This window comes from Eublepharis macularius, chromosome 2 (assembly GCF_028583425.1).
Source record: "Eublepharis macularius isolate TG4126 chromosome 2, MPM_Emac_v1.0, whole genome shotgun sequence".
In the NCBI taxonomy this organism is placed as follows: Eukaryota; Metazoa; Chordata; class Lepidosauria; order Squamata; family Eublepharidae; genus Eublepharis; species Eublepharis macularius.
In genome coordinates, this window is record NC_072791.1 from 66069360 (window position 1) to 66141448 (window position 72089).

At 42.8% G+C, this 72089-nt stretch overlaps 1 protein-coding gene across 1 annotated transcript; it reads left to right on the forward strand.

Moving 5' to 3' along the window:
- The first annotated feature begins 15712 nt into the window (after positions 1-15712).
- DLL4 (delta like canonical Notch ligand 4) lies at positions 15713-32064 on the forward strand. The gene is made up of 11 exons (XM_054972892.1): positions 15713-16078; positions 16219-16482; positions 17054-17111; positions 18894-19163; positions 21663-21723; positions 21846-21976; positions 24195-24364; positions 25800-26019; positions 26880-27591; positions 29606-29714; positions 30363-32064. The coding sequence occupies exons 1-11, from the start codon at positions 16025-16027 to the stop codon at positions 30366-30368; spliced, it is 2055 nt and encodes a 684-aa protein (XP_054828867.1). The 5' UTR covers positions 15713-16024; the 3' UTR covers positions 30369-32064.
- The last annotated feature ends 40025 nt before the right edge of the window (positions 32065-72089 follow it).

Consider the following 72089-nt stretch of genomic DNA (forward strand, 5'->3'; position numbering starts at 1 on the left):
TGTGCGCCGGCCTCCGCCCCAAAGAAGAGGGGCTTGCGCAGCGCTCCCATCCGCTCCTCTGCCGAGGCCCCAGGGAGGCCTTTGGCCGGTTGCGTCACACAGCCTCGGGGTGTGTGTGTAAAGCCCCCTCAAGTCGCACCAGACTTATGGCGGCCGCAGCCAGGGGCTTTCAGGGCAAGGGAGAAGCAGAGGTGGCTCGCCAGTGCCTTCCTCTGGGGAGTCTTCCTTGGTGGTCCCCATCCAAGTAAAGACCCTGCTTGGCTTCCCAGCTCTGAGGCATTCAGGCTATACCGTGCCGCCTGCCCTCCCCCGACCTCGTCTGCCCCATCAGTAAAATGAGACTGATGCTAAGCAGTGGCGAATTGGTGGGGTTTGACCGCTGGTATAATAATAAACATGTCGCAGATCATATAAGCCGTCATAGATGACTGCCCGCTGTTCTCGCCTTAATAAACGACCACTCTTACTTGAATGTGGTTGCCTGCTTCCGAGTAAACACGCATAGGATCCGGTTGCTCATCTCTAACGTATCGCGGAGCTTCAGGTTCCAGGGGCGATACCAGCATAAACTTTATTTTGTCAGGCTTTAATTTTGTATTTGCTTACGCAATACTAGGGTAAAAGGCGCGGGCCTGAGCTTGACGCCCTATAAAATTGCCGGCAACGGGTCGCTATTATTCTCCTTTTGCTAAGGGTAAGCCGAGTCAAGGGTTTCCCCAGCTCTGGGCTCGACCTGAATCTATTCCAAATTCCCGATCCTACGTCCTGAGCATCCCGCTCCGGAACACCTGATCGCCCCCCCCCCCCCGCCAGCGTTTTCTCTGATCTCTCTCCGCGGCTTGCACCCTTGGGGACATCCAGCCTGTCATGACGCTGTTGCCTTGACGACAGTGGCCGGGAATGATCTCGTTCTGTTGGTTACAATCCGGAACTCTCCAAACTGTCCAAGTACCGCTCCGCAGACAGAGAAGCCCCTCCACCACCACACACACACACACACACACACACACGCACGCACCAATCGAGCTGTCCACTTCTCATTCCTTAAAGCGAGGTTAATTCGCTGGCTTAATTCTAACCCGGATCTCTTGTCGATGCCCTAAAACATATGAAGTATTAATTTCAAAGCAACCAGAACACCAAGAGCATCCCCGAGACCGCGCAGAGTGTGGTTCTAGGCGTAGGTCACTGGTCCTCATTTCCCCAGCAGACTTGCACCCTGACACGCAATACATAAGAGCTGAAGACAAGACGGAGTGGGGCCGAGAAGCCCTCGATGGTGCTCCGAAAAGGGTTTTGCAGAGCAGTCCTACACGGGTCTACTTAGAATCCCCCTGAAGTCTACTCCATGGGGTTTACTCGTAGGGAAGCGTCCTTAGGATGGCACAATAGAAAAGAGTCCAGTAGCACCTTTAAGACGAACCAACTTTACTGTAGCATAAGCTTTTCAGGATCACAGTTCTCTTCGTCAGATGCATCAGGATGGCACAGTTCGCTAACTAAATAATTGGAAGATGTGCATCCCGCCTTTCCGGGTAGGTCTGGGAGGCGGCTGGCGGAGGAAGGAGGCGTTGCCATTCCCGCGTCCTTCTTTCCCCTACGCAGGTTCTGTCAATGGCCAGATCGAAGCATCTTGCGATTCTGTGACCAGAGGAGGAAGCCCCGAGCTAGTGTGGAGGGAGAGGGAAAGAGCTGAAGCTGCTGCGGCATCTGGCCTGGAAGGGGAGGGGGGAGAACGTCCTGCGAAGCTGTTACATTAAATCGGAAAATCGATGTATTGAATGGCAGGTGTTAGCTAGCAAGCAGATGGAGAACTCAAAGGCACCAACAGGCATTTGTATGGAAAAGAAGCCATCGATTTGGAACCAAGGAGTCAATAGTAATCGTTATACCATTGCGGAGGAAAGGTCGTGTTTTATGAGTTACACTCTGAAGAACAAGAGAAAGGACAGGGAGGGACTGACAGCCGCGGGCTGTAACTGAGCCTGGCCCGAACTCGCCCATCCCCGCCCCCCCCCGGGGGCCTGGTAAACTTATCCGCTTCTGCCACTCAGCGTTCAATAGGGGCAGCGGGGGAGGGGCTCCCTGGACACTCGGGGCTTGTCCAGTACACACGACAGCCAGCCCGGCTGGCACCCGCCGGCCCCACCTAAGCACGCGCGCGCGTGTAAAGCCAAGCAAACTTTGCTTCCAGGGAACCGCTTTTAGGATCGGGGTGCCTCGGACCTGCGCTGGGGACGGGAGGCTTCGGACCTGGCCAGTGCCCAGCACCAGGGGACTCCGCGGTGCCCAGCCGGCTCTCCCGGCCTCGCTACGCAGCAGGGGGCCAGCGCCTCCTTTCACCCCCTCGGTGCGCGCCAGTGTTCCCGCGCCTGGCTCCGGCCAGCGGCCTCAGTCCTCCCTCTGTAAAACGGAGCCGCCAGCGCCTGCTTCCTTCCTAGCGGGCAAAGATAACCGATCCCAGCCGCCGTGCGGGAGGCTCGCTCCCAGCTTGGGAGTAAGCCCCGTTGAAATCAGCAGGGCGGACTGCGGAGGATCGGTGAAGCCGGGCCGTCCCCAAGGGGCCGAGGGCGCAGGCGAGAGTCCCGGCGGGCCTCCATGCGCTCAAGGCGGGGCGGGGGCTGGGCGGCGGGGCAGGCACGTGGTTCCTGGCCGAGGACTCGCGGGGCGCCGCCTGCAGCTGCCGGGGCTGCAGGTGGCCTTTGTGCCGCGCGGGGAGGCTGCCAGGCTGGGCCGGGCCGGCCTGGCTGTCCCAGTTGGCACGTGGCGGGCTTGGCTGGCTCGTGGCAGCTCCCCTGCAGCAGATGAGGCACGCGCCGCCTTATTACAATGAGAATAGAGCCATGTGGCAGCAACAGTTTGCAAATCTCCCCTCCTTCTGTGCAAATCGGGAAACATTTCCAAACACTTGTCTCCCAAATCGACCACATTAACACCCCACGGGGGCGGGGGGGGGGGGAGGCGAGTGGAAACAAAACAAGCCCCTGTGCGAGCGTCTCCCTTTCCTTGGCTTTCTTCTACTCTTCAGCACCCAAAGTGGCTGCATAAGATTTCTCGACTTTCTAATCAAAAGATGTGAAACTCGTATCAAGGAAGCCAGATCACACAGCTAGGGTTACAGGGCTGACCGGGAACAGATACTTATTACTCAGAGATTCCCACTATCTTCCCGGGACTGCTGTGGAGTAAGTAAGGTGAAGAGTGCAGTCTTATATCGGAATATGTGGGAGCCAGTCGGAACTGTCGTTTGTTCATTTACTGAGCAAGGGGGAAAAATCCTCATGAGTGTGACCCTCTCCTGCCCTACTAAAAAGAGATTTCTTTTGTAGTGCTGCTGTCTTAAGAAGAGTTACGCCCTTCCAAATCCACTTACCTCAATGCATCTAGAGGGGCTTGACTCTGTTTAGGATTGCACTGAAAGCACTTGGCAAGTTCTGTCGCGTTTTGTCCTGAGAACAACTCTAGGAAGCTACCTTATCTCCGGAGTCAGAGTCTATCAAGATAAACATTGTCTGCTCTGACTGGCAGCTGCTCTCCAGTGTCTCAAGCAAACGTTTTTCACCTTACCAACTACCAGCTCCTTTTAAGTGGAGATGCTGAAGACTGAATCTGGGCCCCTTTACATGCAAAGCAGATGTTCTACCACTGGGCCAGGCCCCCTCCATGATTCCCATTGGGCATGTGTTTGACTGAAATTAAAAAGTGGTCACTTGCCGAAGGCCATGCAATGAATCAGTGTCAGAGATCTCCATTCATTGCAGCACTCTGCTTCTCAACTAGTGGTACTTGAAACTCTTTTTACTCTTTGTTCCATCTCTTCTGAAGATAAAAATATTTAAATAAGATATAAGGGGGCATTATTTGTAAAACTCACTAGGGGTTAGCTAGTTTACAAAGGAATGTTCTGTATCCTTCAGAAATACTCTGGCTTACCTGTGCAAACGTTCTGCTTATGAACCTTACATTGTGTACCATTATGTCTCAATATTGCACAAAAACTATTTCCAAAGAAACACAAAGAAGTGATGGAGGCAAAAAAAAGCCAGAGGAAATAACAATCTTGAATAAAGCCATGTTTGCAAATGCAAGAGTGACATGAAATCTTTTTTCATACGACTCCACATGAAGACTCCACAGGAGGGAGGGAGGGGGGAGAGGGGGGAGGGAGAGAAAGAAAGAAAGAAAGAAAGAAAGAAAGAAAGAGAAAGAAAGAAAGAAAGAAAGAAAGAAAGAAAGAAAGAAAGAAAGAAAGAAAGAAAGAAAGAAAGAAAGAAAGAAAGAAAGAAAGAAAAAGAAAGTTCGCTACATTATATGGATGTGGGATGATCTGGAAGATTCTTTACTATTATTTTGAGAATCCTGTATTCCTGCAGAAATGGTTTGTGCTAGACCAATGCCTCTCCGAAAACTGTGCATCCAACTGTGACTTCAATATAACTGAAGCATATGGATTTTAACCATTTAATTCCAATTGCTTTGGTTTAATAGGGTGGCATGTAAAGATCTGATTGCCTTCCCTCAAAAAATTCCCAGGTCAGGCATTGTTAAACCTATTGCTGAAATCTCTGTTGCATTTGCATTTGCAAAAATTGGATACTTGAAGCATAGACACTCAATACCACTGCTCTGGTAGCTCTTCTTAGAGATTTCAGTCCAAGGTCCTTCTTAGCCCTGCTATTTAAGTTTTTTTAAAACTAGAGAAAGTAGGAATTGAATTTAAAAAAAACTTCTGCATGCAAATCTGTTGTATTATTGAGATCCAGGATGGAGGAGTGGCTAGAGTGACGGACTAGGATCTCGGCAATCCAAGTTTAATTCCCTGCTCTGTCATGGAAATTCACTGGGTGACTTGGGCCAGTCACACTCTCTCAGCCTAACCTACCTCACAGGGTTGTTATGAGGATAAAATAGAGGCAAGGAGAATGATGTAAGCCACTTTAGGTTCCCATTGGGGAGAAAAGTGGGGTATAAATGAAGTAAAATAAAAAGTGGATTACTAGCTGAGTGGGCCAGCATTCTGAATTAAGGAGGAGACATTCAAAATAAGACATCTTGTAACTATCTACATAGTACACAACTAAGAGCAAAAACAAAAAAAAAGCATTTTGACAGATGATTGCATATATCATGTTGAAGGAAGAACAGGTGAATAGACTCCTGATATTGCCTGCGTGAATGTGGAAGCAGAGTTGGCTTATGGGCTTGTTATTGGATATGGTCTGTGGTTTACAGCAATCTATGAAAAAGCAAAAATAATTTTGTGGGAAGAATAGAAGACAAATAAGCAGGGGGCTGCCAGGTGGCTGCTTCCCTGCCAACTTAAAAAAAAAAAGAGGAAAATACAGTATTTCAAGGAGGGGTGCCATAGCCTCTGCTCTTATAGCTCAGCTAATAATGCCACTTCATAGATCCTGGGAGTAGTGAGTCTGGAGCAGCAGCAATCAGGACAGATGCAACGACCAGGACTAGGGATTCTGTCGGCCTGACATGACCGGAAGCATCCATTTTTTCCTAGAACACGATCACTTGTTCTTGTTCCTGACTTTCCTCCCTAGAAAACCACACATCGGTATCAAAATGAACAACTTTGTAATGCTCTGAATTGCCTAGATTTCCGTCATGTGTTGTTTATATTAACAGAGGAAACTAAGCCAATTACAAAAGTTTTTTTTTTTTTTTAGTTCTTCTCAGGTAAACTCTGGGGAGGATGCATGCTTTTTGCTCAGCAAAGTTTGAAGTTTTCTTCCAGCCTAAGGAGCTGTCCTCCAACTTAAGTAACTCAGCCAACTTCTATATCTGACCAGTTACTTCTTGCACTCCATGCATCTGACGAAGAGAACTGTGATTCTCTAAAGCTTATGCTACAATAAAATTGGTTAGTCTTAAAGGTGCTACTGGACTCTTTTTAATTCAGCCAACTTAAGTAACTCGGCCAACTCTTAAGTTGGAGGGAGGCTTCTCAGATGGAAGGAAGGCTTCAAACTTCACTGACCAGAGCAGGTGGATCCATCCCAACCGGTATGATTACATTTTATCTCATTTCTATTATTCCCAGCCATGCTCCATTACCCATTCTTCTTGTGATGCTTTCTGACTTCATTTGCTTTTGATATTTCGTAGAACTGAACAACTAGTTTGTGGTGTGCTTTTAGACAGAAGCAAATCAAAAGCCATGCCATTTCTTAATACAGTTATTGCAACTAATTCAAACAGGAAAATTAATGTCATTTAGCAATAATGAGGACAGGCCATAAGTCCACTGAGTATTCATTAGTGCATTGCTGGTCCTGTTTCTGTTTAACTTTCTAATATTTTTAATATGTCAGTCTCAGAATTCCTTATGCTCTGTTTCAGCATTTCTTCAACTCTATTGGATTTTCACTGGCTTTAAATCTTTGCAAATTTGCCTTTATATACCTTTTACATTGTTTATTGAATTGTCTTTGTAATTGACAGCACTAACTCACACTGTGTAATGTGCCTTGAGTCTCAATGAAACAAACAAACAAATCTCTTAACAGAATAGTTTTTCCAGGCAAGCTGTGATAGTAGAAGTCATCCAGGATGGGAGCTCACAATCAGCCAAGCATAGTGAGATAAGTTCAGGAGGGAGTGTTTAGCTCCCTTCAGGCTACATTTTGGTTTCAAAACAGACCCATTCCAAACAAATTTGACTCTGTCAAGCTGGGACTGAATAGGGACTATGAATGGTTATCACATTATCACAGGTAACAGATTTCCTTTACAGAGGCGGGGTCTGGGGGAGCCCAGTGGCACCTGGCGTGGGCTTTCAGGGACCACAGTTCTCTTTGTCAGAAGCATCTGATGGGGAGAGCTGTGGTTATCGAAGGCTTATACTACATAGGAATTGGATGGTATAGCTGTTTTACTGCTGCAAACTAACACGGCAAACTCCTTTGAAGCCTCACCCAAGCCAACTGACCCCCACACCAAAAGGAGATGTTTACATTTACTAGCAAAGGAATGTTTTGGTTGCATCCTCCCTCTCCCCCCCAATTGCATCTTCTCTCTCCTCCCCTCCTCCTCTTCTATATTTGACCAGTTTCTGTACCATGCATCTGATGAAGAGAACTTGATTCTCGAAAGCTTATGCTACAATAAAATTGGTTAGTCTTAAAGGTGCTACTGGACTCTTTTTGATTCCAAACTGAGGTTCCCAGTCACTGACATGCCAATTCATGCTTCCCTGGGGTCTATATATTTTAGTTGCCTTTAAAATTGGGGTGCTTTGCCTGAAATTGGGCTGGATGACTTTCAGACTGCCCAAGAATTCCACCCCAGATGGAAAACAATAAAAGTTACAACCAGAAAACTGTTTTATTTTTACTTACTTATTTGATTTTTATACCACTTCTCTTCCATTAAGAGCTTGCAGTGGTTCAGAACAATTAAAAACCAACACAAAACATAATATATTCAATCTGTTTTCCATTGAAATAAAGTAAGTGAATACAGAAGAGAACAAATAATCCAAACAGATGTAATAAAGAAAATTAATTTTAAAAATAAATAACAGATTTATTACAATATGATCCTAATTCAGTTTCTAAGTACATCCCTGCTAACTAGCTCTGCATATCCAGTTGTACTCTGACTGTGTGCTTCTTGTACAGCACCATCCCATGCCACATGGCAACACAAAGGTTTTTCAAAATCAGTTTGTAATATGGCATAGTGCTGTGTTCCATGGAGCCTTCAAACCTGATGGGCATATCCGGATTGTGTATAGCTGTCTGGATTGTGTTCAAAGCCTCTTGATCCTGGTGCGCTCGATCTCCAAAATAACAACATACCCTGTTTTCATTCTCCACATAATTGTAAAAAGCATCAGTTCAGATGACCTGTACCCCCTTACTAAAATGGGAGTACAAGTTATCTGAACACACAGTAACGTTTACAAAAACAATCAAGCAGGCCCTGATCTGACAAACATCACCTTGTGTACAGGCTCTTACAACATTATTTCCTTTTGTACGCATGCAACATGAGCACAGGATGAATTCAACAAGTTCGTTTTTTCAGCAACAGAATTTATATACAGAATTTATATACTGTATGCAATCATGCATACAGTTTGGCTACTTGTGTCCCATGGAAGTCAATTGCCATGATCCAAAGAAAGCTAGTGATGTGTTTTTTGTCACTGTTACAATTTCATCTTTCTTGTTGACTTTTTAACATCTCTTACTGACAGTGCAATCTAATAAAGAGTTACTTCAACCTAAGCCCACAGGAATAACTCTTCTTAGGACTATATTGCTAATTTTTTAGTGGTGGAGGAAAAGCCAAGGGGCTTGGCCATACTGGACTTGATATTAACCAACAAGAAAAAGATGGTTGATGGGGTAAAGGTGGTGGGAACCTTATGGAGAAGTGATCATGTACTCCTAGAATTCTTTTTGCTGTGGGTTACCAAGGGAACTTGTAGCCAAACAAGCATGTTATATTTTAGTAGGGCAGACTTTAATAAATGCAGAGATATTATGAGAGTTATTCCATGGACACAAATGCTGGAAGGGAAAGGAATGAGTGAAGGATGGGCTGCTGCTCTTGCACACTGAAGCCATCACCATTCCAGTAAGTTGGAAATGTGGCATAGGATCTAAGAAGCCAAAGTGGATGAACAGAGAGCTCTGTGATGAGCTAAGGAAGAAAAAGGAGATGTTCAAGCAATGGAGGGAAGGAAATGAGTATCTAGGAGGAGCTAGGCGCTGTAGGACAGCCATTGGAGAGGTCAAAGCTCAGAATGAGCTGAGACTGGCCAGGGGGGCTCGTCACAACCAAAAGATGTTCTTCAAATACGTGAGGAGCAAATGGAATGTAAAAGTAGTGATATCTCCATCACTGGGTGAAAATGGAAAACTTTGACAGAGGACAGAGAGAAAGCAGAAAGGCTAAATGAAGGAGGGAACAAGCCTGCATAGAGATGATAGGAGACAAGGCATGAGATGGGGGCTGCTGGTTGACATAGGCAAAGAAATTGTTGAGAAGCACCTAGCTGCACTGGGTGTGTATAAATCCCCTGGGCCGGATGGGGTGCACCCAAGAGTGCTTAAAGAACTTTCAAAGGAGCTTGCAGATCCTTTGTTGATCAGCTTCCAGGCCTCTTGGAGGACAGGTGATGTGCTGGAAGACTGGAGGAGAGCAAATGTTATCCCAATCTTCAAGAAAAGGGAAAAGGACAATCCAGGGAACTACAGGCCAGTCAGCCTGACCTTTGTCCCAGGGAAAATACTGGAGCAGATATTAAAAGTGTCAGCCTGCAAGTATCTGACAGACAACATGGAGATATGGGGAACTCAGCGCGGATTTGTTCCCAACAGGTCCTGCCAGACGAACCTTATCTCCTTCTATGACCAAATGACAGGCTTACTGGATCATGGGAATGCTGTCAGTTTGGTTTATCTACATTTCAGTAAAGCTTTTGACAAGGTTCTGCATGATGTTCTGGTGAGTAAACTGGAGGACTGTGGACTGGACTCTAGGATGGTTAGTTGGATAGGGAACTGGCTCAATAACCACACCCAAAAAGTAGTTGTCAATAGCATCACATCTGATTGGAGGGAAGTGTCCAGTGGAGTACCACAGGGCTCAGAGTCAGTTCTGGGCCCAGTGCTTTTCAATATTTTTATAAATGATCTGGATGAGGGTATGAAGGGATTATTCATTAAATTTGCAGATGACACCAAACTGGGAGGAGTAGAAAACACCCTTGAAGATATAGAACTCAACAAGATCTGAACACTCTGGAAAAGTGGGTAGATTTGAATAAAATCTGATTTAACGTGGATAAGTGCCAGGTCCTGCATCTGGGTAACAAAAATGCAAAGCATGCATACCGGATAAGGAAGGCACTTCTGGATAGCAGCACATGTGGAAAAGATCTTGAGATATGGGTGGATGGGAAGAAGTCAGTGTGATGCAGTAGCATTAAAAAGTTAATGCAATCTTGGGGTGTATCAACAAAGGCATAACATCCAAATCACAGGATGTCATTGTCCCACTATATACAGCATTGGTCAGGCCCCACCAGGAGTATTGTGTGCTGTTCTGGAGGCCTCATTCCAAAAAAGATGTGGACAAATTCGAATGGGTACAGAGGAGAGCAACCAGGATGATCAGTGGCCTGGAGACCAAGTCCTACGAGGAAAGACTGAGGGATCTGGGAATGTTCAGTTCGGAGAACAGGAAGTTAAGGGGGGACATGGCTGCTTTTTAAAAGTATTTAAAAGGTTGTCACTGACGGGAGGGGAGGGAGCAGTTCCTGTTGGCCACAGAGGATAGGACTCACAATAATGAGTTTAAACTACAGGAGGGGAAGGTACCAGCTGGACATTAGGAAAAATGTCTTCACGTTAAGAGTAATTCAACAATGGAATTGGATGCCTAGGGATGTGGTGGGCTTCCCCTCACTGCCAGTCTTCAAGGAGCAGCTGGACAAATACTTGTTGGGGATGCTTTAGGCTGTTCTGACATTGGACAGGGGGTTGGACTAGATGGTCTATAAGGCTCCTTCCAACTCTATGATTTAGGTGCCTGTTCTTTTAGTATTGTTTAGTATTTTGCTTTTGACCACTTAAATTGTTTTTATTGGGGTTCTTATATTATTACATTATTTTAGGTGATCGGTTGCTCTCTGAGTAATCATTGTTTAGTGCTGGAGGCTAATTGTTATATTTGAAGTTTGTTTTATTCTTTTTTAAATAAAATTATGTACTTAGTTAAAAGCAAGAAATAGAGAGGTGTTAAATGAATAAATAAACTATGTTCCATTGACTGCACATAGTATAAAAGTGAACAGGATTGAAGCCATAAGTGGCATACTTCAGTAGGATTTAAAGTATGATGCAGTAGAATGTAGTATGGATAAAACACAAAAACAGAAACACTACTGGATTGAATAGGGCTTGCCAACCATATGACTTGTTAAGGAATAAATAACATTAACTCATTGATTATTTCCAGGGTTAAGCATCAGAAATAACAGTAATTTACATGGCAAATCCAATGACACCAAACATTCTGATAACCGCAATCCATTCCTTTAAATATAACTGGGCAATATAATAAATATAATAAATACCTATTATATTGCCCACTTATATTTAAAGGAAAGTATGTAAATGCAAAGAAATCATGTGGGGAGGGAACTCATGCAACAAGAATCTGCCTCCTTCCATCACTGCTTGTTTTAATAATGAAAATCTGTGTTTGAATCACAGACATTTCACTCAAGATATTAGAAACCAAGTCATGTTATGTTTTTAACATATGTGAAAAGTGAAATTAAATCCAGATCATGTAAATTTCTATATTTGGATCTGAAGCCATTATACTTATGGCAACTGTCATTTCCTATTATTACACGTGATTTAGAAGTGTAAATAAATACTAAATTAGATTCTGACAAACACAAGAAATTTAAAATCTTTGTCTACCTAGTCCCTGCATTTATGAGAAGAATGTAGGCCCACTGGAATACAAGTGTGCTTTTACAAGAACAAAAAATGGGCAAACCTAGTCCACATTAATTCTTTTTTCACTGCTATCCCTAACAGAGTCTAAGTCAACTAATGTCAATGGACTGAGAAGGCAGTAATACTGCTTAGGATAGCACTCTTAGACAACAAAGGTTTCTCGGGAATCATTCTAAATATCAGGGTAACAGGCAGCCAACTTTTAACCTCTTTGTAATGCTAAAAGTAAAAGTAGTTTAAGGATAGTATAATTATGCTTTCATTACCTGTTAAGAGAGGCTCTAGTCACAGCTCTAATGTTTAGCCAATTAATCAACAAGTTTAACCAATCCATTTGATTATTAAAGGGGGCCTGAACCAGGCGACAGATTATAAAAAGAAATAATTCATAGTTATTGCTGTTGCTGTTAAGCAAGAGCCCCAAATATCAACCATGGAATTGTAAGAGGCGTTCTCCCTTCTCTCTCAAGCAGGGAGCAATACCTATTTTAAGATACTTCTTGTTGTGGCATATGCATGCATCATCAGAAGTCAGCCAATGCGTTTCTGTTTCCTTTCAGAACTATTGTTGTATTTGTATGCAATGCCACACAGATTTAATTGATGGATTGATTTGGTATCATGGTGGATCATTTAACTGGATGACAAACCTACTTTTGTCTCTGTAGATCAAGGGGATCTTTTCTGGATTAATTTGTATGGCCTTCAATACATGGTACACCCACTGCCACCACCTTCACGCCCCACCCAAGTGAGAGACAATGTCTTCAGAAGTGCTCCCAGAGAATTGGCTACAGGCAAGCAAAGAACCAATAATGATATATCACTGTGCTTCGAACCTGCCCTCTGCAAACGTTTTGATCCAGCTGGCTGATGTTACCTGATGCAACTTTTTATCTGTACGGTTTTTGTCAACACAAAACAGATGGCCTCTTATTGTTCATGTTTATTATTTTACTACAGCCTCTTTAATAGCTACAATCACAACAATATAATACCCGGAGACTTTCGAGAAGATTTCACATCTGTTCTGTGCCTCCAGGAAGACGGATGCTATTGGGCAATATGTGCCATTAGAGTAGTCGTTCTATGGCGGGCTGGGGGCGGGGGCGCTCCGAAAAGGTTCGGAATTAAAGCTAGTGCCGAGCTTGAGGCTAGGTTTCAGGGGGCTGGAACCTTCACCGCCCACATCACAATATTTTGACCGAGGAAGGGAAGTTGATGCCCGACGCGTGCAGATTAAGAGTGAAATTCTATCTGCAAAGGCGCACGTTGGGAGGATTGCAATGAGGTTTGGCAGAGTTGTGAAAAGAAGAAGAAGAGATCCGCTTGTCTTGCTTTAACCTACATTAGCTTAGAAGAATAGGGCGAGTCCATATGGTAGATGCTGCCTGTGGAACTCCAGCCCCAATGTGATGCCCTGCTCCTGCGCGCCGCCCGGCTTGTGCCAGATGGTGCCTGGGCCAAGTGGCCATGCGTGGGGTGGCTCTGGTTAGCCTAATAAACCTCCAATACAAGTCAAAAATCAAAACACACACATACTAACATCTGCTAGAGCCTGCAGTACCCAGCTAGCCTTTCAATAGTGAATTAAAGAGCCCCACCGTCCTTCTGTTCCCCCTAGGTTAGGCACTCATTACCATTTATCAAGCACTGATGTTATCTGGCCTCCCATTTTATTTAGTACAGAAGCTATTAGCATCAGATTTGATTCTGACAGTTGACGCCGCCGCTAGCTAGGCGGGGAACCCTGGCAGGGCAGGAGGACATCAGTAGGATCGCCCAGTTCCTCCGCGCTAACATTCCTCCCTTCCCATTTGATTACTCGAAAATGTCACCCAAGCCCAGCTGCGACCCTGTCTTGCTTCCTCGGAAGTAACTTGCAGTGCGATCCAAGGAAATGTGTTTGGCAGCTGCCTTTAGGGACACGCGCAGAGAGCCGAGGTAGTGTAGTGCTTACGTGATTTGACCAGGACCCCGAGCACCCGATCTCCAGTTGCCATGAAATTGACTGGGTGATCCTGGGTTAGTCACTCTTAGGCTTACCTACCTTACAACAACCTCAGAGGGCTGCTGGGAGGGCAAAATAAACGATGGAAGAACCATGTATACAGCCCTGAGCTTCTTGGAGGAGGGGCAGGATAAAAAATGCTCTAAACAAATAAGGATCAGTGCATTTGTAGTCTATCCTCTCGCTGCGATCTGTATGCCAAACAACCACCTCGAAGGTACAATAAGGTAGCTCAAGTACAAGCCAGGGATTCGGATAGAAAGAAGAAAGGGTAAAAGTGAGTGAAAATACTTTCTCGGTAACCACCGACTGAGGAGTAAAAAGAAAACGGAGGCTATGTGTGTATGCAATGTTAAGTGGTCGCTGAAATCCTGAACCAGCACAGGTCCACACAGTACAGGAGGACATCACAAGTGGATCCTTCCTTTCAAGGTGAGCAGTGGAGTTCCCTTCCTGCGGTGGGTGTTAATGGTGCAAGTGGATGGTTCCACACACAAACACACAGGGAAGCATACCTTCCCTTTCATTTGGGGGATATTTGGAAGAAGAAATAGGATGTGTGAAGAAAATGTGTTTTAAAATGCTAAACCAACAGAAGCCCAGCAATTCACAAATGCTTAACTTCATCAGCCCTTTTCCAAGCTTTCTAGAGCCAAATAAGATCAGCAGAAGTTTCTTCCCATCCCTTCCTAAGCAAGTGATCCCCCCTCGCTCGAAGTTACCTGGCTTGCGCGAATTTTACTTGTCCACTGTCAGTAAATTATAAATCAAAAACCTGCACTTTGTTCTCCTACTATTTGCAATTGGAGAGATCCTTCCGCCCAATAGTTGCTTCTTTCTAGGGCGCTCACACTTTACAAACCCTAAATTTGATTTGGAAGGAATCCACAACATTTTGTTTTCTCAATCTCATCAAAACTTGCTGTTTTCTAAACATTTTTCGGGAGTTACATATACTAACGCAAAGCCTGCTTTCAAGGAGAGTGTTTTCCAAAATACCGCGTCAATTAGTTATTTCAATGATTTTCCAGGTGAAGGGCAGCACAAACCTTCTGGACAGGGGCTGGCATAAAGGTGGCAAGACCTCATTACCATACAGCTGAAGGTTTATCTTCTCCGAGCTCCTCGCTCCCCCTCCTTTTAACAAGCTGAAATAAAAGCCACATGAAAGGCCTTCTCTGTGCTTGGCTTTAATGAGGGACACGCGACCCAACAATAAACACACATTGCAATCAGGCCAAGGGGTTTACTGGCACACACCAACCTATAGCCAGCATACAATATAAGCCCAAGAATAGCCACTAAGGTCTGCTTTGCAAAACCTGGCGGAATGACAATGGATGGAACACAGCTCCATTAAAACAAGTTGGGATTTTGCTATTGAACAGGGTTGCAGGCAAAGGGCGTTCTTTATTTACAAACAATGTTTCCTAACTTCAGCCAAAATTGGTTTAATTCTCCAAACTCCATCTGGTGACAGAACAAATGTGAATACATTATGCCCTCCTACCCTTTTGCTCCCACTTTTAAATGTTGAGTTGGACCAACTTAAGTTTGAAATAGATCAAAGAGTTGTTAAGATAGGAAAGACTTTTCTGCACTTATCCCCTACTTAAAGTGTTGGGGTGATTAGCCAAATACCAGGTTGCAGACGTTTAGAGAGGTGGGATAACTCGAAAGCAACTGGGTCTTTCAGTTTCCCAAAGGCAGGTTCATTTTTTATTTCTACTTATTTTATCAACTGGGTAGGTAACACTCGTTACAGAGAGGGCTGAAGTATTCTGAAAACACCCAAATGCATCATCTTGGTAAAAGTGGAGGGACGGCCAAATAATCATTTTTAAAACAACACTTTTTTTCCTGTTGGAGTCTTTATCGTCTGGTCAGTTGTAAAATCTTCCTTCCCTCTTCTTCAAGGGAACCGTCTCGATTATGAGTGCTGTAAATATCACAACAGATGCTTGGCTTGTTAATAATCAGCTCGGCTCCTTGGTGGTCAGTGTAGAAGCAGCAGCAGGGTATTAATTCTGGATCTGAGGCTCTCTGCAACATTTGGTTCCTTTTCCAGAATGATGAAAAAGGGGAGGGACCGCCTGAGTCTGACTGACAGTTTACATAATGAGCTTGCGAGGGCAAGAGGCAACTATATAAACAGCTCGAAGGGAAGCAAGTTTTCCATTTACCAAGCGAGCGCTGAGAGCCCTGGAAGAGAAGCAGGTCAGCACGAAATATACACCCGAGAGTCTTTCCACTTGGCTTTGGAGTTTATAAGGGCGATCGCAAGAAGTTTTCTTGTCGAGGACAGGATTAACCCCCACACACACCCCGTGGATGGTTTCAACCACCTGGATTATATCTTCCCATTCGGACTGGGGAATATTTGGAACAGGGTGCTCTAAGTAAATGCACGCGCCGACTTCGGCAGCTCCAGCCAGAAGCACGTCCTTGGACAACCTGAGGAATTAAACGTCAGTCCCAGGAAGAGTTCGCAGCCTTAAGTAAATAGAGTAGGACGATGGCAGCCCTGCATCTCTTTGGCTTGACGTTTGCCTTAACGATTATTCTGCAGGTAATGACACTCCCGTCGACCAAGCGGGGTTTCGAAAGGTTTTTGCTCCTAGAGGTAATTGGGTAACAGCAACGAGCTGTAGGGCCAAATTTAGGTAAGGTCTGATTTGGCTCTTTTGTGTATGTCTCCTCTTTGTGCAGAGGGTATCCGGCTCAGGCGTCTTCCAACTGGAGCTGCGCGAGTTTGTTAACGGCCAGGGCTCCCTAGCTAGCGGAGAGCCCTGCGTGGCAGGCTGTAGGACCTTCTTTCGCATTTGCTTGAAGCACTTTCAGACCGTCATTTCTCCGGGTTCCTGTACCTTCGGAAGCATCAGCACCCCTGTGCTGGGAATCAACTCCTTCACCATCAAAGAAACAGAGGGATTTGGCAGCCCCATAAAGTTACCTTTTAACTTCACCTGGCCGGTGAGATCTCATCTTGATTTGTAAGGGGGAGGGAGGTTAAAGCAAAGGGAACGGTTCAGCAACGAGTCGCATTTCTACACTGATTTCTATAACTTCGTTGAATATAAACAGCTACAGTCGAATGCTTCCATTGCGAAAGCATTTAGAAATGTTAGAGTTGCGAAAGATGAACAGAAATGTAAATGTGTGTAAAACTGAGAAATTTGCATTCAGCAAAACTCATCTCGGAGTAGAAAGAAAAGTCAGAGAGACTCCCCCCCCCTTTCCCCGCGCACCCCCCCCCCCACACACACACACAATACTGAAAAATCAAGAGAAACGTTTCCCCAGGAGATGAAAGCAGTCCTGAGGAAGCTCCATTTCATTGACTCAAAGTAATGCTATCTGCAATTAGATTAATTGAAATGTATATCTACGACCTGCCGGCACTACCAACCGGAGGTTTTCTGGTTTCACCCGATTGTTTAAAACTCTAAAGAAGACCATGCCCTTTCCGATCACTTTTCCCAAGAGCTTTCTCCTTGTCTTAAATTCTGTGCCTTCCCCTCACACTCCTTCTTCTCATTCACAGGGAACTTTCTCATTGATCATTGAAGCCTGGCACGCTCCTGAAGGTTACCTTCCAGCAGGTGAATATTGTGTTTCGCTCCATAATCACTAGAGGGCGGCAGCTTCTCAAAACCTGTATTTAAACTAATCTTTAACGCAAACTATTTAAGTCGGTCAAGATCATGATAAAGTAGCTTTCACAAAGCTAAATAAATGTTCCTTCATGCAGATGTTTAGAAAATCTTTTCACTGATTGCTTTAGTTTGCAAGCCAGAGATTATTCCCTACATCAGTTCTGCTTTGATTTTTGCTGCTTAATCTCCACACAATTGCGTTTCCTCCCGTTTATTTTTGGCGTGGGAAAGAAAGGAGCTCTTTGGTGAGAAAACTACAAGGCTGCCAAAAAGTCCTGACTGCCTTTTCCTGTATTTTACACCTTTTTCAAATTCCGCCCTTTGGAAAAGGAATAATGGCTTTGGGATGTTTTTCTGACATAGAGGAAAAGGATATTTCAATGGCACAACAGTTTTTACTTTGAAAAGATTTCTGAAAAACTTTCAGAACCATGGTTAACAATAATTGATTCTGAAGACCACGAACAGTGATTGTATAGCACAGTGTTATTTCTTCCTGTTTTCTCCAAACAAATGACTGAGTTTCACACAGACCTATTGTCCCCATATACTACAGGCTGGTTAATATTTTAATCTAGCCAACTGTATTCTTCTGCAATTAAACTACTATGACAAACTATTAAATGACAATTCAGCTACAATGACAAACCACTGCCACAATTACCACTGGCAACATAGTTGATTTTCTTTACTTAAATAGTTTGTGTTAGTTACTATCTTAAGTCTTCAAACTCTTGTTTGTTTCTCCCAATTACATGACATAAAGCCTTTTTACTGAAGGCATTGCTGATAGAGTACTCCTGTATTTGTATGGACTGGAACATTGATCCTGGTTACCGTTATTTGTTGTCACTGTGGTAGCTCAAGCTGGGGTGTAATGTGAGGATGATTTTAGTAGTAGTAGTAAAATGAGATGCTGTACTATATGAGGATTGTATGCATGATTAGCAAAGGTGCACGGTTAGAAGGAAACACAGATAGTTTTGTAGTGCAAGTACAAATATAACAATCAAGGAGTTACGTGTCTCATAGAGTTGCTACTTTGTTTCTGCCAGGGTACCTGTGACAGGCAGAAATTCAACAAGTGAAATGTCTCTACAGAGAATGTAGTGATAAGAAAACGTTTATCTGTTGAGTTGTAGCTTGTTACTCAGTTCCTAAAAGCACAGGAGCCATACATTTTTTTTTTAAAAAAAACTAGCAATCATCCTGTGAGGATGAAGGGGCCTCTGTGAAAAATAGCTAGCATAGCACAGGAAGAGGACAGCGTTTGGGGGCTTGACATAGGACTGCCCTGGTAAGTATGGAAACGCTTTTTAAAGTTGGAGGCAGTACATGAACTAGAGTAGCAAGGCAAAGTATCCTATGCAAAAGTGGCACCTCTTGGGTAGGGTGGTGGTGTAGAGAGGGTCAGGTTTTGGAGGCCTCAGGTGCTTGCTTTCTAAAAAGAATTGCTGGTCTGGCCTGCCAGGAAGTCTTGTTCATCCGCCTCTCGGGCTGTAGTAATTCTGGGGCAAATGGCGCATTGCATAAACTCGGGGGCACTTATCTCACTTCACATATTCCTGGCCTTGTAAGTGAAAACCGATAGTGTGCCACAAATCAATTCCTGAGGAACGGCGGCCTGTGGTCTTAAGTAGTTGCCGGTAGGCGCATATGGTGGGGAAGGAGTGCTTTTCGGAGGGAGTGCTTCTCTCACGCCTAACCAGGCGTTTCTTCCTGCCGCAGGTTCCGAGCCGCCAGCCCAGAAGTGGCTCATCAGCCAGATGGCGATCCAGCGGTCCCTGCCGGTGAGCGAGGACTGGCTCCGGGACGAGCAGAGCAGCGAGGGGGCCAAGCTGAGCTACTCCTATCGCGTGGTGTGCAACGAGCATTACTACGGGGACAATTGCTCCCGCCTCTGCCGAGGCCGCGATGACCACTTCGGCCACTACCTCTGTGAATCGGACGGCAGCCTCGCTTGCATGACGGGCTGGACCGGGAACTATTGTACCGAAGGTGAGTGCGCAATTTCTCCCCGCCGCCCGGAACCTTCGAGCGGCGCTTCATCCATACAGCGAAATCAGCCAAAACCGAGCAGAAGGCGGGAAATGCCTCGCGAGAGAAAGCGACGCCGCAGAGTGGGAAAAAGCGGCAGAGAGCGCCCCCTGCTGCTCGAGCGCCTTCATAGCGCCACAAACGGCACGTGCAAGCTGATGGAGGAGGGGCGGTGAACGTTGACGAAACCCGTTGGAGCTTGACGCGAGATGGCGAGCGAGGGCGGGGGGGAGCGCTCACGTAGTGTTCGCGCATGCGTGAAGCTTGGGCCGACGAGGGAATGAAAGGTTACGCAGTGGAGGTGCAGAAAGGCGCTGGCAAGTCAGTTCTCCTCGTTGACGTTTCATTTGCAGAGCAAGATCCCTGTGGCGCCTTGCTGTCGTTATTTGCGTTGATTCACTGAGGACCAAAAGTGTCCCCTTCCCTTAGCTTCAGTGCCTTCGTGTCTATTGGGGAGTTGGCCGAGGGAAGATTGGTCTCGCTTAGCCGAAACTGGAGTGTCATGTTGAAAGAAGTCTGAAAAAAAATGGCAAAAATGATGCTTAAGAGTATTTTCTCCTGCTTCCCTCCCCCCACCCTCAGCTTCACAAGCACTCAGCAAAAAAGCCCTGCAAAAGGAAAGTAAAAAAGAATGCCGGGCGCCTTACGGGCCCAGCCCTACCCCTCATAAGGCTTCACGTGCTTCAAACTGCTGGTTGCTGCACTTGCTGGTACGGCAGCGTTTGATTTAAATGGACAAAGTGTGCAGGGCAAATACTTGTCTCCAAGTAAATAATGGATGCAGGCCGAGAAACTACTGACTTCCTAGCTCCCTTGCATGTGTCCACAGGTGGTTTTGTGGGTGTGCAAACAAATTGTTCATGTCATGTGTTCACCACAGCAAACACCAGCGTACCTCCTGCTGTGCAGCATAAATTTGGGCCTCCATGTCATGTTACACAGCAGCATGTATATCTGTACAGGTTGGTTTCAGTTCTAGACCCTGGACACATCTGTAAAGATGCAGGAGGCCAGAGATTTTTTGGTCCATATGCATTTTGCAGTTTTATCTGTACTGGTAAATGCTTTGTACATACTCATAAGAATGTGTTGCAGAAAGCATCCTGAAGTAACTCATTCATGATGAGGAACGTGCATTTTTATCTCAGTAATTTTCTGAATTACAGTGTGCGTATTCTTTGGTATAAGTACTTGGAAGTAGGGTACTCAGAGCAGGAAAAGCAGTACATGAAGTGCCTCTTAGTTATACACAGCTCACTCTGAAATGTCATTTGGAAGTCTTTGGCACCATTTCCTACATCCACATAGCTTTTTCTAATGTCTTGGGTCCTAGTGCAGTGTTCTTCAAAGTAGTTTTTTGGTGTAGCCAGGGGAGCTACTTCAGATCATTTATATGGTAGCTACAGGTGTGCCTTCCTACTGACTACAAGAGATTTCCTGGCTACAGTCCTTTCCCCTTTCTCTAGCCAAGTCACTGAAGCAAATACTCTGTTAACCAAATAACTCTGTTAATTAAAGGGGAGCGATCTATAGCCATGAAAATCACAGGATGGAAGGCACCATTTTTCTGTATTCTATTGCCTAGGAATAACAGGGCTTGTGGGGAAGGGGTGTCTGTGTAGCCCTCCCATAAATGCTGCTGCTTATGCCTTCTGCTTTATGACTTCCTTCTACTTAAAGAGAAAGGTAATCTTCAAGTCCAGTAAGACATTCATTACATCCTCTGTTTTTTATTACATAAACCACCAGTACAAGCTTCTTAGATGTACTGAAGGAAAAAAAACTGCCCTATCACAGGCATTTTAACTAGTCCAGTATACCCATACTATAAATTTTAGATCTTACACCATTGCTAAACGTGCATATATATGACTGTTACCACCATACATAATAAAACTGAAGGCAATGCAGCTGTAGCTTTAAAAACACAAGCACATTTTCCTCTCCCCCTGCCCCCTAACTTAGAGAACCAAACCTATATTTGTTGTGAAAACAAATCCAAATCTGGCCTAAAGGAAATCTATATTTACACACAATGCTTGTGCTGAGGCCTTTCTCCTCCCTCTGTGTCCTTTAAAAACATTACACACGTGTAGATCATGCCACTTTATGTAAAATAAGTATATTTGCATACTTTATATTGATTAACATAATTATCTGCATGACATGAATATCTTTAGAACAGAATTAGTGTGTGTGTGGGGGGGGGTGCCTCAAAATATCCAGGCTACAAACTGGCATTCATATGCATGATCCAGAGCCTCTTGCTCTTTGCTTATCCTTAACCTTCCCCCAACTTTACATACCTTTCAGAGTTGTGGGGATAGGGGACCTCATTGTAGGAGAGGACATAGTAAGGGGGACCTATGATTGTAGGAAAGGCAAAATACAAATGTGAGAAATGTTTTGAAATATGTTCTAGTTATTTTGAAAAATTGTAACCGAGCACTTTTTTTACAGCTATCTGTTTAGCTGGATGTACAGAGAAAAGTGGATTTTGCAGAAATCCAGGAGAGTGCATGTGAGTAGACATTATATTGTATCTCACCCTGTGTGTAAAATCCCCCCGTGTTCCTTCCTACATTTCCATCATCATCAAAGTCTTATTCAATTTCCATTAATTTTCAATGGATTTTTTTCCAGCTGTCGCAGTGGTTGGCAGGGCCGTTATTGTGATGAATGCGTTCCTCATGCAGGTTGTCGCCATGGGTCATGTAAGAAACCAGGGGAGTGCATATGTGATGAAGGCTGGGGAGGCCTTTTCTGTGACCAAGGTTAGTTGGTGATGTTATGGCAAGAATACATTATTGTTACTTCAGTTTCTCCCTGTTTTTAAATCACTGTGATTTTAATGTTGCTGAAGTCATAAAATCTGACCCACAGAGTTTAAGTCAAGTTCTCCTGGATTACTGTTACATTTGGAACCAAATTAAGTTTCTTCTACCTTAGTCATACTAACAGTGATTCAATGAAAACCTGAAGGAACTTTCCAAAATATCTGTATATCTGTTTTAAAATGGATTTACACATTCAGCTTTCAAACCTGTCACTTGTTCTATACTAGGAGCCCATACAGTCAGCTACAGATCAATAGAATTCATTGAGGTAGTTGTCTGAACATTTTCCATCAAAAATAAACTTCAGTCCTTTCTTATTTCTATGCATGAGAAACAGCTTCATTCTAAGACATCAGAGATGTTGGCACACTGCCACTTGAGTCATGCTGGTGGTGCAATAGAAGTGGCCAAAAATGGCTGCTGGAACATGCCAGGGACCACACCAGAGTCCCAAGCAATGAGGCCAGGGCAAGTGTGACTGCCAAGTCATGATCCAGCCAATCAGTTCCACCTGATATGGCCTGGGTCCCAAGGCCACCTGGAGCTGCAACAGTGGTGCAATTGGTTATGGCAGAGTGGACTTAGAAAGCTGTATAAGTCCTGCTCTGCCCTTGCAACACCCTAGTTTCGCCAATATCTGCACCAGCATAATGTCTACGCCAACACAACTCTGGCATATCTTCAGGATGTGCTGGTGTAACTTGGACACCTGCCAGAGAAATGCATCATCAACATCCTAGTCTTCTCAATTTTGGGTCTTAGGATGGGACTGGAAGTCTCCTTTGTGAGAAATGCAGAGTTTTAAGGGACACTTTTGAAGTTGCAGGTTACTTAACTTCTAAACTGAACTCAACTGTATAACTATAAATCTCCAAAGTCATATTTAAAACAGAGTTTAAAAATGTTTTATACCACATAATCCTTATAGAGACTGTCATAGCCTAATTAAGAATTATATCTTTACATAAGCAGATTTTGTTTTTATCTGCATTTGGTTATTTATTCACCACATACATGGCCGGTTCACTTATGTTAGTTTTATTTACTCTGTCAACTTGTATGATTTAACAGTAATCCTTCAGTTAAAAATGTCCCCAAACCAATACAAAAATAGAAAGATGTTTTGTCCAATGTCTTGTTATTTATAGTGCTACAAGGCAATATAAGATGCTGGTTTACTTTCTTGGGTTAAACAGTCAGAGATTTAAACTAACATCTAGAAGATGCTTTGTCAAGACAAAAGGTTGGGTTACACATATCTGTTCTGCTAACAGAGGAACCTTCTTTGCACCACTACTAGCAGAATGGATCAGCATGATCCAACTCAAAGTCGGTGCTATTGATAGTCAAGGTGTACACCAGTTGTATGGATTTTTTCATGAGATACCTGTTGTACAGGCTTATTCTCAACTCAATAATTGCTTAGTTAAATCTCATTACTGCTAATAGGTTTAGGCACATACTAATGAGACTGTGGTCTCCTAATGCACTAATACAGTTAAAGGCTTGTCCAACCTCTCAGAGATCTGGGTTTAGACATTCTAATGGTGGGCTCTAAAGCCATCAGCCATGCACAGTTATTAAAGCCTTCCACTGATCCCTTGTAATGGGGGTGTATTTTGATTGCACTAGCAGGAAAATGCTGACTGACTCCTACCATTACTGCATTGTAGTCATTAACAGCATGCCATCATGCCTTGGTTGTTGCTCTTTATCTCAGGTAATTCTAAAGCACACCCAAAGCCATCTCCTTTCCTGCCACTTTGATATGCTGTGCTGTGGACCTAGGACAAGCATGAACGCCATCTACTGAATTGCTTCTATGCTGTCTTAATTATATACAGGAAAGGTTTCAGCTTTGCTCATTACAGCAAAACCTGAGACCCGTGCTGTGGAGAAGATTAAAGAACTGACATTATACAAGTTTGTTCCTTTTAGGCATAGTCCTTCCCTAATCTGGTTCTTATCTTAGTTCTTCTGCTTCTAAACCCAAATTAAGCAATTTTCAGTGTTTCTACTGAAAATAATTTAAAGATGTTTTGTCCAAAGTCTTTTTGTTTATAGTGCCTCATCTTTTGTGCTGTCATTTGTTGAAAGGTAAATATCTCATTGACTGGAGGTTTCTTTCTTCTTGTGTGCTCTTATGTCCTTGCAGATCTGAACTACTGCACCCATCATAGACCCTGCAAAAATGGAGCCACTTGCATGAACACTGGCCAAGGTAGTTATACATGTTCCTGCAAAGAGGGCTTCACTGGCATTGACTGTGAACGGAATATCAGTGAATGTGACAGTAACCCCTGCAAAAATGGAGGAACTTGCACGGTGAGGACTAATTTTATATTGGAGATAAATTTGTGAAAAGGGAAATAAAGTAGTTTTTCAAAATATTTATGCATGCCCTGCCTATCCCCTGAAGAGCTTTGAGTAACAGGCATGCAAAGGAGGTTAGAGTAAGAAATGGTGATTTGTCTAAGGTCACCCAGTAGTCGATTCTATCTTGGAGGCTGTTCTGGACACCAGAGAAAAAAGAAAACAAGGAGGCATTGTACCTTAAGTGGAAAAGTAAGGCCACCCTTTATGCAGATTCTACAATTACAAGCTGATTCAGAGATGGTGATACCCACCCGTGTTGTAGTTTAGAGGTGGCTTGTCATTCTCAAGGCATGAACATAAATACACTCCATAGGCCTTATTATGACTTTGGACATGTCCTGCATTGAAGGAATGAAATGCTACTGTATAACAACTGTTCTCTAATTTTATTTGTGTGACATGTCAGTAGTTTTCAGATGTCATATGCAATCCTTATCATCTTATATTTCTTTAGTCCAGATTGTACCTTTTCCAATGGCATTCTCAGCATTTTGAGAGTGTATGCATGCACATTCTGCAAATGGTTAATAACTTTGTTCCTGTACTTGAAAAGAACATCATCCAATAGTTCAGTCTGAGAGAACAGATATAGTTTTATTGAGTATCTATTTAACTTGTACTATCCCTTCATTACTGGTTCCATAGGCTATACAGTAGTAAGGAATTATGATTTAATATCCACTACAGTTGGTCAAGTATAAGCTTGATATAGTGGCACTTTCCAGTAATAAATAAGTAGTACTTTGCTGGTATGATTTCTTTTGAATATCATCGCTTAATCATTGTGTTGGTTTATTTTTCTTTACCTGCAAGATGATCTAATTGCATTCTAAGAAGAGAGATTCAGTATTCAATAGTAGCTGTAATTTGTTATGAAATTTACTCCTAACCAAAAATAACAAATGAGAAGGCAAACAGGTAATATGTGTTCACCCTTGTCACCCAGCAAGGTTCCATGGCAGGTGTGTGAATCCCTGCTCTGCCATGGAACCTTGCTCGGTGACATGGGCCAGTCTCATATTCCCAGCCTAACTTACCTTACAGGGTTGTTGTGAGAATGGACTGGAGGCGAAGAGAACAATGTAAGCCACTTTGAGTCCCCAGTGAGGAGAAAGATGGAGTATAAATGAAGTAAATAAAAATAAATAAAATAAATACTCAACATTCAGTGATAAAATCAGTAGAATCTTTGATTAACTGCTTCTTTGGTTCCCATCACTTTATCAAACTGATTCCATTTTATTTGAATTTGTTTTGCATCCACTCTAAAGAAACCAGTACTAATCCATGCCCACTGGAGAAGCAGAAAAGAATGTAGAGCTAACGTACAACAGTTCTAAGGGTCTAGGTTTGAAATGTCTTATGTTTGTTTGTTTTTCTGCAGGATTTGGGGAAAGATTATAAATGTACATGCCCCCCAGGATATGACGGTGTTAACTGTGAGCATAGTGCCTTGACTTGTGCTGACTCTCCATGTTTTAATGGCGGCACATGCCTAGAAAAGGAAAAAGGAACCAGCTATGCTTGCCTGTGCCCTATGGGCTTTACAGGGTCCAATTGTGAAAAAAAAGAAGACAGATGTACTAATAATCCATGTGCAAATGGTATGTCCTTACACCAGAAGGATTTCACATTTTGAAGATGATAATGACAGCAACTTTAATCTAATTAATAGGTTAGATCTGTCAATTTCCCACTCCTAGAATAATGTATACTGGGCACTTTCTACTAGGCTCCAGAATTCCATAGGTTACATGAAATTCCAAGTTTTTTCCTTCATGCTCTTAAAAAACAACAACTAAAAACACCCAAATGAATCTAGCAGTCCGAAAGGAAGAATGCGAGGTTAAGAGAGGATGATAACCCTTTACCATACAATGAATTTTCAGCCCCAAAATTACCTTCTATGAGTTTCTTGTTCATGGGGTGGGGGGATTGTGGAAGTAGCTAGAAGTGATGTTTGCATGCATATATGATGATAATTTATGAATGTATTACTTATAGTAGCTACCTGAAGAGACAGAGTAATCAAGCAAAGGAAAGGAGAATGCAGTTTTATTGAGGCACAGCTATTTGCTTGCGGTCTCCCTCTCTCTCCCTCAAGAAGTTCCTGAGCATTGTTGCTGTACAACATGGGAGTTTCCCTAACATCACCTACACAGGGCTGGGCCAGCTGTCAGCACAATGGGGCAGGGGCTCAGTTCAGAAGGTGGAATAGCCCTGTAGGACTTGGCTTTTGGTGAAATCTTCCACTCTTCAACAATTTTCAAAGGTCCCTTCATTAACTATTTCCTGCTAGTAATACTTATATAAGGCAGATTCCTGGGGCAGTGATTTCTGTGCTCATTATAATGCTTAGAAGTACACACCAGGTATTAAATAGTAGCTATACTAGTAATTAATCAATACATAACAATGTATCTGGATTTCAAAGCCTTTTACTGTGTTTTTTTTCCCTTCACAGGTGGACAGTGCTTTCTTTTGGGCTTGATGCGTGTGTGTCGCTGCAGGCCTGGATTCTCTGGTCAGAAGTGCGAGATAAATATCAGCAAGTGTTCCAGAAATCCATGTTCCAATGGAGGAACTTGTCATGACCTTGTGACTACACATGATTATACATGTACTTGCTTGCCAGGTTACACTGGCAGGAATTGTGATATCAGAACTAGAGATGGATGTGCCTCTGGGCCATGCCAGAATGGAGGAACATGCTATTTTGGTCTTTATGCTACCAGTTTTGCCTGCCACTGCCCTATTGGCTTCATGGGAAGCCACTGTGAATTTCCAGCATATCAGGTTGATACAGAGCTTCCTAAACCAGTTCCATGGGTAGCTATATCAATGGGAGTTGGGCTAGTTGCCCTTCTCATATTGTGCTGCATGATAGCTATAGTTATCCGGCAGATGCAGAGGCATCCAGAGCAGAATTCAGAAACAATGAACAATTTGTCAGACTTCCAAAAAGAAAATCTCATCCCAGCTTCTCAGCTTAAAAACACAAATAAAAACAAAGACCTTGAAGTAGACTGTGCACTGGAGAAATCAAACTACAAACCTAAGAATCACACATTGGATTATAACCTGGTGAAGGAACTGACAAGCAGAAGCACTCAGGAAGATAAATACCATAAAAGTGAAAAGTGTATAGGAGAGAAATCACCTTTCTGGTTACGCAGGTATGAATTCAATTTCTTCCATTTTTTTTAGGAAGCCTTTGCTCCAATATTTACCTGTACAAGGTGAACAAGGAAGCTTATGTCTGAGTGCAAGCAATACAAACAGAGAATAAATCAAAAACAGGTTTGATCATTAATGTGACAAGTAGATGGAAATCTCTAACACTGTCATTTTTACTATTTTGTTTTGTATTATGGACTTCCCTCATGAGTAATAGTCAAGTTTTGGAAGTAACATAACTTGCTTAATTAGAACAGCAAAAATAAAATAATGAGCTAGGAACTAAATTGTTTCAGAGAGAGTATAGTCACTGTGTATAGGTTTATGTTAATAGATGTCAACATTTTCAGATCTGAAACCCATCTTTATCCCCAGCCTTCAACATGACTCCTTTCAGGCCGTGCATGCAATAGTGGATCAAAGGTGATCCTGGGTTCTGAGTCAAGAGTGAAATCAACTGAAACTGAAATCAAACATATTTTAAAGCACAAGAAGACTGAAATATGTATATATAACAGTCTTTCTGCATAGCTATCAAATTTAGAAATGTGCTACAAAAGCACATGAAGATGCTCACATAATTAGAACTGTCTTTTGGTCTTTCACACATGCACACCAACACCAGGCTGAGAAGCTCTTAAAGTCGCATATTTAACATTTTAGTCCTGAGAAAATTTCTTAATCGCATGTTTCCCTTTCTGAAATGTGACTATTATTCTAACTCATGGGATTAATATTTTAAATGTTTGGCATATTAGAAGTTATGAAAAACAGATAAAAATTAATAACTAGTGAACTGTTTGCTCATCATTGTGTGTGTGGGGGGGGGGGAGGGTCTCTGTGTGGCAGGGACCCAAGCAGGGTGCAAATGCAATTAATCTCTGTACCCTCTGTGCACAACTTGAATTTTCCCATATAAATGGAGGACAAGTTATTCCATGCTAGGAGTGTGCTGGGTGATTTTTCCTCCACTATAATATTGTTCCTTTGTGAAGTACTTTACTTTTTTAGGAGTGAATAGCAGCCATTCACATATGTGGGGAAAAGAAGGTGTGCATTCAGGAAGGAAGGTTAAAACTGCCCCTGTTCCTGGTAACTCTCCTGTAGAAGGAGAAGGGCAGGTTTTGGCCATTGTCACATATTTCCTATATTGTTTTACTTTGTTAGAAATGGCTTGGCTTCCAAAGCCTCTCATGATCTGCATAGACCAGCCTGGTTCTACTTCTTAGTCATGTTACAGTATAAATGAACCCTTAGAATTGGTATTATTTTTAGGGCCTAATTGCATGATACACAGTGCTCAGGTTGACTTTGGGTCCACCACAAGTAGAGGCACCCTCAAGGCACTTCAGGTTGGGGGAAAAGGTACAGAAGGGCAGGCTGAAACCTCTTTTCACATGTTGCAGTCCTGATCCTAGATGGGCTGTGACTAGAGCATTGAGTTCTCAGTCAGGAAATCACAGGGGCATGAGCATTGCAGCAACCCAGGGACAACCCAGGAAAAAACACAGTGTATAAATAAGCTCTAATAGTAAATTAGTTTGGTCCTGTGTTGATAGTGAAAGCCTCACAACAAGGCTGCCCATAGTCAAGATAAGGGTCTTTATTTGATTGGGTGGCTCCTCAAGTAGGCAGAAAAACATGATTTTATAACTTGAACCAAACAAAAAAGGATAGAACTCTGAAAAAAGGCCGGTGGATGAAATGGGGTCCAATAGCACAATGTTCAGAGCAGCTAAGGATCAATTAAATGAAAAAAGAAGGAAAGGGAAAGGAAGTTCCTGAATGAATCTGGGGAACAGGGGAGATTTTTTAGGGTGGAGTAGGATTTCCAGACTATGCCTTCTCCCCCCTCCCCAATTCCTCATGGGCTTCCAGCTTGTTTTTATATATCTGAAGTCATCCATGACCCTTCTACAATAGCTGTGGTAGAAGATTAAGATCCCTTTTTCACATGTAAAATTAAAATTTTTATTCAGAGTTTTTATTGTGTTGTTTGTATATTTCCTATAGTGAAAAGCCAGAATGCAGAATATCAGCAATATGCTCACCAAGGGATTCCATGTACCAGTCTGTCTTTGTGATAACAGAGGAACGAAATGAGTGTGTTATAGCAACAGAGGTATGTCATTCCATATACATGCAACCATCAATATATACAGAGAAGTGGTATCTAATCCTTTGTAATGGAAACCTGAAAACAGCAATGTAATTTCAAGTAGCACTGGCATATGTGGGTGGGTACTCTTTCTACTGCTACTTTAGACAATGCAAGCAAAGGAACTAGATAAGGGAAACAAATAATAAATCTCTGTGCATTTGTGTTTAAAGGGCTGAATATAAAAAAGAAACTATTTGAGGGTTCTAAGCATAGAAAATAAATAAAAATTAAGTGAATTTGGATAACATTCCATAAAAATCTCTCATAGGTACTAAGGAAAAAGACTTAAAATGCTTATCACAGAGCCCACTGCTTAAGTTAGGGATTGAATTGTGGGTGTATTTAGTCTGTTTGCCTTGTTTTACTTAACATTTATATTTGAATACATATTATGAGCTACTATATGTTATGCACCCTGGGTTGGATCCGTTGGACAATTTCCACAGACAAAAGGGGAGGTTGCCAATTCCTTCTCTCCCACGGAAGATCTCCAACTCCCCTCTTGCTGTGTTCCTGGGGTTGCAGGGGAACTAACTTCCATCCATGGAAATTCTGGGCTATATTCAATCTTCTGTGTCTCATTTCTCTTTCCAATCTCTTTATGGGCAGGTATAAGAATGAAGGCAGTTCTGTTTGCACCTCTGATTCGGAGATGCCACAAGGTGGATGTTCCCGCTACATTGTTTACAATTCAGAATTGGATTGGACTTAGACTATTAATTATATGCAATTTGCTGCTCTCAGGAGGAGAAGGAAAGGATGGAAGTGGGTGAACTGGACAGAAAGTGAATTTATTAAAAGATGCAATAGACCTTTTTGTTCCCTTTTCCCGGTCTGATTCAAGGAACGTAACTGACTACAAGGAGAGAGACTGAAATGACATCTTTTACTAGCATTTGAAATTATATTGCTACCAGTTGCTTCTGAACTGTTTTGAAGTTTCTGGAAATTCAGTCTTGGGAAGTGCCCGTAAGTGCAAAAGGCACTCAGCCATCACGGATGTATACCAACAATGTCCTGAGAAGAATGAATTAATAAAGAAACAAATGTTGCTATGCAGATAATGGATACAAATTAAAAGAGTTACTTCTGGATATGAAAGTGCCTAAAGCTTGTCTGAGAATCTAGAGTCCAAATCAAGATACCCAAGCAGTATTGACCAGGGGTAGATGATAACCCTCTTCTTGCTCATCTACTTTACATCCCCGTTCCCCTTCCATGTATTCCAGGCAATGTAAGGGCAGAGAGGATAAAGGGAAGATGGATCTAGAAGTAGTATATTATCTCATATGATGATGGTTTGGTGAACCAAGCAGTAATATTATGGATTTGGTCCTTTTTCTGTACCACAGCCATATCCATTAACTTAAAATGAATGTTGCCTCCTCCTCCTCAATATGAGGATGCTTAATTCCAGTACTCATTGAAAGCCTTACAAGTGCATTTAAAATCAATCAACTGTATTCACATCCTTTGCACTCTAGTCACCACAAACAGAAGTGTGTTTCTTCTCCTTCATATGCATCAGGAAGGATTTTGGATTTTGTTATATATTTGAATCTACTTCAGTCACACCCAATCTCAAAGTCCAAACAGCCTGTTGCCACAGCTGGTGAAGCAGTAATTATCTCTAGCCCTGCTACAGAACCACTACTATCTACAGCTCACAACCCCTTTTCCAAATGCTTAACAGAAATACAGAAATCGAGGTGACTTCTGGAAGGACATACCGTGAGGAAAATTTTAAATCTTTTGGTTTGTCCTGCTTTTTCATTTACATTTCTGCAAGGAAAGGAATAAGGTTACATCTTTGAGTCCAAAAGAACAATTCACACAGACTAACGTATACATTTACAGCAATAATAATAGACGTTTCAGATAGGAAGTGCTGTGATGTTTGTAGTGATAAACAAATACTGTGGGAAAGAGAACATGGCGGAAGCAGCAAGAGGAAGCAAATTCTCATTCAAGGAAGCTGTGATTGTGCTTTCTGGGGTGGAAAAGTTCCTGACCTTGTAAATCTCAGTGTTAGATTAGTCCACCTACACTCTTGAATTGTGCAAGGAAATCTTGCTTGGAATGTTCACTACTGACCTTCTGTTCTGGCCATTATGAAGATGACCTTCAGAAATCAATAATATGGTTTATATTAGTGTCTGTAGTTTATTTTGAAGTCTAGTATTCAGTAATTTAAAGAAAATCAGAAGCACTGAACTTTCTACATTTTGTAACATTATTTTGTATATAATGTATATTTATAATCAAACAAGTGTAAATATGTTTATTACTTCTCATGCAATGTTTTTATGTGATGACAAAGTTTGAATTTTATTTTTTTTCAAATAATGAAAACGTTCTTGCTACTGCAAAGTTTAGTATGGTTAATTTTTTTATAATTTTGCCTTCATGATGTTATATTTATAGAGTATTTCATATTTATGACGACAAAGAAGTCATTCTATATAAAATTCATATGGGTATCCTTAGTACATTCAGTATTTATTTTTTATTTTTTTAGTTACAGACAGCACAATTCTGAGAGCCACCGTAGCAAGAGGCAGCTGTCTTCCAGCACAACAGTAGTGCTGCTGGACCATTCCCGAAGGAGAAAATGCACATCCTGGGGAACAGGCAAGGGGTCCTGCGGTGCGGCTGTATGGGCTGCGACTGTACTGGCACCCCAGTAACCATGTTGTGGAACCCACAAGACATATAACAGCCCTGACAGTCAGGATGGATGGGGGAAACAACCAACCACTGGATAGCAGCCACTGGGAGCCAGCCTCAGAAAGTAAACCAATCCAAAGGTGTCATTTCACTGCTTCAGGCCAGACATTTCTGTCTGCACAATGTGGCCCAGAGCAGACACATACTCTGCTGCCATGGCATGGCAGCAAGTGTTCACAGAGCTGCCCCTGGTAGTAGCAAGGGCCATTCTGGCATGCTTCACCTCCAGCCCGTACAGGAGCACTGTCTCCACCTCAGTCTAGTTAGGCTGTAAGTGGGCATTGTCATATGCTTGACCTGACTATGCCAGCATGCCACAGGAGAATTCAAGGGAACAGCCAGGCAGTGTGGGAAGCTCTGGACTATGGAATCCATCCCGTCCCCTTGTTAGCCATGGGATGGTTGCAGGGCAGCAGCAAGACATCACCAGGATAAAGACACGCCCCCCTCGAAATGGTGGTAGGTGATGAGGCCAGGGCAATGGCTGGGAGGAGATATGGGCCAATGGATACAAGTGACCTGTGCATCTAACAAGTCCCCTCAACCGCTAGATGGTGCACCCAGGATGGTGGCACTTCCACCTGCCACCTCTGCCAGCAATCCAGACAGTCCATCTGTTGCCCATGCTGTATGTCTGGGTGGCATAGCAACACCACAGGAAGTGCCATGCCAGGCACTATCATGAGTGCATCAGCACCCTGCAGCTCCTCAACCACACTAGCCTGGAGTGGTTCTGCCAGAACAGAGCAGCAATCCAAGCCCTGTGTGAGGCCCTGTGCCTTAAGGGCTATCCCCGTCCTGTAGAAGTTTCTACTGTCCCAATTCCTCACCATGTGCATTCCAGCTGGTCGTGGCCAAGGTGCTAGAGATATCCCAGTCCTTGGTCAGGTGCTGCCTCCACAGCTTCCTGGATGCCATGCTGCAGGAGTGTGTTTACTTCCCCGTAGCTGAGGCAGAGCTGGCCTCCATCCTTGCCAGGTTCTCTTTGTTCCAGCTCTTGCATCATGTGAAGCACATTCAGAACACATATGGGAAACATTGGTGATGATAATTGTAGGGAAAGGTCATTTTACACAAAGAGGGAACACTTTGCAGAAACAGCTAAGGATGAAACAACTGTTGTTATAGCACAAAACTGCTCAAAACCTTAACCTTATGGAAACCTTGGAGATTCAAAGGAAACTTGTAGCAGCTTTGGCTGCTACAAACGCTAAACATACGCACATGAACCTACTGAGAGCCAGCTTGGTGTAGTGGTTATGAGTGGTAGGACTCTAATCTGGAGAACTGGGTTTGATTCCCCATTCCTCCACTTGAAGCCAGCTGGGTGATCTCAGGTCAGTCACACCTCTCCCAGAGCTCTCTCAGCCCCACCCACCTCACAGAGTGATTGTTGTGGGGATAATAATAACACACTTTGTAAACCACTCTGAGTGTGGCATTAAGTTGTCCTGAAGGATGGTATATAAATTGAATCTTATGTTATACTGGCTTAACAGCACCTTCCTCACTCAGTGGTTGCCATCAGTATCTCCTACACCGCAGGCACAGAACACATATGCACAGTGCATTGGGGATTTCAATGTCATGGTGAAACCCCACATGCAGTTGGGGGAAATGGAGCACAACCACATTTCTGGGTGACTAACAGCCACTATAACCATTGCTTCATCTGGCCAAAAACTGGTGCAGGACAAAAGCCTCAAACAGAAATTTCAGATAGCATTCCAGTGCAGCCTCCTACAAGCCAAATGATTGCACTATTTCCCCACACTGTGTGTACAAGTGCAGAAGTCCACATGCTGATTGTTGCTGTTTCTGCATATTACTCATTACTGTTCTCATTTTTAAGCTCTTTTTAGGCAGCCTTCCAAAATACATAAAAGTCAGGATGGACTCCATTCACAGTGCAGTCCCCAAACTCTACTGCGTCTACTAACCACAAGACCAAATGCTGCAGTGATTAGTGTTCATCTAGCTGCTCAGCTGTGAGATTGCCATTTTTTTTCCTAGCCTGGCTCTCGAGCCATTGTAAGAAGTTTAACAGACAGCTCTGAAAGAACATAAGGTATTGACTAGCTATGTCGGTACTTGGATCTTAGAGCTGTAATAATGCAATCCTCTGAAGAGTTACTTGAGTAACTGTGCACAGGACTGCACTTTCACAAACTCATTTCTCAGCTTCATCATTTATTAATAGTCTATAAAGAACCATTACTGACTTCTCACCTCTGATTGTTCTAAAAGAGGTTCATGGTGACCATCCATTCCAGAACCCTGTAGAAGAGGTACCAGTAGTAAGGTGAAACATATGCAAGATAATGCTAATCAAGTATATTATATAAACTGCAGATATGATACCAGAACCTACTGAATCCTTGTCAAGCATCAGGTTGGTTAAATCAATCAGATGTTGCATCTCTGAAAGTGCTTCCACATGGCTGCTTCTCCCAACAGGGGCAATGGCACATCACAACTGACAGGAAGAAGTACCCTATGGAAAATGTACCTGCGCATTGGTGTTGCTACTGTGGGTTTTACACCATGGTTTTTGGCCCCCCAGGCTGATCTTTTAGTCTATTTGGACTAGAAGCCATCAGTAGGGGGCCTGGAATGTTACCTTGTAGATTGCAAGTGGAAGGAGTAATAATTCAGCTCACCCACTTGTAAAAGCTCATATTTGAAATTTACCTAATGTAATATTTGCTAAGTTTTTAAAAGTTAAACCATCTACTGAACTGCAGCCTAACTCTTGAAGTCAGTGGAACTAACAATGCCATCCTCAGACTTAGGGTTGCACTGTCAAGTAGCTTGTATCCAGCTCCACTAGCACAGATTTTAATGCATGTTTCTTTTAAAATGAAATATTTTTCCAAAAGAATCTGAAATTACAAACACATGTAACGCAGAATTTCTATCATGTCATTAGGCAATGATCATGAGAACAAAAATTATGAAAGATCCAGAGAATGTCCATTTGTTTAATGATATGCAATTTTGTTTACTTTTTCCAAAAGACTCTTCCTGTATGTTTCCCTTTTAATTCTTTTCTCAGTCAGATGAGTTGAAAATCCTAATCAGTCTCCTTGACTACCATTTGAGGCAAACAATAATCAAGATGGAACACAGAAATAAAAGACCCCTCCCATCCCCAAACACTCACCCTGTAGAGCAAATTATGAAAAACAAGCCATTGACAAAAAGCTGAGCAGATGCTCCCGATTTGCAGGCTTTCCTTGGCAATGTGAAATAAACCCAACAGATGCTTCTTTTAATTGAACACATGGATTACACACACACATACACACACAGAGTCCTGCTTCAAACACCCCCTCCCCCTTAAAATGGAAGTTTTTCTTACAGTCTAAGTAAGCAGAACACACAGAATGAACTAGGTTTTTGGATGTGAAAAATTAAACAGGAAGTCATATTTTGAGACAGGGCTGAGAGCATACTCCCAGTTTCCATTGTACAAAAAAGAAAATAGTTTTCAAAATTTGTAAGAGAAAGAGAGAGGTTCTACATTTCAATGCTACCAGATTCCTAGGACTTTGTATGCCATACTTCAGCTATTCCTAAGTGCATGTATTCCGTAATTATGAAGATTTTATATCCAGGTGATGCCAACCTTATAGTACAACCTGATCTCCTGGAAGGTGTTCCAACTGTGTAACAAAACACATTTCTGACCCCCAGTAAGACATTTTTAGTTGTTAGATGGCCTCAGAAAAAAGGCCTTGGGAGCCCCCACCCCAATTGCTGGGCCCACTAATTTGTCCACTTTAACTTGCACAATGACCACTAACAGATGCCATCCAATGGGGTTTTAGTGAGTCCGGGGCCCTGGGCAAAAAGCCAAGATGAAGCCCAGGATCACTGCCACCCACTGCTAGCCTCTGTACCAGGGCCAAGCAAACCACCAGTGTTGCCAGAAGCCAGCTGCCTGAGCCCCAGACTGGGTGGGCTTGAGTGGCAGCAGGAGCCTATTCTTCTTCTTTTCCATCCTCCTTTGGGGAGCAGAGCTATGAGTCCTTGGGGCCCCTTCCAGCATGAGGCACGGAGCAGCTGTCTCTGTTGCCCATTGACCAAGACTGCCCCTGATACAACCCATTGCTTTCCCACCCTCCAGGATCCCCCTTTGGGGTCCTCCCTGTCCACTGCTTGGAGAATAAGAGGATAAGCATCAACTTCATTGGCTACAGCTCCCTGCCACCAACAGCATGACACCCTCTCCTTGAAAGTGGGCAGCCAGCCAGCCAGCAAAGGGCTGCTGCCTCAAGAAGAATGAGACAGGAGAATGAGAGGGATGCTGTTGCTGCAACCAATAGATACCCACTCTGGACAGCAGTCGGGAGGGGAAGCCACACTATCTGTCACCCACAGCAAGAGGTCAGATTTTGATGTCATTGGATGCCACTCTTTCCTATCAATCTCAGCTCCCACAGTGAGTTGCTACTGGTGGGGGGGGGTCAAGAGGAGGCTGCTATTGCTCCTGCCTGCTATTTGTCTGAAAGAGAATAACCAGAATTTGTGAAATGCAGCAGACAAGGCCCTGGACAGCAGACCAGTTAAAACCATGCTGCCAACTGGCATGATGAAAAGAAGGAGGTATGATTTGGGAGTCCTGGACCACCAGGAGGAGCTGATCTTTGCTGCTATCCAATGGCAAAGTACATACGGTGATTACCTCTGGGTCTGAGCATCAGTAGAGGTAGCTTGGCACTGGGCCCTCCCAGGGCAATGGGTCATTGGCAGCTGCCCAAGGATGCCAACCCATTATGCTGGCCGCTGCCCTCCAGACCATTGTCTGGAGAATAGCATGGCTCCTGAGTTTATTGGCTCCCATTCCAGGCCTAGGAAATGCAAATGTTCCTGTTTCTACGGCTACCACCACAATCACCATCATCATGACGGAGAGAGACTTGGGCGGGGGGGGGGGGAGAATAGATTTAAAATCTCAGTAAATGCAATCACATTAACGCACATTTATTATTTACATTTCTATAATGCATGAAACAATTTGAGTAAATGGTTCATAAAACTTGTCCTATTCAATTTTCTGTGAAATGGGCAGATAACAAAGATATATTTTCACACAGCTCAGTGAAAGAAGCAAACTATAAATTATTTTGATATTTTCTGCAACACAACTGTTCCCATTTATACAATATTAAAATAATTCTTAACAACTGTTAATGCTGATAAATATAACAATTTAAAGAATTGTAACATTTACAAAAATATTGCACAATTATACCAATCAGTACTTAGATTAAACTCTCAGGATAAGAGATCATAAAATAGTTTCCAATTTTAAAGAAATGTTGATTTCTTTATTTTCCCTTCTCTTAGCTGGACAATCTCAGTAAAGTTAGACAACATTGTTGTTAACCATACTTTTTGCATCTGGGACAGTAGTAGTAGTAGTTATTGTTAACAACAACAACAACAGAGTGCTTTCTGGCATTGGAAGGTTATAAGAAAATATTCGGATGGCATGCATACCTATGGTACGATAAAATAAAAGCGGACTCTCTGTTTCTGCATCATTATATTAGAAGAAGCCTCTTCACAATCTGGAAGAAATATAAGATGTATCTGGAAGATCAAATCCCCTCTTGGGTGGTCCCGTATGAAGTAATAGACCCGAGAACTGTCGAGAACGAACAGCAATGCTTAACCTACAAGGAGATAGTACAAATACAATATTTAATGCCAAAAATAAAATCAGAAGAAGAATGGTCTCCTTGTTATAACTGGTTTCAATACAGACAGATTAGAGATATTTACAAATCGGACTGTTCAAGAGGAGGAATAAGAATGGAAAACTCAGAATTGGAAGAAGTAATGCTACAAGAAGATAAGAAACAAATTTCAAAGATCTACAAGATACTTCTAAAATGGTATACTGAAGATGAAGTAGTGAAAGTACAGATGGTGAAGTGGGCAATAAATTTTCATAAAGAAATAGCAATGGAGGCATGGGAGCACTTGTGGAAGAATACAATTAAGATTACAATGTGTACGAATATTAGAGAAAATGTATACAAGATGATATACAGATGGTACCTAACACCGAAGAAAATTGCGCTGGGGAATGCTAATATGTCAGATAAGTGCTGGAAATGTAAAAAGCACGAAGGATCATTATACCACATGTGGTGGACTTGTGAAGTAGCGAAGAAGTACTGGGGAGATATAATAGAAGTAATTAATGAGGTGTTACAAACCCAAATAAATAAGAACCCAGAACTGCTGCTACTAAACTTGGGAATGGAGAATGTTCCAGTGCAAAACAGAACATTGTTATTTTATATGACAGCTGCAGCAAGATTACTGTATGCGCAGAAATGGAAAATGCAAGAAGTACCTACTGTAGAGGACTGGATTTATAAATTGTTGTACATGGCAGAGATGGATAAAATGATAAGAAAACTCAAAGACCTGGATCTGGGACAGTATTTGGCGGACTGGGTGAAATTGAAACAAGTTTTGGAAAAAAAATGGGATGTGAAAGGAGAACTGTGGCAGTTTGAGAATTTTTAAAACAAGACATTTTAAACAGAAGAGAGAAGTGACTTTACCATTATACCAATTTATATCTATTTTAATCTAAGCTTGGACTATAATATAGTAGAAAAGGGGTGAAATTTAGAACTGATTTTGTAAAGAATAAGATAGGGAGGTTAGCATAAGTAATATCTTTTTTAGAGTATATGAATAAGGAAATAGTTAAATAAATATACTGATGGGTTATACTATATATACTATAATGCTAGTGGATCAGATTGTATATTATATAATGAATGTGTAGTACGGTGTTGTATGCTGTGCCACATTGGTGGCAGGGCACACAGTAGGGGTTTTAATACATATTATAATGACGACAGTATATTTGATAGAATATAGGTTTAAAAGAAATAGAATATGTTTAAATTAAGACTTTTGTTATATACTATACTATATTATACTGGTCTGCTATATTGAGGGGTATAAGATTTATATTATATTGATAGTATAACTGATAGATGTATATTATACTGATAGAATATTTGATAGCATAATTGATAGAAGTATATTATATTGATAGGATATTTGATATATATGATAGAATACCTGGGGGGAAAAAAATTAGAATGTGCTTAGAGTAAGGGATTTATTAAGTAATAAGAGGGGTTAAGGGTTGGAAAGCTGTTGGAAGTCGATAGAGAGGGGGGAGGAAAAGGGTGGGGGATAGGGTTAATTAGATATTGAGGGAATGAACGTATTGAATTTGAAAAGTAGACTCACCAATAAAATTTTTTTTAAAAAAACAACAACAACAGAGTGCTTATATACTGCCCTTCTAGACAAATTAGTGCCCTCTCAGAGCAGTGAACAAGTCAGTGTTATTATTATCCCCACAATACAGCTGGGTGCCGGGGCTGAGAGGAACAGCTTGCCCAAGGCCACCTGCTGAGCTCATGGCAGTAGTGGGAGTCGAACCAGCAGAGTGCTGATTTGTACCTCAACCACTTAACTACTATGCTACAGCATAACCATTCTTCTTAAGCCTCAGCATAGTGTGACGAAAGATGGTGGTGTTTCTGCCATCACCTTTGGATCTCTTTATGCACTCCTCATGTTTAGAAATGTGTTGGCATATAAATGCCTTCTGTTCTATAGGTACACATTTCTTTCCTTAATTATTCCTATGCCTATCTTCATAACAATGTTGTTCTCTTTTCAGTTCCTCTTGCTCTGATGCTATTTACTTGTTGTTGTTTTTGATTTCAGGGTGTGGATTATTTTCTAAAGCATCTATATATTTCTGTTTCTGGATTAAGTTAATGCGGTCATAAACTACACAGAGAACATAATTTTAGCCACTTCTTCAATTAGCCTCCTCAGGTGAGTTTCCTGGCAGCCTAAGGAAATATGAGCAAATGCCAGAGTAGATGTAAGGTCTACCCTGCCAATACCATTTTCAAAATCACTCTGGGCACAATTGACACTTTGTGGCCCATTGTAATCAATGCAAAACTCTGGGGCGGGGGGGGGGGGAGGGATCCTGGTGGGCCATTTTGTCCATTAGTACATATGTATGAGGTGTCAGAGCATGCACATGAACACTAAATCATCAGTAGGGGGTGCGATTTTATTTCATTGTATATGGGGTGTCATTAGATTTGTAATGCAGTGCCTGCTGCATTACAGAAGAAGTTATAGAATTATAGAAGAATTATAGAAGAAGCATGCTACCATATAGAAGAAGTTCATCTGCTCCCTAATCAGAGGATTCTTGATGGATTAGGTGCCATTTAGCATGGTATATTTGATAACATTCATGCATTTGTGTGTTTTATAGTCGTCGTGCAGGCCAGTCAGTCGGGTGCCTTTGTTGTTCCTTTCATTCTTTGTTTTTTTCATTCTTCATTGAAATCTCCTTTTTACATCTACTGTAACAGTTATTTGAAATTCAGAATTTCAACAATTCCTGATATGCTCCATCAAAAAGAGTCCAGTAGCACCTGACAAAGATGCATCTGGCGGGGAGGGCTGTGGTTCTAGAGGGCTTGTGCTGCAGTGGAATTGGTTGGTCTTGGAGGGCTGCTGGACTCTTTGATTTTGCTACTACAAACTAACACGGCAAACTCCTTTGAACCTTTACAGAAGCAAACTGATCCCCACATCAAAAGGAGCTGTTTGCATCTCCATTTCAAAGGAGTTGTTTGCATCTCCCCTCTCCTCCCCTCCTCCCCTCTCCTCCTCTATATTTGACCAGTTTCTGTTGGCCCTCCATGCATCTGACGAAGAGAACTGTGATTCTCGAAAGCTTATGCTACAATAAAATTAGTTAGTCTTAAAGGTGCTACTGGACTCTTTTTGATTTCGCTACTACAGACTAACACGGCTAACTCCTCTGGATCTATGATATGCTTCAGTTACTCTAGATTTTGTGCTGAAATATAATTGTGTGACACTATTATATTTCAGCACAAAAGGGAGATCAACTTAGGAGTAGGCACAAGGCAAGAGGAACTGAGCATGTCCAGGAGAAGGAGGATAAAAGAGCCCACCTAAAGGAGGAAAGGGGTGAGGAAGGCAGCATTCCTAGCTAAGAAGACACAACTACTACTGAGCCAGGCTGGGGAGGGGGACTAGCTACTGCCAGTGGTGACCCTGCTAGAAGAGGAGGATGCCAGAGCTAGGAACTACCAATACCAGAAGAAGGACCTTAGCAGGCGAACCAGGCCTAAGGACGTGGGGGAAAGCAGGGAGAGGTACTAAGGGGTATACTGGCCTGAGCACATGTGTGCTCCATGTAGCTTCTGATGGCTTCTCCTCTGGTTCAAACTGGGAGCAACAGGGTTTCAATGGGGCAAATTCTTTAGGAAATGGCCCAAAACCTAGTCAAAATGCTATATTTGGGGCCAATTTCTAATGAATTGTCTCCCATCCCCAAGACCTCATCACTTCAGGTTTGAACCAGAAGTGATGTCATCAGATCTCAGTGGAGCACACTTGTGCTTTGTGTGTGTACACTCAGGTTTCCAGGTCCCCATACCCTCCTGGCAGGAGGAGACCCGGTGTCAGATACGCCTCCAGCATATCTGCCATGTGTTATGAATTACTTGCTGCAGTGTATAGTGTACCTCTGAGAACATGCAGAGGGAACCTGTTTTGCTGACTGGTTGCTAGCTGCTTATCTTGCAGGTGTTTTGGTTACCATTTCCTGGCCGGCCTGTGAACGTGGCCTTGAAGTTCCAGCTGAGACTGCATCCTCCTCCTAAAAGACTGAGCAGAGTTCATCCTTTCTCTCCTCCCCTCTCTCCTGGATCCATTACCCAGCGCACCAAAATCTTAATGGACTTTCTTTTCCATTGGGGGTGGGAGTTTGCCCTATAATTAACCTTGCTTTGCTACCTTGCATCACTTCATCCAATGATCCTGTCTGACCATCTTGATACTGGTATTCTTCTTTAATAAAGTAACTTTAACTCATCCACCTGAGTGATGCAGTGAAGTGCTTGGGGACATACCTGGCAAGACCTGACACCCGGCACTTACCTCACACCTTCTGCGCGCTTGGTTTCGTGCATACACAAAGTGTGCACATGCATTGTGACGTCACTTCCAGAAAGTGATGTCATCACACTGGTGGGGCCAGTTCTTTGTGTATGCACAAAACCAAGCACATGGAAGGTTCTTTGAGATTCTTTGAGAATTGGCTCATTTGGAGCCAAAATCGTCCCCAAATGAAGCACGGGAGCATTCCTGTGGCCAGCAAAACGATGTCACTTCCAGAAGTGATGTTGTCATGTCTCCTGGGAGCACACATTATGCATGCTCCCAGGTTGCCTGCTGATGGTGGACAATCTCCGGGTGGCCCCAAACCTCCCGACGGTTGCTAGTGCCCAGTGAGCAAGCAGTTAATCCGCCAGGAGATTGCCTGCCACTGGCAGGCACCTGGGATCCCTAGTGTACACACCATCTTCAAACTGGTACCCCCTGCCAGGCATACAATGTCCAGTAGAATTCAGTGGGTGATAAGTACTGGTTCAATTTCTGCTTTTGAACTCTGTTCTCCTTTATTTTTATGCAATATCCCAGTTTCCATTTCAATACCAGGAGCAAATAATGTTTCCCCACTTTATAAAAGGATGTTGCAAAAATCTATTATTCTAGGTTTGTAGATGATTTTCTAGTAAGCCATGCTATGTAAGTGAATATGCTCATAAAATGTTTGTAAACAATACAGCAGTGCAAGCTCTTTTCCAGAAAATTTTAAAAAAAATACCCAGACTGAAATCATTGCAACCCAAACCATACACTCCTCCTGTACTGATGGTAGGGGAGGATTTTTCCTTCAGTTTCAACCCAAAGCAAGGAGATCTCATTGTGTTATAATCATTGCTTCCTGTTTGTTACCTAATGACATCATTTCCTGTTTCCTGTCTGATTACATCCTTGCCAACTGTTTTTTCTCAAGCATTAACCAGCTTCCCACTCTTCCACCCCCTTTCTTGTTAAACAAAAATACTATAATAAATATTTTGGTAGCAGCAGCTCCTGACAGAAAAGAGTGTGGTTTCCTCAGTTAACTATTCTATAGCCAGAAAGCATGTCAACTGTAAATTAAATAATTTACTTTTTAGGTATGGTTTAAGGTAGATTATGATATTTGAGAAACATTTTGGGTCACAATACAATCTAACAGTTCTGAGGAGCCTAATTACCCATCATAGCTTCTGAAAAATTGTATTGACTCTTTACAATTTAAATACAGCTCATGTAATGTGCATATTTCATTTATATCTATTTTATTCTCTATTACAGAATGTGTTTTATAATACTCCCCCACCCCACACACACACACACATTGCACCTTCATTACATTATAGCTGGGCCTGGCCTTCTGCTCTCTACATTCCCTCCTTGTTTTACTCCTATTTGCATTCATTGGCATTATTTTCCTCTGTCCATTATACTCCACGGAATTCATGACATCTTCTTGGTAAACAGTGTACAGTTTGACACATATGACACACAGAACACACTATTTCAATGCAAAGAAAGGATGTTAGAGGGCTAAACAAAAGATGTATGTAATCCTGATGATAGTGAAAAATGACAAGAGGTTTGTGTGTGGTTTGAATCATCTATCAGCTTTTTATCTAAAAACACTGATATGAAAGTAATTGTATGCACTAATGTTCTTGGGCCCTGTGCTTAGGGTTGCCAGCTCCAGGTCGAGACATTCCTGGACATTTCTGGGGATTTGGGGTATGGATTGTCAGGAGGGCAGTGTTTGGGGAGGGGAGAGTCCTCCTCAGCAGGGTACAATGTCATTGAGCCCACCCTCCAAAGCAGCCATTTTCTCCAGAGGAACTGATCTCTGTAGTCTGGAGATGAATTGTAATTCTGGGAGACTTGCAGCCCCCACCTGGAGGTTGGCATCGTTACTACAACTGGAGAAGGAAGGTCCTCTGGGTAAAGAAGCAGGCGTTGAAATACAGAAGGTAGAACAATGATGCCTGTTTGTGCCCTTGATTTTGGAAAACAATCATATTTCCTTCCCATTCAGAACTCTATCAGTTCTCATACTAGCTTCCTATTGAGCTCCGTTTCCTAAGAAAGGGTGAACAAATGCAAAGGAGGACAAGGTCCTAGATTTGTAATTTTTGCAAAGAAGAAGGAACTTTGGCAAAAGTTCTTTTGGTGCTTTAAAACCAAGGCCCAGGAGGATTCCTGTCCTCTTTTGCGCCCTGTGCTCAACGGTCTCATTGAGTTAACTGAAAATTGAGCCTTGCTAGTGAGGATAGGATTACTACTTTACATGGAAGTAAATATTTACTCTAAGGTACAGCTGGGTAAACTTAAGACACAGCAGCTGAAGTATGGCTGTTATCCCGTGTTTCAAGGGCTGTTTACATCACACCCATGCAGCAGCTCCAGCTTGTGTTTATAAGCTGGTCTCAACTGCACCTGGAGATGAAGGAGGTCCCTGGGAAAGGCAAGCATTGTCCATTTCCCAGAAAGCCCAAGAACGCAGCAGCGTTGGCATATTAGCTAGGGGTTCAGCCTGGTGCCTCCACCCTTGAATTCTGAAGTCCCCTAAACCAGTGGTTCTCAACCTTTCATACCCAACTTCCCACCAACCACTCTTTCCAAGAACCTGGCTCCCACCACAATAGAAACAAAAAGCTCGCCTTTCCCAAGAAGGACTTGTATATGTTTACAGGCATTTTGTTATTACTACTAGCGTAGCAAAAGTTTAAGAGATGGATAATCCATGGCAGGATGTATAAACTCTTGTTGAGATTGGACACAGAAGAACAGGTCAAAGTTTGTATGATAAAGCAGGCAAAGAATTTTGGATATAGTATTTAAATGGAACAATGGGAGAATATGTGGTTGAAGGGTCTTAAATTTACTTAAGTTCGAATTTGAAAAAGAACTTTTACAAAATGATGTATAGATGGTATATTTCCCCAGAGAAACTATCCAAAATGTATAAGAATGTTTCGAATAGGTGTTGGAAGTGTCAACAAGAAGGGGCATTTTATCATTTATGGTGGACATGCAATAAAGCCAAGAAGTTCTGGAAGCAAATCCATTCAACTGTTCAGAAGATTTTGAAGATCAACATACAAATGAAACCAGAGATGTTTTTGCTGGGTTTAATGGACAAGACAGCTGGAAAGTACACATGGCGTATTGTTTCTGTACATGATAACAGCAGCGAGATTGCTGTATGCTCAGAAATGGAAAACATCAATGTTGCCTACAGTAGATGAATGACTGGAGAAAATGATGGTCTATGCTGTGCTGGCTAAACTAACAGATTAAAGACTTTGGATATTTAAACGTTTGGAAACCTCTTACTGACTTTATGCTCAAAACAGAACAAGAAGAATTAATGATATGCACTTTTGAAGATTAGGAAGAAAGGAGAGATAGTTAAGTGTTAAAGTTAAATTTAGTTTAGAGTAAGTATCAGCTTTTGATTGCTTCAAATGGAAAATTGGTATATATTCCTTCTCTTTCTTTCCCTTTTATTCTGGGGGGTGGGGGTTGTTCCCTTTTCTGATTTGCATACTTCTATTTAGTTTTTTTTCTTTCATTTCCTCTTTCAACTGTATGTTTTATAATTATGCTGACATTTTTCAATAACAACGCTATTATAAAAAAAAGAGATCATCCATGGCAGGTGCAGTTCACAGGTCATAGCAGTCGCATTTGCAGGCAGATGGGGATAGTGGGAGAACGAATTCTTAGAAAGAAGTTCTTTAACAAGTGTGTTACAATATGAAGTCTGGGTCGGTTGGGTCTAGGTGGCGTAAGAAGGGCTGAGCAGACTTTGTCTGGAGACCTGTGATAGTTCTTTGCAGCCCTGTGTAACCTGAGCGTTGGAAATAGGGGCAAGCTCAAGGCTTAGGACCGCCTTTCTTAACCCCCCCCCCTTCCCACTCACACACCTGGGCTTAAGCAAATTAACTATTTATTACTACATGAAAAATACAATTTCGCACACAGTGTAAGGTGATCCCCATCCCGCAACATCTTTATCTCCACAAACCAGAAGTCCAGTCGTCAGTGTCCCAGAAGTGCCGTTTTCCTGTTGAAGCTGGTCCAGCTGCAGTCCCTCAGAGCCAGGCCTCCAGTGGGAAGTAAAGTTCTCAGGGCCTCTCTCCTCCTCACCCACCATCTGTGAGAAATCCGCTCCAGTTCAAAATAGACGGTCTAGGGGCTAGCTTCCTCCAGAAGATGTGATGTCCAAAAAGGGAGGGCCCGCACCAGACGAAAGCTTCTTCAGCTGAGGCCTTCCAGTCCCTGGTGAGACTCTTGCTCCGCCCCCCTCTCAGTACACACGCTCCTCCCAGTATGCAAAGTGAGTAGTTTCATTACTCCACCCAAAAGCACATATCCTCAAAGCTCTATACCTGAGCAAAGGGAGGGGGAATATATGTGTTTCAGTTGCCTTGGCGATACCGCCAGATGCACACCACTCACTACAAATCACTTTCAGTGACATCTCTTGGCAACTGGAATGTATTTCAGCCCTAACTTGCTGTTTCTCCTCATCATACACTTATTCCATCTTGCCTTGGCCTTAGGGTTGCCCCTTGTCAGTTCCCTGCTGGGGGCAGGGAATCCCCCGCTCCCACCCTCCATCCCCCACCCCTGCTTACCTGGCTGGTGGGGGGAAAGGTGGGGAAACGCACTTCCCAGGGTGTGCTCCTGGGTGGTGCGGTGCACTCCCATGCATTGCAGTGAGCAAGTTTCAGCATGAAACAGGCCCAGTTTGGCCCTAAATGGGCCAAAATCAGCCCACTATGGAGCACAGGAGCACTCCAGGGGCTGTTGCACTACTCCTGCAGCACTCCCATGCTCCTCAGTGGACCAATTTCGGCCCCAAATGGGCCCAATTCAGCCTGCTGCAGAGCGCAGGAGCACTCTTGCACCCCTGCAGCATACCTACACTCCGCAGCAGGCCGATTTCAAACGGACTGAAATTGACATCACGAAACCCCAGGGGCGTGGGGACATCTGTAAGGCGAGTGCCAGGTCTTCAATCTCCTGCCTGGAGGGTAAGGGGAGGTGGCGATATTACTCGGCCCTTTCCACCCCACATTGTCTACTAACTTAGCAGGGACCAGATGGACAGAGTGTTCGGTGGGGACGCTGGAGAGTCAGATTCACAATTAACTGGGAAGCTTACTTGGTGACATTGAGCCAGTCACAGTCTCTTGACCTAAGCTAACTCACAGGTTCATTGTGAGGATAAAATGGGGAGAGAACAATGTATGGCACTTTGGAGGAACAGCAGAATTTTAAACAATTAAATAATAAGATAATACTACTTCTGATTTAATCTTTGCTGGTCTTATGGAAAGGTTGCTCTAGGAACCTTGTTGAGCTGAGAACATGGTACAATAAATAAATAAAACACATACAAACAGTGGGAGACAAGCATATGGATACTTGTAGAAGATCCCACTCTCTAACTTGCCTTGAGTCCCTTTAGGAGAAAGGTCATTAAAATGTGCTATATAAATAAAACTGTCTTAAATAAACAAACAGGAACACTCCTGTTGCAATTAAGAAAGAAGTTTGGCTCCTTGGAAGAAGAGGCTGCCATGGGAATCTCTTGCAAATAAACCTCAGGCTGTGCATGCAATTCTATTTTTTTGCACATAAATTACTTGTCTGCATCATATCCAATGATGCTAAGGCATGTCACAAATTAAAGGCGTGAATCCTCAATTAGACAAATTAAGACCACCTGAGGAAGCCCTGATTCAGGGGGCATTCCAAAGGAAGGACCAATCTTCATTTCATAGAAAAAGAAGAGGGCTTTTTCTATGGACTGTCATCCCCAGAAATGTTTGCTACACTGGCTTATAAAGGTTGTTAAGATCCTTGTAATTTTGCCAGGGTTTGAAAGACAACTTACACTTCTGTTTCTATAAAACTAGATTTGGTTTTTTGCTTTGGTTTATAGTTTTGTCAGTACTAATTAGCATTTTATGATTATATGTTATGTCCTGTACTTTCCAGGGCCATCTATTTGATCACTATGGACAATAGGATTCTGAACTTGATGGATATTGGTCTGATCCAGCAGAATTTTTCATGTTCTTAAGAGTGTAATAGATAATTATTTTGTACACCACTTTGGCTGCTTTTAAGTGGAAAGACAATCTTGGTGACTGATCTTGCCTATGAGCAGCCCAATAAAGTAAACTGGCACTGTATACACCTCTTCTGGCCAACGTCAGTTGTCACAGATTGCTCACGCAGGTGGGGGAGGTCCCCTCTCATGACTTTGCTTTATCTTTCAGGTAGGAATAGAGCCAAGGTTTAGACAGTCTGTCTGACTGTGACTTCAAATATGTAATGGCTGAAAGGGAAAAAAAATGATTACCTGCTTTATCCATAGCCTTGTAAAAAGCTACCAGTTTTTCCCAATAGAGTCTGAGAGCCAGTTTGGTGTAGTAGTTAAGAGTCACCAGCTGAGTGACCTTGGGTCAGTCACAGCTTCTTGGAGCTCTCTCAGCCCCACCCACCTCACAGGGTGTTTGTTGTGAGGATAATAATAACATATTTGCAAACCACTCTGAGTGGGTGAAGTTGTCCTGAAGGGCGGCATATAAATTGAATGTTGTTGTTGCTGAGATTTTATCATTTAGAGCGAGACTAATATGAAACAAACGTCCTTACTGATTAATCACATTTTACTTATCCCACTTTGTCTTGCTTTTCCTCGAAGGAGTTCAGAGCAGTATACATGGGTCTTCTGTGTTATTCTGAGAATAACTACCCCATGGGTATTTCAAGCAGAGACACAGTGACTGGCCCAGGTCAGAGAACTTCATGAGAACCACTACACCGCACTGCCCATTCTGAAGTGCTACATGTAGCTCATCTGCAACAATAGAGCATTTATAAATAGCTCCATTTCTTGCAACAGCCTGCTATATGCTTTCCAGTGCCATCCTACTTTTTTATTTTACTTCAGTAGATTCCAAGACAGTTTTCTCATTCATTTATCAAATTGTACTTGTCTTGAGACAATGATTTTGGAGAAAAAAATGAATATTTATCAGATTTGTAAAACTACTTCAAAGCTTACTGTTTGCTCTGCAGTCAAGTAAATTCTTAGCTGTTCTTTCCCAGCTGTGCATCATTCATAAACAATACATTCTCCTGTAAACACTGAAGCAAACGTTGCAAGTATGCATTCCATCATAAAGCAAAAAATTATTCTTCTTAATTTTGGAAACTCAGACCATGCTCTGGCCGTTTCCACACCTTCTGCCAGAACATCACGGAAGACAGCATCTTCTCATGCGAAATCGCGCCAGGAAGATGCTGTCATCTGAGATTTTTGCATGAAATTGCATCTTCCTGGCGCGATTTCACACGAGAAGACGTCATCTTCCGCGATGACAGCATCTTCCTGGCGTGATGTCGCATGCAAAGATGCTGTCTTCCACGATGTTCCAGCAGAAGGTAAGACATGTGGAAATGGCCCCTGTAGTATCGTAAGAACATATTGCTGAATAAACAATCGAATGCTTAGTGAATTGCAGCTCAGCGTTGACAGGGCGGTGGAGGGGAGGAGGGTCTAGCGACAAAAACACCCAACACAATTGACTGGTGTAAAACAGGCCACAACTTTTTTGAAATTTTATTTCAACTTTATTGAAATTACAGCTAAAGGAGCATTTGCTCCACATAGGGGTCAGATCCCAAGCATCAGCTGACCCGCCTGCCAGCCCCAGCCCCCTCAGACCCCAGCTGCGGGGGGAACCAAGGAGTGGCAGACTGTGGGCTATTACATAGGTATACACCCCTGCATGAAAACCTCTGCCACCTGGGTATGAGCCTGCCTTGGCAGCCCCCGAGCTGGGCAGTCATCATAAAGCAAAAAATTATTCTTCTTAATTTTGGGGACTCGGACCATGCCCTGTAGTATTGTAAGAACATATCGCTGGATGAACAATCTAATGCTTAGTGAATTCGGCTTTCAATCAGGACAGCCAGCAGTGAAGGATCCAAAGTGATATTGCTGGGATCATTTGGCATCTACAGCCCAGGTATCCTTGTAATAACTTTTCCTCTTAAAATTCAAAAAGCTAGGAGGATTGTGAATTCTGAAATCGTACTTTCGCAGTCTGCATTTATTCTAAAAAATCAAAATCAAGCAAACTTTGGCCCTTCTGCTGCATAGGATATACTATCCTCACTGAGCTATCCTTCAGATCCCTTTAGCACCGTTCCTAGCTACTTTTCAATTTTTTATTAGCCCCCCCCCCCAAATTTCATTGGCTAGTAAGTTCAGTTTATCTAGCCAGTTCTTTCAAGAATATTGTTTCTAGTGTTTTAGTATTCTGACTATTTCCTGTTAGTTTTAGTAATCTGAGCTAGCCTGCCTTTGACTTGATTGCCACTACTCTTCTTTAATTGCCTCCTTGAAAGTGTCTTGCACTTAGGGTTGCCATATGCTTGTTGGCACTCTAGCAGCTGGCAGATGAAATTAAAAGAAAAATGCCATCAGCAACAGTGTGACATCACTTCTGGGGGGGAAACAAAAAGTTTCTTGTGATTCCTAGAGAGGAATGACGTCACTCCCAGTTTCCCCCATAAGTGACATCATGCTGTCGCCGATGGCTGCCCCTCCATGTCCTCTCCCCAGTATCCCTAATTGCACTGCAATTTGTTTGGTGTACTTAGATAAACTTTTTTGAGTGTTATCACTTTTTTCTTTGTGATATTCGTTTTATGTTTTAAGATGTTTACTTTTTGTTACAGGCTTCTGATTATGGTTATACCTTATAATAAAAGCAAAAAGGGCCTTTAATAAAAGTGTATGACACAAAGAAGGAAAGAACATTTAGAAATTTTTTAAAAACCCATAAAATGAAACGTCATAGGACTAGTAATTCATAATGCTTTTATCATGTAAAGTTTGCTTTGTTCTTATTCTCTGCGCTCAATATGGCAACAGATGCTTACAGTTAGGAATATTTCTGAAATCTTTCCTCAGCTGAGGAAGAACTTTGTGGCCCCAGCTGATTTCCTTTTGTTTGTACAATATTTATTTTGTTATATCCATTTATCAAATGCACTTGTTTATGCCAGTCCATAAGTAATGGGGGATGGTGGAGGTTGTTCCCTGCTAGAAGGATGCAGGACTGTTTCAGGCTTCCTGTTGATCTGGCCCCTGTATTTCAACAAAAGCCAAGGAACAACAGCAACAAAATCTGGAGACTCTGTCTTTAAGACGCTGTTTGTTCAGCAAATATTAACCAATAGAGGGCGCTATATGCTCATTTCTAGAATGTCGAGTTGTTTCTTGAAAACAGAGGAGTTATATTTTTTTTCTTTGAGCTTTATAAGTCTCACAGACACTTTCCTTATTATTTATAGGCCTGGGGCATGCCCTCCCTCCTTCAGGCCCCCTTCTGGCTGACTAGCCCACACAGGGGCAGGTAACATTAGCAAATCAAGGAGGCCACCTGGGCCCACCCCACTTGAAGCCATAGTATTCCCTGAAACTTAACTACACTGTAAACCCGAATCACATTAACCATTACATTACATGCCTTTCATGGTCCCTTGACCCTGTCATTTATTTTTTCATGCCTCCAGTTTGCTTGTGAGGATACACAACTTTGTGTTTGAACAGCTACCCTCTAAAATACCCTTCCAAGGTGACTTCCAGATAGGGTTGCCAGCCTCCATAGTGGTCTCATTGCCACTGTGAATGCAGAGGCATTCTTAATAGCAATGGATCCTCCACATAGGCATAGTGTCCATATTGTCCATTCACAGCCATGAGTTCCCCTCCCTCGCTGCCAGCACACTTTTTACCATTTTTTTAAAAAATAGTAGTAAGTATGTCACCATAGTGTTCTGTTTAGGCTTGCGAACCTCCAGGCAGGGCCGGATCTACGGTTGCCAGTGCCCAGGGCAACCATAGTCAGGCTGGTTGCGTGCGCATAGCGCGCGCACGCTCCTGGCGCTGCGTGATGATGTCACTCCCGTGACATCATCACGCTGGGGCACCCCCTCACCCCCGCGGCAAGCCGGCTGTCCCGGCGCGCTGCAGAGCTGGCGGCAGCGGCGGCAGTGCATGTGGCTCGGAGGCCGCCCACGCCGTTCACCTGCCCCACAGGACAAGGAGCAGCCAGCTTGCCGCGCGCCCCTTGTCCTGGGGAAAGGCAAACGGCGCGGGCGGCCTCCCAGCCACCTGCGCTGCCTTTTGCCTTTCCCGCAGGACAAGGGGTGGCCGACTTGTTGCGCGCCCCTTGTCCTGGGGAAAGACGAACAGCACAAGCAGCCTCCCAGCCACTTGCACTGCCACCACTGCCGCTATCTCCGCAGCGTGCCGGGACAGCCAGCTTGCCGCTGGGGCGGGGAGGGGGGAAGGCGAACGGTGTGGGTGGCTGGGAGGCTGCCCGTGCCGTTCGCCTTTCCCCAGGGGCGTTCCCGGGGCTGGCAGCTGCGCCCGGCGCCCCCTCTTTGGCGGCGCCAGGGGCAGACTACCCCCCCTGCAACTTTGGAGGGTGGACTGTATGATATCACACACACACACACACACCACTGAACTCTACCCTCTCCAAACTCCACCCTCTCCAGGCACTGCCCTCAAATTCCCAGGAATTTCTCAAGCCAGAGCTGGCACCAGAGCTCTCATTCTGGTGTTAAAGCACTCTATCTACTACCAATTTTAAAAATGGTAAAAAGATGGGTGGGACAAGTGTGAGAAAAAATGGTGCTAGATGTAGTCCGGGAGGATTGGGAGTCCATGTCTTCCTCTGCATTGCACGCTTTGAATAGATCTTTCAGGAAAGATCTACCAAAGAAAGTTTGGGAAAGTGGGAAATGAATGATTGCATGATGAGGTGCTGTGGATAGAAAAAAACCTGCTGCACTTTCGGGGAGGATGCAGAGCAAAATGTCTGTGTAGAAGCAATGTAGGGCTTCCCTGATGCTTTGGTTCTTGATTTGGTTTGATCTGGAGAACTGTGTTTTATCCTGTGAGCCTTGAGTATATGTACTGATGAAAATGGAGAACATGTGCTTTCCAAGGAAGATAAAGTGCCATGTTCAAAAATGTTTAGCTGAAAGCTAATGTGGTGTGAGGATTAGAGGATTGTTGTGAGGGGCAAAAATGGGATAGTCCATCCATTAACACCACCCTGAGCTCCTTGGAAGAGACGTGGGAGATAAACATGAGGACCGCCTCTTCCATTACGTCCCCTGCAGGGTGTTGTGCTCCGCAGACAAGCAACTCCTGGTCGTCCTCAGCCCAAAGGACATCTGTCTGGCTTCAACCAGGGCCAGGGCTTTTTCTGCCCTGGCCCTGGCCTGGTGGAACGCTCTCCCACTGGAGATCTGGGCCCTGTGGGACCTGTTACAGTTTCACAGGGCCTGTAAAACAGAGATGTTCCACCAGGCCTTTGGCTGAGTGCCAGTGGGTGTCCTCCTTCTTCTATCTAAGATCACCACTTCTTCTGGGGCTGCCCTCAGCCATCTGCTATGCCCATATACAGACTCCCAATATTTGTTTAAATAGCCTGCTCCTGGACTATTTTAATGACTTATAAAAAATTATTATTGACTTTTATTATTGACTTTTAATGTATTTTTTGAATGTTGTTAGCCGCCCTGAGCCCAGCTGTGGGGAGGGTGGGGCATAAATCAAATCAAATCAAATAAATAAACAAACAAACAAACAAATGAGGTACATATACATGCACCAAAAGTCTCTGTCTCCTCATCCCACTGGCTGGGGGGCGGGAGTCCATGAAGAGTCCAGCCTTTCTTTTCTCTGAACACGGTGAATTTAAAACCCTAGTTCTTTTCTTGTCTCTTCAAGAAGTATCTGTTATCATTTAGCAGTTTATTCTTGTAGGATTTGTGTCTTAACAGAGACTTTCTGACTTACATTTTGCATCTTTCTTTACTGTGAATGTTGTTTCTTGGTTTGTCTCTTACTCAAGTTTTATTCAGTAAAGGTGTTTGGCTTTATTCTTGTGTCTGGGTCAATTAATTGAGAGGTAGCACAGTTACCATCAAAATAATTCAAGAATAGTTAGCAGTATCCTGAATTGAGGAAATTCTTATTATTCGGGATATCATTACCTTTTTGTCCACTGGTAACATATTGTGTGTTCTTGAAGCAACAGGTGCTTGAGATAGTGGCTCTTTTTGAACATAGGAAACACAGGAGATCTGCATATAAACTATCTAATGCCTAAGAGGAATTTGAACAGACTCCCAATATACCTTGCTGCCTGATTGCAAAAATATGTGAAGAGTAAAATTCATTTCTCAAAAAATCAGCATGTGCCCAGAAGCAAGACAGCTGGTGTTCCTTGAGACTTTTTGACCTAGTTGTTAAGATCCATACAAACATCTCCTTTGATTTAATCCTGCTAAGCTACTTGACCCAGAAATGTCCTGTGGCAATGCATTCCACAGGCTTGCTGAGGCTTGATCAAAGGCAACATCCTTTTATGTTACTTGGTGATGTTGCCTTTTCTTCCATTTGAGCAGAGCTGTTTCTTTCCTTACAGAACAGACTTAACATGTAACCTTGCAGTACACTTAGAAACATAAGATTACTGGATTACTTTGTACTGACCAATAGTCCATCCCGCATAGTACTCTTCCTGTGCCAATGGCCGATAATGGTTAATTTTGTTTGTTTTGCTACTTTTACTGACTTTTATAGGATGCATGTATGTATGTCACTTTGCACACACTTTTTGAAGAATACCTAATAAGTAATTTGGATTGGTATTAGTAAAAACTGATCACTTCCATTGTTACCAAGAAGATGCATGTCATGCCTATTCTATAGCACAGCCCTTGCAAGGGCCTCTGTATCCTGTCTTGACTGGAGATGGGCACGAACAGAAAAAAAAAGAACATGATGTTTGTTGTTCATTGCTATTCATGAACAGGGACTCACGAACAACCACGAACATGGCCCTGTTCACGAACATGTTCGTGGTTGGCTGTTTGTGGGGCCAGCTGGCTCTCCTCCAGCCATCATCCAAGTCAAGATCCCTACTGCACCACTCCCAGAAACCTTACCTGAGCAGGCAGCAGGAAAGGTACCAATAATAAATAATAGCTTGGCCCAGAGCCTGGCAGCAGCCCTGGAACTTGAAGGGGTAGATCCCGGTTCCACCACACACAAAGAAAATTCAAGCTCCAATGCACTCTATCAAAATGCCAACAGCAATTCTCTCCCTCTCCACTGTCTGCAAACTAAGCCAGAGCTGGGAGCCCTCCTCCCCCCTGCTCTTTGCTCCCTTGTAACAAATTTGGAGCTCCACAGTTGAAAGGAAGACCTGCCTATCAAGCTAAATTGGGCTTAGATTGGGGGTTCCAGGGCAACAGCAGGAGTTCAGACAATCCCTGCCTAAGTTGCCAAGGGAATTGATTGCAGATGCCAGACTGTCTGGCTTGATGAACAGCAACAAACAGCAATGAACGAGGCTTGCAACGGCCAGCTGTTAGTTTAGAATGGGGTCTCACGAACAGCTCGTTTGCGAACAACAGATTGGGCTGTTCGTGGCTTTTTTTTGTTCGTATTGCTGTTCGTGCCCATCTCTAGTCTTGACCCAGGTTAGAGAGATCCAGAGTCACTTAGACTGGCTTTGCATGTTATAAAACATAGCAGGGGGGGGGGGGCTACAGACATGATGACTAATAATACCATCATTTAAGGCTGACAGGGCTCATTCAATTAAATGCCATTTCATTTGTCAGCAATTAAGGGATACTCCCTTTCTTTGTAAATTATTTTTTAAAAATATTTTTTATTAGTTTTTCCATTAGGGGTAGGGGAAAGGGGGAAAACAAGAGAAAAATATCATACATTCTGCTTGAAACAGCACTCTGTTTATCTACATTTTCCACACGGCACATCACTTAACTGTGATTGCTAGTAAGAAATTACAATATTGCCTTCATGTAATTAATACATTCAAATCTTTATATTTGTTTCTCATCCAGTTGTAAAAGGGGGTCCATGGTGCAGCAAAGTCTTCTTCCATTTGTCCTGTCATTAGTAAGGTTAGTTTGTCTAGTTCCGCATTCTCCATTATCTTCGCTATTAGCTCCTCCTGCTGGGGTATTACTGGTCTTTTCCAATAAAACGCTAGTAGAATTCTTGCTGCTGTCACTACATGTATAATAAAATATTTCTGATCTTTATACAAATCTTCTGGTACACAGTTTAAGAAAAATATTTCAGGTTTCAATAGAATTTCAATCTGCAAAATTGTTTGTAAAAGTCTATGAACCATTATCCAAAATTTATGTACCTCTTTGCAAGACCACCACATATGATAAAAATTTTCCCTTATGTTTCTCACACTTCCAGCAGTTATTAGATACATATTTATACATTTTAGCAAGTCTATCCGGTGTTAAATACCATCTATAGAATATCTTATATAAGTTCTCTTTAAACGCCACTAACTTAGTTATTTTAACATTCACTTTCCATATCTTATTCCATTGCATTGGATCAATACTGTATCCTAAATTTTGTGTCCGTTTATTTTTATATTCTTCTTCATTTGCATTAGAAATACATACATCTTTTTAAATCAGTTTTTCATCCAAGTCACATAACAGTTTTTCAAAAGTATTTTGTTCTAAATAGAAACCTCCCAATTTTTTATCTTTGTTGTACCTAGATTCTACCTGGGTCCTTGACCACCAACCTAAATTGAGACCTTGTTTCTGTAATTCCTCTTTTGTTTTTAATCTTCCTTTATCATCGAATAAGTCTTTATTTCTAACCATCCTGTCTACTGAGAATACACTTGGTTGCAAGAATGCTTCTAAAGGTGATACCCATTGTGGAATTTTAGAATAAATCTGTGGTATAGTTCTTTCCCAAAGTGATATAAGGGACTTTCAAATCCAATGGTTCTTAAAATATTTGTGTCCCTTCATTTTCCCATACCTTAGAAATCATGCCATCCTAGGTGCAAATCATGTCCTTCTATTGCCAAAAGTCTTTGATTTTCTAGTAGTATCCACTCTCTCACCCATACTAAGCAGCACGCTTTATGATACATGTTCCAGTCTGGTAGAGCAAAGCCTGCATTTTCTTTCACTTCTTGAAGTGTTTTCAATTTAATTCTTGTTTTTTTCTCTTGCCAAATAAATTTAGACACTGCCTTATTTAACTCTTCAAAAAAGGATTTGTTAATACTTACCGGGTTAGTTTGGTACAGAAATATAGTTCATGGTAGTATATTAATTTTGATGGTTGCAATTCTTCCCAACAGCGAGAGGTGAAGTCCTTTCCATCTTTCTAAATATTTTTTAATCTCTTGAAGCAACTTCCCATAGTTATCTTTCATTAACGAGCTACATTTTGCTGTTAAGTACACCCCTAAAAATTTTACTTTCTTCTCTAGCTGAAATCCAGTCAATCTAATTAATTCCATATTTTGGGGCATTGTCATTTGTAAATTATTTCTTTGTAAATTATTGATTACATCATTGTTCCTGATCCAGAAAACTCTGAAAACAGCAAAGAACTGGGAAAAAATTGTGCTGGTTTTATTTAATCAATCAATTAATTAATTTCTTACTTGCTGAACTTCATTTATATCCCACGTTTCTCCCCAGTGAAGACACAAAGTGGCTTACATCATTCTCCTCTCCTCCATTTTTATCATCAGAACAACCCTGTGAGGTAGGTCTGCCTGAGCATGTCTGACTAGCCCAAGGTCACACAGCAAACTTTGAAATTGCATATTACATTTGTGTGTGTGTGTGTTCTTCCAAATCCAGGAATCCCCAAGCTTGTTAACACCATGCAATTTAAGACACGTCACCATGGTCTTTTTTCACATGGCCATTATGACTGGAACGACGTGGGTATTTTTATTTCCTTCTTGTCAAATTCCAATAAATTAACCTTTACATAACTACATAGCATGGTGATTACTTGCTTCTTATTTGATTTAAGTGTTCCAATTATTGTAGATCCAGAGGATCTACAAGTGTTAATCTGTAGTTGCAAAACAGTAGAGTCCAGTAGCACCTTTAAGACTAACCAACTTTATTGTAGTTTAAGCTTTCGAGAACCACAGCTCTCTGACGAAGAGCTTCTCGAAAGCTTATGTTACAATTATGATGTAATTATCCAAGCTTTTCTATTTCTAGTATTCTGTGTTACCATACTTTAAACATCAACATAATTTAACACTACTATTTCTAGTATTCTATGTTACCCTACTGTAAACATTTCCATACTTAAGGTTGCCAGCAAGCACAGAGAAAAATGTCCTATGGAGCCTTAATAGGATGTTATTTATTCCCTTGCCATGACATTTCAACTGCCCATTTCCAAATTCAAGACTCTGTTAACAGGACTCAGCATTTATTCAGGTCTGTTGGCAACTTTGGCCATACCATTCACTAGTCTATATGCCTTGTGCAACCATAGATTTTTTCTGTTCATCTTATATGGGGCTGTTAAGAACTGGGACATCTCAAAATGGCAGCCACCTAATGATGGAAACACAAAATGGCAGCAGAACTGGCAATAATCATACTTGATTTACATAGCTGTGTGGGCCTTGTTTACATGCTGAATTGTAAACAAATATCTAAATTGGTAAGGCCTGAATTATGCTTCCTTTTATCAGAGGAAGAAATGGTAGTGATGCCCTTTGCTCTAGCCACAACTTCAATATTGTTGTTTTGCAATTTCACTTAAATCTCATGAGTCTCATTCCCTCTCTGGTGATCATAAATATATAACTAGAAAGGCTATTTTACCTGATTTCCTATATCTTCCTTATGAAAAGGGCCAAACTGGTAGAACAAGGCACGGATTTGCTTAAAAAGGGAGGTATTGTGCCTCATAATAATAGTTAAGCACAAACAATTTTGCAATGACAAACGTAATGTGTATGTTTGAGACAATGTAAACTAGCACCTAGAGTCACAGTCAAATATGGTCAGACTCACCTTTGCACAACTGAATGCTCAAGTGGGTCATGTTTTAGGTGGGTAGCGATGTTGGTCTATAGAAGAAAAACAGAATTTGAGTTCAGTGGCACCTTAGAGACCAACAAGATTTTCAGATAGATCAAGATGGGTAGCCGTGTTAGTCTGTCTGTAGCAGTAAAACAGAGCAAAAGTCCAGTAGCATCTGTAAGACTAATAAAATTAGTGGTAGAGTAGGAGCTTTTGTGAATTGCAGCTCACTTCTTCAGATACAGCTAGAATGTGAGTCCATCTGTCCTTATATCTTGGAGAGAGTAGTGATTACAGAAGCCAAATGACAACAGCCGGTGAATGACAACAGCAGGCATGATTGGATAGGGTGGAGTATGCAGAGGGGTAGGGTTGGGTGTGGAAAAATCAGCATTGGTAATGAGACAGGAAACCTACATCTCAATTCAGTCCAGGTAGATGCATTGTCTTGAGTTTCGTTACCAGTTGCAATTCAGCAATCTCTCTTTCTAATCTCCCTTTGAAATTCCTCTGCAGGATAACTGCTACTTTTAGGTCAGTAACTTAATGTCCTGGAATGTTAAAATGTTCCCCCACTGTTTTTTGAATGTTTTGGTTTCTGATGTCAGACTTATGTCCATTAATTCCTTGTTGAAGGAACTGGCCAGTTTGTCCCATGTAAAGAGTGGAAGGGCATTGCTGACACCTGATGCCATAAATCACATTAGAGGATGAGCAGGAGTATGAACCCGAGATAGTATGGCTGATGTTGTTGGGTCCAATGATGGTGTTGCTGGGATCTATGTGAGCACAAAACCAAGAGAGGAAAAAAAACCGCCAAGTCAAAAGCGTATCCGAAATTTACTTGAACAAATTAAAGGGGCAAGTGCTCAATTTCTCATGTGCATACAACAATTCATAGCAAATACATATGTGTAATTGACTCCACAGGTAATGACTCCAAGGTACAAGGTAAGTAAGTTCAGCAAATAGTCATTAAATATACAATCTTTTCTTTCTTTCTTCTTCCAGTTTGCAATATGACCAGAGGATTGGTGATGATTGAATCCAGATTCCCAAAACCGGGGCCAGCTCTTTCTCACGCAGATTTTCGTCCCCACGGACTTCCTCAGGGGTGTGTCAGTATTGCACAGTGTGTTTCACAATTCTTTCATAGTACCTGGAGAGCAACACCAGGTAGCCGCTGGCGTGAAAGACACTGTGCAATACTGACACGCCCCTGAGGAAGTCCATGGGGACGAAAATCTGCGTGAGTAAGAGCCGGCCCCAGTTTTGGGCGTCTGGATTCAATCATCACCAATCTGCTGGTCATATTGCAAACTGGAGGAAGAAAGAAAAGATTGTATATTTAAAGACTATTTGCTGAACTTACTTGCCTTGTACCTTGGAGTCATTACCTGTGGAGTCATTTACACATATGTATTTGCTATGAATTGTTGTACGCACATGAGAAATTGAGCACTTGCCACTTTAATTTGTTCAAGTAAATTTCAGATACGCTTTTGACTTGGTGGGTTTTTTTCCCTCTCTTGGTTTTGTGCTATTTTAGCTGGGTCTTGCCTTTTGTTATGCATGAGGATCTATGTGAGAGCAAAGTTGGCATCTCGGTTTGTTGCAGGCCTTGGTACCAGAGTCCATGTTAGTGTTGAGTAGTTTATCATTGTGGGTGAGTAGTTGTTTTAGGTTAGCAGGTTGTCTGTAAGTAAGAAAAGGTCAGCCCCACTAGTGCCTGTGTGAAGCTCTCAAAAGCTCATACCCTGACAATCTTGTTGGCCTCTAAGGTGCCTCTGGACTCCAATCTTGCTGTGAATCATGTGATTCTTAGGCATACTCAGATGTGTCACCTGCATATAGTTCTTCCCCCTCAACACTCAACAATGAGCTCAGAGGCACGAGACAAGGAGACCCAATGGCCTGGCCAGGAGACATGCCCCTCCTGGTGCTCCATTTGCAAGATCACAGAATAAGATGGTCAACTGGAAAACTGTGTGGTAGTTTTTTGTCTTTTATACACCTTTCTTATTAATGTGGCCCAAAGTGGCTTACATCATTCTCCTCTCCTCCATTTTTATCCTCACAACAGCCCTGTGAGGTAGGTTAGACTGAGAGTATGTGACTGGCCCAAGTCATCCAGTGAGTTTCCATGGCAGAATGAGGATTCAAACCTGAGTCTCCCACATCCTAGTCTGACATTCTAACCGGTACACTATGCTGGCTCTCAGATTTGTCTGATGTGCAAGTTTTTTTCCCCTCTGTGAGAAGGTGCCTGCGCAACCAAGGTGAGCCAATTACATGTAGTGGTTGGAACTAGGCCATCATGCCTTAAGGGCCATCTCCTTAGCTGCTCTTCTCACCTGATACGATCCAGCTGCTATATATGTCACTGGGTACCATTTCTGTGCTGAGCAATGAGTAATAACCAAGTGACCTTCCCCCTCAGGGGCTACGCTTCCCTTTCTCTTCAGCAGCACATCCCACAATTATCATTATGTAATGAAGAAGCAGGTATGATTTTATGGTCATGAACTGACTCCTATCTTTTTTATATGAACAACTTCTTCTGAGTGCTTTTGCAACTCACTACCTGATACCACATTCCCTAGCATTTATCCACATCGTCCCTAGACAATGGCCAGTGGCCAAAATTGATTAATTTGCGTGGACTCCAGGTCTGACTGCCAAGGAGTTAAGGTGGAAATAATACATTGGTGGTGAGAAGTGCCCTCAAGTCATACCTGACTAATGCAACCCCTGCTGGGGTTTTCAAGGCAAGAGACATTCAGAGGTGGTTTGCCATTCCTTACCTCTGCATAGCAAACAACCCTGGTCTTTGCCGGAGGTCTCTCATTCAATTACTAATCAAGGCTGACCTTGCTTAGCTACTGAGATCTGATGAGGATCAAACTTGCCTGGGCTATCCAGGTCAGGGCAAATAATACACTATTTACAGTGAAAAACCTTTACCAGTAAATAAACCTCAGACCAGATTTTTTTTTTTTGCGTTACTTCCCCTCTATGCTAGATCTTCAAGAAGGTACCATATGTGACATCATGGTGACTGCTCTCTTGAAGTGAAGCAACTCCTGGCGTTATGTCACTCTTGAGAGTTGCTACCAGTCACAGTAAGTATACTTACTGGTATAAGTATACTTACTTACCGGTATAAGGAAGCTGTATATGTTTCTGTATATCCAGCTAACGATAATATCCTGTCCATGAATGTTCTAGGGAACACAGGAAGCTGCTTTATACTAAGGCGGGCTGTTGGTCTGCCAAGGTTAATACTGTCTACCTTGGCAGCAACTCTCCTCTCCAAGGCCTCAGGCAGAGGACTTTCATGTTACCTAGCTGATCTTTTGAAATAGCAACTTCTGGGGTTGAACCTGGAACCTTAGCTGCTCTACCACTGAGCCATGACTCAACTCCTGAATCTAGCTGATAGTCCACTTGAACATATATAGGGAGTAATTCTGAAAATTGCATGCTTCTAATTATTAGTTTCCTCAGTTCATGATCCTGCCTACCCTGCTCAAGGATGCTTGTATTCAAGCATACTGCTGCCTTCAAGCAACGCAGTCCCAGGATATAGTTGGAGAACATGTGATTCAGCAAGCTTGCTGAAACTAAGAGTGTCTGTCTCTGGTAAGCACCTGGATGTGAGATGTCTCGGAACACTGCCATATATCCAACTAACTGTGGACTTCTCAGAGCAGGATTTTTGCACATCCCTCTTCTGCTGCAGCCCACTGAGGCATCTCATCCCTCTCCAATTTTGTTCCTGGGAATCAGCAAATCCTCAGGAACAGCTGGGGGTGGGGGCAGAATGAGAGTCTGCAGTGGAAGGAGAGAGTCAGTGAAATTGCTGTCCCCTCTTCCTCAGACCGAAATGCTGTTCCATCACAGGAATGATGTGGTTGGAGCCTTGGTGTGTGCTGTTTTGAAATCCACAAGGGAAGTAATATAAATGTAATCGTTCTTGCTATGGCAATCTGGGGCATTCTACTGAATAGTCCACTTATCTAAGCTCTACATGTAGGGACTACACAGTTGCTGGGATCACAGGGACCTGAATCACAAGTGTGACAAATCTTGACTCACATTAATGAGGGAGGGGGCACCCACCACCAAGTTACCACCAGAGTGACAAATAAAGGTGATCACATATGAACAGCAAAATATCGTCATGCATAGCTGCGTGGATGTTAAGTTGAGAGAAATTGTACTGTTTCTTCAGGAGACAATTCAGCCCACTATGGGTCTCACCACATGAGACAAAATACACTCAAATTACACAGGTAATTCGAGTGTATTTTGTAATTTGAGTGTAACTGAATGTAATTCGAGTGTAATTCAAGTGTTATTTTGTCTTGCGTGGTTTGGCCCTTTTAGTCTATATGGCAGGAAGGTTGGCTGCAGGACCAGTGCAGACATCAGCAGGGCAAGCTTCACGCTATGTATGTTGAAATATTCTAGGGAAAAGTTGCCTGCCTGTTCCAGAACAGGGTCCAGTAAGAAGAACAGGCAGATGCTGCTTGGAGTAGCCCACTCTACAGTTGTGATATTGATTCCACTCCACCCCACACTGACTGGGGTCTTTCCCAGGGCTTGAGTGCCACACTGCAGGATTCCCTCCCCCCAGATATTCCTCAGAAAAGAATATTCCATTTGTTGTCTTTCCTTATCATTTCTCTATGCTTTTTCAAACCACCTTTAATCTGGTTGAGACAGCATGGAGGAATCACCAGGAAAACAGAACGCTGAATGGAAAATGTTGTTGTGAGGAAGCTCAGAGAAAAAAACTGCTGCAGTTCAGCTCCCAAACTGTGGGGAAACCTCTGTGTGAAAAGACCTTCTCTCTAAAAAAAAAGGTTATACCGATGGGACAGACGTTTGTAATCAGAGGACTGGCTTTGCCACAAGCATCAGGAAGTGGAAAGGGCTATTACAAAGCGATATGATCTATGGGATGGAATTGGTTCCAAAACAGCCCGCAGCTGAGAGAAAGAGAAAATGTATTATAAGCCATCTGGGAGTCTTGGGGAAACTGAGTGTTCTGGAGTGAAGTGGTTCCCAAATAGAAAGTTGACTCAGCTGGGTCCCATGCCTGGTACCAGACAAGAGTATTTTTGAGCTCTACCACTGCCATTTCTCACAACATGATGCAATTTTGACACCATTGTGTCACCGGTGTATCTAGTGAGAAGCACAATCATCTTTATGCTCAGACAACACATTCCAATATGATGGTTATATAATGGCATGAATGTTGTCTATTCATGTTGTGACTCTGATATTCCATTGTGAGTCACAGTAATCATCAGCCAACATGTGAGTCTGAAATGTTGATGGGGTGGGGGATGGGAAGGATAATTGTATTGTTTTATATATGATATGGGGAAGTGGAAAAATATGCCTTTGGTGATGATGCCTTTGGTGAACATTCATGCAGGTGACTGAAGAATGTTACACCAAACACTTTGGCAATAGAATGGGGGATTGCTAACTATTTCAAGAGAGAAAAGTTGTGAATTTAGGTGAAACTAAATAATCACGAAATGTTTAGCATATCTATTACAGCCCTTGAAGAAGTAGGAACTGCTACAATGACCCAAATGACAAAAAAAGCTACAACATGTGATGACTTTGAGCCTAATCCTACCATGCTTATGTGGAAGTGTTCTACTGAGGTCAATAGAACTTATGTTCAGGTAAGGAGACCCATCTTTTCTTCTGATAATGCCCCAAGAAATTAGAGCCACGTGAACAGAATAAGATGTCAGAGTCTTAGTATTCCCTGTCATACCTCAGGGGCGTGACAAACCCCTGGGTTGCTGTGTAAAGGCTTGGGCCACAGACTGGACTCTAATGGACATTGTACTCTTAGGTTACAGACAGCTGTGGCTGTCCTATGAAAATGTGCAGAGGAGGGGCCCCCTTCTGAGCTTATCTGTCTCCAACTTATCTGCTTACCTCCAGCATTCAGCCTGGGAAGAGGAACCGTTGTCATGGATACATAACCTTGGAACTTCTGAACTTCCTAAAACATCCTCTCCGCTTTCCTTCATAGTCGCTTTGCTTTTGCCTTACACATAACATAACTGTTGGGGGATGGGAAGTGGGAACCTAGATTTCAATATAGGCTTGTGGCTTGGTGCAGAATTTCATTTCTGGCAATGACCCTGTAATGGATTGCTGAATTAGTGGATTATCAATAAAGCTTTAACTCATGCAGTTCTGGACTCATGCAGTGAAGTCATTGAGATATACCTGGCAGAACCTTACATAAGATTAATTTAATTTAATTTATTAGATTTATATCCTGCCCTCCCCACACCAGCAGGCTCAGGGCGGATTACAATTTACATACATTTAAAATACATCTAACAATTACACAGTTTAAAATTATAAATATATAAACATCCTAACATTTAAGTATACACGTATACTCAGCGGCATAATAAAATGCACTATATGCATACACAAGGCACCTCCCTTTCACCTTCACCAGAACATTTACAGTGGAGCTCAACAGATGGAGAATGTCGCTAGTGGGGAGTGCACAGACCATGCTCGACTGGATGGGGGGACTCCACCTAGCATCAACCATACGCCTGGTGGAACAGCTCTGTCTTACAGGCCTGGCGAAAAGACAATAAATCCTGCTGGGCCCTGGTCTCATTAGACAGAGCATTCCACCAGGCTGGGGCCAGGTCCGAAAAGGCCCCGGCCCTGGTCGACGCCAGGCGGGCCTCCCTGGGGCCAGGGACCTTCAGCAGATGTTTGCCATTAGAGCGAAGAGTCCTCTGAGGCTCATATGGGGAGAGGCGGTCCTGCAGATACGCTGGTCCCTGTCCGCATGGGGCTTTATAGGTTAATACTAGAACCTTGAACCTGATTCGGTACTCTACTGGTAACCAGTGCAGCTGACGCAATACCGGTGTTATGTGCTCACATCTTGACGTTCTGGTGATGACCCGCGCTGCTGCATTCTGTACCAGCTGTAACCGCTGGATGAGATCACATGTAATCAGATCACATGTAATCAGCCTTGTACCGCTTCAGCAGAGGTATCTTCTCCATTGCACCCACTGCTGCTCTCCAGCAGCCCCATTGTGGGAGTTGTGCCAGGTTGGTACATGGCTGCAAGAGCATCTGCAGGAAACAGGAAACAGAATGTGAGAGGAGGGACAAAGGAATGGCAGCAATAGTCAACATGATTTTCAAAATCAGCACCTTCCACATGCTGTTGCATAAGGAAAACTTATGTTAAAACTTAAAATACAGTCAACGTGTAGCTTGATTGGACAAACAACACCTACACTCCTTCCAGTTTTCTCTGATGGGACAATTACTTTGCTCAGCCACAGTTGACACAGCAATTATGTCCATTATCATTTCTCCATAGCAAGTGGACTGAAGAGCCTGAGAGTTGTTTGGTTTTGAACTTGGTTGGTTTTTGTTTGTGGAGCAATTGACTCTAGAGGGCCACTCCCTAATACAGTATATGAAGCCTGCTCAGGAGATGCTTTGAGACACACCTAGAAACAAGCTAGTGTGCACTGACTTTTAGCCCAGTCCTATGTTGTTTACTGTCTTCCTATCTTTCACGTCACTGCACAGTCTCCCATGACATTCTGGCACTGTCAGAAGCCTACCATATAAACTGCAAGGGCTGTCTTACTCTGCATTCAACCTCTGGTGCTGAAAAATTATGTCCAGTCTTTAGTGTCAGATCCACAGGGTCCCATCTCTGGGGAACAGATTTCCCCCTCCCCTATACTTAATTCACATCCACATTCCCTAATCTATCTTCCCCTTTAATCCTCCAGGTGTTGCCAAGGACCCCCCTCCTCCTGTTATGGAGCCTGCCATGAACTGTGTCAGTTTCCTGCATTGCTGTTTTAAAGATCCACCAAAGACTCTGTTTTGGGGCAGCATTGCCCATGTCTGTTTCCTGATCTCTCTGCTGTTATGGACTGTGCCACCTATGCCTGTTTCCTGACTCCTTGGGCACCTACCTCACCTGGGCCCAGCGCCATGCCACTAGCAGCACGGTCAGTTCCCGTGGGGAGCCCCTTGCAGGACGGTCACTGGGTCTGCCCTCACCACTGGGCAGCCTGCTAGCAAGCCTAAGCCACGCCAAGGAAGAAGCCATGTTCCCAGGCAGCAAAGAACCAGCTTGGACAGTTTACTCTAAGGTTGCCATTTTGCGAATGCGAGCCTCGCCCTGCTATGCATATCTTGGAAGCCCCCCTGGAATGGAAGCTACGTGCCAGCTGTCCAGAACACCTAATGGATGCATCTCAATACAACCACCGCATTCCAGAGCTGATGCCATCAAGACAACTGCAGCTCCCTGGCAGATTCAATCAACCCGCCCGACACTCCCCTCCTTTGTCCCCTCTTCCCAAGGTGTCACAATCATACATTCAGGTACTAAAGTGGCCCATTAAGGATAGTTGTAAGCCCATTAAGCCTTTGTTCCCCTTTTGAGAACCACATGGAAGGCACTCGCCCCAGGGTACATTTTTGGGTACTTAAGCAGGCTTTCCCTGCCATGAGGTGCACATGCCATTCCTCTCCAGACCCCCGTCCATCGCCCTGTGCGTGCCATCCCTATCCTGAACCTCAACCGTCACTCTGCGTGTCTAGTGCAGGCATTAGATATCGCCCCGCTTCACTGCTACATCTTTATTCCTCGCTGTGACCAGGTGCATATTACCCCATTCATCGATCTCAAGTGGGTTCTCCTGCTAATGCAAACGGCTCTATTTTTCCTAGTCTTTATTTCCTAGTTCTTGTATGTACCTTGCTTGTGTGTGTTATTGTAGGCATATTCAACACTATTAGTAAAACACGTTTTATCTTTATTAGTCTTGTCTCTTTATTGCACGAGTAATCTGGAAGACAGACTCTGGTATAGCTGGTTAAGATCCACAATAATTAAACCCAGACTGCAGCTAATTTCCCCATAAAATAGCAGTTCTGGTAACACAGGTGCCCATACCGCTGTGGGATGGATGGACTGATAACTGAAGTAGAGTGATTCTAGATTAAACTACTGCAATACACTCTACACTAGTCTCCTCTTGAAATGTGTTTGGAAACTTCATTTAGTACAGAATGCTGCAGCCAGGAAGTTGGCTGGAGTGGGTTGCAAGAAACATATCACTCCAGTCTTGGCTCAGTTACACTGGCTCCCAATCTGTTTCTGAGCACAATTCAAGATGCTGGTGCTGACATTTAAAGCTCTATGTGGTTTGGGACCAGTGTACCTGAAGAATCGCCTACTCCCTATGAGCCTGCCAGACCACTGCAGTCACCTTTAGAGGCTGTGCTTCAGGTACACCCACACCCACCATTTCCCAAGATTGGGTGGGTGGCAACCCAGGGGAGAGGGTGTTCTCAGTAGTGGAACCAAAACTCTGGAACTCTCCCTAGGGAGATTCACCTGTCCTCTCTCCCATGGCTGTCTTCTGCCAGCAGGTGAGGGCTTTTTGCTTGGCATTCCCTCCATGATCCTGCCTCCCTCCCCATGTTTAACTGTTATTTCTATCTTTTGTATAGAATGTTAAAATCTGGTTTTAAATTGTTTTAATTATGTATTCATGTGTTGGTTTTAATTGCTTTTATGATGAGATTTGAATCTGTGAGGGTAGAAAAGGAAGTAAAAATCCTGTAAATAAATAAAATAAATTGACATTGAGAGTTGCTTTGTTTGTTTGTCAGATATTTAGGAACCCCTCTTCAAAAAGTCTAGAATAGCACAGCAAACCAAGGCTCCAAACCTGGCTACACGTGTGCCCCTCCCTTGGTGAAAAGGGCAGCCCCCAGGGACATTTGGGGTTGGGAAAATGGCATAGAAGGAAGTCTAATGACCCTTTCTTCATGCATCATGTCCCCAATCCAAATTGGCACTACATGTGCTGGGGAAATGCGGTCCCAGTCAGGAATTTGCTGTGAATGTGTGAATGATTGAAACTGAAAATCATAATGTGCAGTTTGGCTTTGAGGGTCATTGCCCAGTATCTTCCAAAAGGCAGAAAAAGTTCAATTTTGTAGCACATAAACAGAAGTTTAAAGTTGCTGGGTCTCTTTGCTAAGTTTTTAATTATCATCATAATCATCCCTCCAAAAATGACAGCAGAAAAACTTAAATGTCACAAAGTGGTAAGCAATTTTTTGTACTCTCCAAACCTGGAGGGACAATCCCTGAAGCTGGGTGTTTAATACACAGAAGTAAACATTATCTGCCTAACACTGCAATTTATAGATCAAAATATATGCTTACAAGGTGCTTACAAAATGCTTTCCTGGCCTCTTGGAATCACTTTATTTGAGGGACACACTTTTCCCCCACCACACAAAAATAAAAATGAAGTCCACTCCTGCAGGAGATCCTGGTATACACCTGAGGATCTCTGGATCAGGAACATTCCACAGGTGGAGTGGGTGAGATTATGTTTAAGGCCAGTTCAGTATCAATGGACTCTCTATGATGACAATCAGGGTGTTATCCATGCACTAACGTAAGGAGAAAAGACCCCTTGGCAACTCATGGTTCAGTATAACATTTGTTTATGCACACAACATTTCACTCTTGATTGCTATACAAAAAGTTAGTGGCTTTTTTATCCACGCAGTAGTTGCAAAATCACTTCTTAGCAGTTACAAAAACTATTCACCTCCAGTAAACAAGAAACTTGGAGGATGGATTTTAGTCTCTGATTTAATGTGCAGAAGGTGGCAGCAAACCTCTGCTGTGGTTGCAATGCTATACCCACTTACATGGAAGGAAGGCCATTTGAATAAAGTGTGACTTCCTTCTCCAGTTCTCCTTGTTGCCCTTTCTTCGAGCAAAGAAAATCAGACAACGAGGAATAAGTAAAATCAAGGTCAGAGTTTTATCACAGCTCTAAGCCTCATTGTCCTCACTGCTTCAGAGTTCTTTAATCAGTTCACTTGGGTCAGAACAACTTATGCAAATAAACAATGTTATTCTCCCTGAAATTGCTGCATCTCAAAACTCTCCGTGTTCAAGATAATGTACACAGAGAAAGGGTTGCTTCTTTATTTCTCTGTTTGTGTTAGTTGCAGCACAGGGTGATAGAATCACATGAGGCAAAAATGATAACCATTCTTCACTTGTTAAAAAGCGCATTTTCTGTGACCACCATACCCCCCGAACTGTGGAGACAAGATGAATTGTCATATAGTTGCTAGATTTGTGTAAGAAATCAAATATATCAAGTGCTTCTGTGAAGGAACAGGTATTGTAGTCAGTGGGAAATAAATGAGTTGGCATTGTCCTAGATGTTTTCTGCCCATCTTCTTTTCTGCTATGGAAGGAAATGGGAGAAGGGGTTGAAGCTATGTGCCAGTCTATGATACCCAATGAAAGACAAACCCCCCAAACCATGTGGAAACTAAAGAAGTCTATTGGATTGAATTTTAGCAACACACTAAACACTAATCACAGTGCTGAAGTGTGGAGTGTGCTTTCTCTCAAAAGTTCACCACATATCAGGACCCACCCTTCTGACTTTAATTGATTTATTTCATGTCCCATATGGAAATTTTGTTTATCCCAGCCAATAATCACATAGTATTCTAGTTAAAACTTTATTTAAAAGTAGTCAAACTAAAAGTGTTAAAGTGTAAGATTTAAAACATTTGTATTCTGCCTTTCCATCCAATTAGGATCCACAAGGTGACAAAAACATTTTAAAAGACATTTTAGAAATCAACTTTAAAAACAACGCATATACATATATAACTAGCAAATAAACAAAAAAAGGGGGAAAGCCAAACAAAATAGAAAAGTCTTACCCACTGGCAGAGGACAAATGATCAGTGAGGAATAGATGAATGTCCCTGTGGAGGGAATTCCATAATTTTTGACCTCACAACCAAAAAAGCCCTTTTATGGGTTGCCTCCTTTCTAGCTTCATATGACAGCTCCCCAGCTGTATTGTTGGGATAATAATAACACTGACTTCATTCACCACTCTGAGAGTCTCTCTACATGAGACATCTGACACATGAACAACATGTGTCAGGAGATGCAACGGTAGCCGGCAAAGGTAGTTTTAAAAGACAGAACTGGCAGCAGGGCAAAGGCTTTGCTATATACTGGAGCTGTGCGAAGGGGCTGTGAAATGCCAGAAGGGAAACTTTCAGCCCATTATAACCTCTCCAGGTCCAAGCCGGGATCTGGAAGGCAGCTCCAGCCCATTTCCATTCCTGGCTCCCCTCTGCTTGTGATCACACAGTTAGACTGGAGAAGTGAAATTGACAGAGCCTTCAGGAAGGCAAAGATGAAATTAACAAACCCTCTGAGGCGCCATCTCCCTTGGCTCTGTCTTTTAAAACTTTGCTTCTCAACTAACATTGTGTCTCCCTATACATAACCAACACACACCTAGTGTAGAGAGACTGAGTGGAGCACTAATCTGTCTAGAAAAGTAGTATATAAGCACAGTTATTATTTATGCTGGCAGACGACCAGATAAGATGCTAGAACAGTACTGGCTGATGCTAGGTGAATAACTCTCAAGGACAGTAATGGTACGTTAGAACAAAGGGAATGAA

Bases quoted from the DNA above. Each gene is read 5' to 3' on its own strand.
- DLL4 (XM_054972892.1), top strand. From the start codon at position 16,025: ATGGCAGCCCTGCATCTCTTTGGCTTGACGTTTGCCTTAACGATTATT. The intron at 16,483-17,053 runs GTGAGATCTCAT...TCTCATTCACAG, and splicing joins CTTTTAACTTCACCTGGCCG to GGAACTTTCTCATTGATCAT. The intron at 17,112-18,893 runs GTGAATATTGTG...TTCCTGCCGCAG, and splicing joins TGAAGGTTACCTTCCAGCAG to GTTCCGAGCCGCCAGCCCAG.